The 68,367-nt window shown below is 37.0% G+C and overlaps 3 protein-coding genes and 1 non-coding gene across 5 annotated transcripts; 3 read left to right on the top strand and 1 right to left on the bottom strand.

The window, feature by feature from the left end:
- The first annotated feature begins 4,783 nt into the window (after window positions 1-4,783).
- On the top strand, window positions 4,784-17,152 carry LOC145779376 (beta-parvin-like). Of its 2 annotated transcripts, none has more exons than XM_082590953.1 (10): window positions 4,784-4,923; window positions 6,660-6,817; window positions 7,649-7,777; window positions 9,411-9,528; window positions 10,106-10,206; window positions 10,959-11,032; window positions 11,255-11,277; window positions 12,743-12,873; window positions 13,323-13,497; window positions 14,078-17,152. In XM_082590953.1, the coding sequence occupies exons 1-10, from the start codon at window positions 4,875-4,877 to the stop codon at window positions 14,149-14,151; spliced, it is 1,032 nt and encodes a 343-aa protein (XP_082447079.1). In that variant the 5' UTR covers window positions 4,784-4,874; the 3' UTR covers window positions 14,152-17,152. The 2 variants fall into 2 exon arrangements, with proteins under 2 accessions (XP_082447079.1, XP_082447078.1); XM_082590952.1 differs by lacking the exon at window positions 4,784-4,923 and adding an exon at window positions 6,318-6,578.
- A 2,839-nt stretch (window positions 17,153-19,991) lies between these two features.
- LOC145780414 (U4 spliceosomal RNA) lies at window positions 19,992-20,125 on the top strand. The gene has a single exon (XR_014290644.1). It is a non-coding gene; the product is annotated as a U4 spliceosomal RNA (small nuclear RNA).
- A 10,042-nt stretch (window positions 20,126-30,167) lies between these two features.
- On the top strand, window positions 30,168-59,221 carry LOC145780055 (sodium-dependent neutral amino acid transporter B(0)AT3-like). Its single transcript, XM_082591767.1, has 14 exons — window positions 30,168-30,395; window positions 32,194-32,298; window positions 33,250-33,462; window positions 34,145-34,280; window positions 34,739-34,920; window positions 49,630-49,740; window positions 50,008-50,249; window positions 50,870-51,035; window positions 51,618-51,677; window positions 52,200-52,395; window positions 53,090-53,249; window positions 53,515-53,678; window positions 54,055-54,165; window positions 56,599-59,221. Exons 1-14 carry the CDS (start codon window positions 30,267-30,269, stop codon window positions 56,661-56,663), a joined length of 2,040 nt encoding a protein of 679 aa, XP_082447893.1. The 5' UTR covers window positions 30,168-30,266; the 3' UTR covers window positions 56,664-59,221.
- A 543-nt stretch (window positions 59,222-59,764) lies between these two features.
- On the bottom strand, window positions 59,765-68,025 carry LOC145779424 (transmembrane protein 45B-like). The gene is made up of 8 exons (XM_082591011.1): window positions 67,890-68,025; window positions 66,800-66,906; window positions 66,193-66,363; window positions 65,528-65,634; window positions 65,101-65,232; window positions 64,449-64,578; window positions 62,405-62,519; window positions 59,765-62,092 (listed from the first exon to the last, which is right to left on the bottom strand). Exons 1-8 carry the CDS (start codon window positions 67,982-67,984, stop codon window positions 61,948-61,950), a joined length of 1,002 nt encoding a protein of 333 aa, XP_082447137.1. The 5' UTR covers window positions 67,985-68,025; the 3' UTR covers window positions 59,765-61,947.
- Window positions 68,026-68,367: the final 342 nt, after the last annotated feature.

Here is a 68,367-nt window from a genome sequence, read left to right as displayed (position 1 = left end):
GTATTTCAATGATGTGAAGGACATTACTAAAAGAAGCATAATTTTTGCAAAATATGATCAAAAAATCTTTTCCCCTCGAATGTCAACTAACCTAGTTCTCCTTTTTAATGTCCGACGACATCGAATCGACATAAAAACGACTATATTGCCAGCCGATGTAAATTAGCAGTTCGAATTAAGACTTTGTTAAAATAAAGGTCGCGAATTACAAACAAGACTTATAGCGCTGGTGATCGCAGATGGATATATTCCATCAATAACAAATATTCCGCACAATGCAACAATGGTGAATATGACGCGCTGACCTAATTCTGCGTCACTCTTTGATACTACATATTTTCGACAGTTAATCCACGATTATTCTATTGCGAAATTAAATAATTGGTTAGAAGAGACCGGCGGCCAAACTTGGCCGATTGAGGAGGTAGCACGGCGGTCATTCAAGCACTACTTAGCGGTCATGGCCGTAGGCTGCTTTAGGGCTTGACAGTAGGTTACATCATTATAACATAGCATGATGCCCTTCTTTGTATACCGGACACTTGTAGGCTATCATTAGCCTACTCAATACATAGTGAGCTGATAGATTAGGATTGTCGCTATATCTTATCTTAAAACTTGAAAAAAAATTGGCCTTTTAGTAAACAAAAGTGCCCTTTTTTCGTAATCTTGCCCCCCTAGTCAAAAATCATTCCGGCGCCCCTGTTGGTGGCTGCCCAAATTGGCATGATGCAGTTGGTTAAATGCATTTCGTACTACAGTTTGATCACCATGCAATACAATACATCAACACGGGTGTGCCAAATGAAAATTTTGCGGCGCATTTCTTGTGCAAATAAGAGGCTTAGTTTGATAGATAAAAGACATTAATTTATAGTTTTTCTTAATTTATGAAATTTTGAAGCTTTTCATATAGCAATTTTTGCCCTAATAATTGCAAGATTTTGCCCGAATTTGCGATGTTTTGAAACAACAGGGGGGCAGCTGCCCCCCCTGGCTCGTACGGCTATGCTGCAAGGTGTAGTGGTATCCATCTTGAACTCTGAGCGTTGCGCAAAAATAAAATCTGTAGGCCTAGAGGCAGAGGAAGATCCCCGGATGTAGGCTATTACGGTAAGGGACCGTTCAAATATTACGTAACGCTATCAAGGGGAAGGGGAGGGTTTATGAAAAGCGTTACGTTAGCGTCACATCGGGGGGGACGGGGTTCAAGCAAAACGTTACGTAACGCTTACGAGTACGGTACGGTAGTTTATTTGTGCTGGCTGGTATCGTCGTTTGGATGCTAAATTAAGCTGAAATCATATCCAACAACACCAATTCAGCACCAACAAAATCTCTATCAAGTATCAACTACGCCAACTACGGTACTGTAATTCCCGTAATTCCATACAGGTTCTAAGTGCTCAAAACCTCGCATTGCGAAATTGCAAGGCAGCATTCTTACATCACAAAGCTTGCTTTGATGTGAGTGAACAACATCAGGGTTGTTCCAAAAATCTGGCCTTTTTAAATTGCAGTTGGCTTAAAAAATTGATGCAAATGTAAGGCCAGAAAATCTGGCCTTATTTGGCCTTTTTTATGGCTGCAAATTTTGATGGTTTAGAAAGTATTATTTTAAGTAAATTGCAAATAAAAGTATCACTTATCATCACTTGAAGCCTGAACTATATCCGTTTTAATTACTAAGTAGAGACATAGAGAGTAGAGAATGTGTTAGCTGTGGGCAGGGTGGTTCTATTGAGTTGAACCGGGTTCTCTCAACAGGTAGAAGACATTCATACGTGCGAGTCTTAAGAAGACAATTATGCATCAAGTTCGAACCACACAAGCGAGAGTACTGCTCCAATATATAGAAACATTTTTGAAGCATTGATGACCCCATTCGAAGATGCTTAGCTTTCCTTTCTAGCTTTCCGGTTTCTTTTGCGCTTTTGTGATGTTTCCTTCAATACATAACCAAACAATGAAAGGTTTGGATCGAAACATTTTGGACGGTGGGCTACTAAACGTTTTCAGTAGATAGGCCTACGTAACGTTTTAATTCCAAAAAAAGAATATAGCTAAAATTTAATGTCTCAAACGTAAGCTTTAAGTGCATGCAAACCAAGATATTTTATCAGCACGTGTTTCCACGTCATAATTTTGATATAAACTGGAAAAACGAGCTTTGTAATGGAAAAGCGTCACGTGGGGGAGGGGGGGGGGGGGTTGACAAAAACGTTACGTTGGCGTCACATGGGAGAGGGGGGTCAAAAATTCGGAAAAACATCATTACGTAATATTTGAACGCCCCCTAAGTAGAAAATTAAAATATTTAAAAGTCTGAACCTTTGAGTGATGACTAGTAGGCTAAGCTAAAGGGAGAAAAGGTCATAGATATGAAAGAGAGACGAAGAAGATTGATCTACTACCCTATTGTGCCTGCAGGAAACGACGTGGAAAGGGCAGAAAACAAAATAATTGGAAAACGTATAAGGTAGCCTACAAACTTTATTTTATCAAGATTGAGAATAACTGAAATGGAGTAAGAACAACACTAAATTTGGAGATACCGGTAAATAGAAAAGTGTTGTAAGTGAACAGGGAGTCTGACCTAGTGGTGGGCCTGGTGGCCTTTGGGGTGGGCAAACTGGGCGACCGCTCAGGGCCCGCAAATTTATGGGGCCCGAGCTTATCAAAATATGCACAAATAAAATTTACATTAAGCACTAGCAGTAGGCTTACTTAAGCTTCAAGGAAAAGATAATTTTCTAAACTAAAGTTGATAAAAAATTACCTTCGCTCTACAACGAGCCAAGAACTCTTGGTTGGATTAGCTGTTGTTTCAATTGAGCACAACAATTGTGCTCAAATTGTGCAAAACAAATTGTGCAATTGTGCAAAACAAATTGAGCAAAACAATTGTGCAACAATTGGGCAAAACATTGGATAATGCTTCTCTTATTAAAGAGTTTTCCACTATAAAAGCAAGAGAGGTGCATTTTGTGTAAGTGTTGCAGACGGGTGATGTAGGACTCGGAGGGCACTGCCACTGGATGTGGTGGTACAACATGGCATCAAAGTGATGTGAAAATGTCACAGCATGAAATATACCTTTCTCGCTTACCATCGCTGTTTATTGTTGTATCATGTTAATTCTTTTTTGTGTTATTGTTATTTATGGTTATTTGAGTTTGCGTACTTTAATTTGTCGATATCGGGCTGTAGGGGCCCTCATATTAGCCTACTTCTTGCCCAGGGCCCACAAAACCTTAAGGCCACCACTGGTCTGACCGAGTAATAAAAATGTAAATTGAAGTAAGAGATGTTCAAATGAGGAGAAAGACAATCTTTGAAAGCTCCTTCCCAAACAGCAAAATCCGTTATTTTTACGGTTCAACGTCTGCAGAAGTTAAATCAATGTAAAAGTGACTGATTTTGCTGCCTGGGTTGGTGGTGCTATGTTGAAAATTCCTAATCACAAAGGAATGTGGGTAATATGAGATTTTAACGTCCCGGAGAAAATGTTGCAAGTAGTTCAGTTCAGTTCAGTTGTTTTTATTTCTGACCATCATATCAAAACAATACACGTCAACATAGCAAAGGTCGAGAAAAGGGTAGAAGCGACAAAACGCAAACGTTAAAACGTGCTTGAGACCAAAGTAAGTTATTGATTTGAAAGAAATTTGGCACGGTCGCAACACCTTCAGTAAACAGGGAGTCTGACCGAGTAGGCTAATAAACATGAAAATTGAAGTAAAAAATTTCTCTCTACCAGTTGGGATGTAACTTACAAAAGAGGACAAAAATGATATTTGAGACGGAGAGCTCCTTGATGGTTCTATGCTGAAAATTCCTGATTACAAAGGAGTGTGGGAGGAGATTTTAACGCCGGGAGGAAAACAGCCCAAACACGAAGGTTACGAAAAAGTAGCCTACGGTAGGTCTATTGGATCAAGGAATGAAGGAGGACAACGGATGGTAGATTTCGCGCTAGCAAATATCATGGCAGTGACCAATAGGCATATTTTCGCAAAAGATTTATCGAACTCTCGAGGTAGGCTACCTAGAGGAATAATCTCACAACTCAGAAATGTATACGGTACTACGTCATGTGCAGGACCGCAAATTTGAGCAGCTATGGATAGGCTATCCTATACGTCTTTGATCACTAGGCTACTCCTCCATCTAATTGTAGCCTACAGGATGGTAGACCTTAATGAATTGCACTGAGCAAAATTGATCACAGTGCCTACACAATGCTTGAAATGATATCGGTTCAACACTATTCGATAGCACACAGTTAATTTTAGCAAGACACTAATTAGGTCTATATAATGGCTTGCCATGAATTGGAACATCAGAATCGATGGCTGTGGGACTATATAGCCTATAGCTTATTCATGTTGGTTACATCTTTTGGTAGGCTGCCTCCAGCAGCCGGTTAGTTGTGTTGAATTCGTAGACTTTTCGTAATTAGGCTGCATTGTAGTTTGCTGTGGCGCATAGCCTAATACCGTAGCCAAATAATATCACAATGAACACAAGATAAATTGTTTGTTATTAAACTTTGGTTTGGATGATTTCGATTCTTTATCCTCGGACTGATGAAGCCTTGATAGGTTAGGCCTACTCCTTGTAGTTTTGCATATTTGTAGGCTACAGGCTTTTGACGCTAGGAGGGTGCAAAAATTGACAAAGTGAAATTTTTTGATTGTTGAAGTGTTGTTGCCAAGGAATTATTCCATCCATTAGGTGCTGAAGCTTTTTCGTTCACGAAGGCACGCGCTAACCAACTGTAGGCTACGATAACAGGTGACTCCTCAAATTTTTATTTAGCGAAGTACGATAACAGTTTGTAAGTAAAAGTTTAAACAAGCTCGTCTGTAGTGATGGCATTTACAAAATCTTTGGGAAGGCATGGAAAACATCATACTGAGTGTAAGTAGGTTGACTTGAATTATTTTGTTATTTGGTATTTTGAGGAATCATTCTAATCAACTAACCATGGTAAATTTTTATATATGATTGTAGACCTAGCCTAACCAAGCATATGTCGTGGAGATCACACATAGAATGTTTTCTAAGAAAGATAAGATCATGCTATTGTGTAACAAAAAAGATCAAGCCCTAACGACCAACCGCACTCTTGATAATAGGCCTAGGCTACATCAAGGCTCCAAGGCCGCTTTGTAGAGGTTTGCACATGACCATAGATTTTGGAAAAGAGAAAAAGAAGTAGGCCTACCAGTTGAAAGAAAAAAATAGTGTGTTTTTTCCTTTCTGTTTTATCTTTCCTTCTTAAAATGTAAGTCTCTTATTTTATTTGCTCGTTTTCATAAACCACACTTTTTTTTTTATTTTAGTTTGTAGGCTACTTCTTCTTCTTTCCCAAATCTATGTTCATGTGCGAACCAACATGGAAATTGTTTATGTTTAGTTTTTGTTTTTACTCTGGTAAATTTTTGAAATTTTCACTAGCTCTTTTTTCTCTTCGTTTTTTAAATTTTTAAAATTTTCTGAGGTGTTGCGACCAGGGATATCTAGAGAAGGGGATATGAAGGCTCGCAGCGATTGCCTTATTCTCATGACACTACCAGGGCGGTAGTTTGTAGCACGTTAAAAATGCGGTTCTTTTTGGAATTGCAGAAAGGTTTGTAGTGCAACTGGTACAATGAGCTACAGAAGACAGTTAGCAAATGTTACGTAGAGCATATTTAAAGAATAGGCTACTTGTTTACAAAGACAGTTAAAAAGTTACCAGTAAGCTGTTTTTTTTTTTAAAAAGCTTTTGCAGTAGGCTAGATGTAAAGCAAGTATATGGGTAGTCGAATTAACAAGCAACCATGAGCATGCTGTGAATATCCAGGCCTGATTCTAATAGCGCAATGCAAATTATCATAACAAGATTTATTAAACTACTATCGGTGCCAACTGTCATTTTACGATAAACAGAGATTAGCCCTTCTATTGTCAGACGTAATAAAAGCCTTCGTATCCCCTTCTTTAGATATCCCTGGTTGCGACATAGGCTATATACGAGTAATACGACCCTGCCAAATTTGAAACTGATTATCCTGTTTCGATCTCAAACATGTCAAAACGTTCGTGTTTTAGTCGCTTCGGTCCTTTTGTAAAACTCTGCTATGTTTAGCAGATGTTGTTTCTTTGTTGCAATAGTCAAAAATAAAAACAAACTGTTGGCTACTATAATAAAATTGTTTGTAATACAAATAAATAATAAAAAGTATTTTTTCGGGCTTTTTTACTTTTCTTGTTTACTCCTGAAATCACTGAACCGTATCGTCTCCTTTTTTGGAAGGTTTGCTAGTTGGCTCAGAATAGCTTTGGCTGTTTTTTACGTTGCTATGATAAAATTGCTTTTTGCTGTTTCAACGCCTCAGGCTGCTGGCTTAGTATGATATTGCATCATATGTGCTAAAGAGTAGAGGAAACATATGCGTATGAAAGGCTATATTGCAATATGTCAAATTTTCAAAAATCTCCAAAACAATCTGAGGCAAAGCACCAAGATAAAGAAGCAAAAGAAGGCTTCTTTTCTTTAACATTAGGGAGAAAGAAGAAAACCAAAGAAGGTGCTTGTGAAATCTAGTTTTGTATCTTATCTTGTGAAACTACAATCATGTAGTTTTATTTGTAATATTTTTATTTTTTAGTGAGTGAATTGGAGCAGGATGGAAGAGATGCAATTGATGGTGTACCTCATCATCAAGTTGATTATGATCCCAGTAACTTTCAATTGGAGGAAAATGAAGAACGAACAATGATTGATAAAGTTTCACTGGAAGATCCCAAAGTCAAAGAACTCAAAAAGGTTATTTCACAACATGTTTATTTATCAAGTAAAAACATTAGGGTAGTTGTTAGGGTTTGTACATCAAATCTATTCTACTTGCCTTTTGATTTTAATCTACTTATTATTTAATGTGTCTAAAATCCAAGAACAAGATACAAGAACAACACATGAAAACATTTATGCTAAAGTCATCTTAGGTTAAAAACATATTCAAATAGCCAACTAGTTTCAAGAATTCAAGTATACATATTTCGGAGCTGGTATACAAGTCCCCCCCTGGCAACTCATGACAAAGAGTAATTGACCAAAACATGTGGATTGAAGTGTGTGAACAGTAAAGCAAAGGTAAAGGAGTTTCACCCTATATGTTTGGTTGAGTCCTGTCTTTGTCATGAGTTACCAGGGGGGGGGGGGGGGACTTGTATACCAGCTCCCATATTTCTTACCTAGGCTTAAATAGTCATTCACTTTGCCTTGTTCATTGTTCCATGAGCAAAGCATTCAAATTGTCCTCCACTGGCTAGTGAAAGGTTGATGTATGATATTGTTCATGCCTGGAAAGGGTGAAAAACCTAAAATTATAACAGAAAGTTTCAGTTTAATCATTTGTTCAATTAACAAAAAACTTATAGTTTTGGTATCACAATGGAAAATATTAAGTTGTTTTTCTGTAAATATTTCAAATAATTTTCAGCTTTTGTTTTCTGAAACGTGCTAATTTATCAGTGGCTGTGGTACTTAATGTTTTGCTGATAGCCTATTCTTTGTAAATGATATGTCCACATAATGTTATGACATTGTTTGGAAACAGAACTGCTTTTGTTTGTACATAAATTAATATTGCAACAGGTTTTAATGGACTGGATTAACAACACTCTTGTAGAGCAGCGCATCATTGTGCAGGACATACAAGAGGATTTGTTTGATGGTCAGGTCTTGCAAAAACTGTTGGAAAAATTGGGTGGCATTAAATTACAGGTAAGTGCATTACAATTTAACTAATATATATATAATTATATATGTAATATTAATTTGCTTTTTCTTAAATTTTTTCTTTTTTAATTGTGACTTTTAATATACAATACGTATACTGTACATGTATAACATTTGTGTCTAATAGTTTTTTTTAGATTATATATCATATAGTTCTGATTTGTTTTTATGTGAAACCTGTACTTTATAATGTTATAGGCTACGCCCTACAGACTATTGACCAGATATGACAGAAAAGTAGATAATTATACCTCGACGATTTTATCAATTAATGTTACCGTTTTATGACTGTTCACGGTTGTAGTGAGGTTAGTTTATATTTGTATTACTCATCCGACCAAACACCACTCTTCCAACATTCCACATAATAAACAGGCAAGAATGGGTAACAGAGTCATCAGTAAACACACCGCACTGCCCAAACACTACATAGGTGGGGCACTTTCAGCAGCCCTGTATGCCCACATTGCAAATTCAGCATTTAGAACGTAGATCACTCGGTAAAGGATTGCCCGGCCATCAAAATCATTGGCGGATATGGAGCAGTATACTCATGTAACAACATTTTGAAACAATCAAGATGTGCACTAGGGTGGCTCGTTTTTGAACTTTTTTTTTTAATTCTCTCGGGGTAGTGGGGAAATGGTACCAATGAGTGAGAAAACGCTCATGACAAAATTTGAGATTTGTAAAAAATTGTCTTCAGCCTCCTCATGGGGCCCAAAAATCGAAAAATGGGTCAAAAACGCAATTTTTTTTTAAATATTTTTAGTTTGGGTAGATACAATATTGTTTAGACATATCTAATTAACCTAAGAAAAAAAATTGGCGTCGTTTGAACTATTCCTTCAGCTTCCTCACAGCTTCTGAAAATTTTCATTTTACTGAAAATTTCGGATTTTTGTTTGTGGTTACATAACTACAAACTTCGTCAGTGACGTAAATTCAAATAAAAGACGTCACTTTTTTCTACCAAATTAACCCAATTTCATTAAAAAATGACGCAACAGCTCAGGGCAGGTCTATAAAGAGAAATACAATGACGTTTTATAGCTGGCAAAATGTCTAACGCAATTATGTATCATGTAACCACCCACAAAAATGCGAAATTGTCAGCAAAATGGAAATTTTCAGAAGCTGTGAGGAAGCTGAAGGAATAGTTCAAATGACGCCAATTTTTTTTCTTAGGTTAATTAGATATATCTGAACAATATTGTATCTACCCAAACTAAAAATATTTTTGAAAAAAATTGCGTTTTTGACCCCATTTTTCGATTTTTGGGCCCCATGAGGAGGCTGAAGACAATTTTTTACAAATCTCAAATTTTGTCATGAGCGTTTTCTCACTCATTGGCACCATTTCCCCACTACCCCAAGAGAATTTTAAAAAAAAGTTCAAAAACGAGCCACCCTAATGTGCACACCGTACCATTCTACTACTACTTCAACTCTTTATTTAAAAAAATTGCAACAAAAATATACTTTTATCGTTTTTCTTCATTTTTTTGCTCAATTTAAAAAATATGTATGGTTATTTCAACTTTGTTTCTCTTGAAAGTGAATTATAAAGACTCTGTGTGTTGCACAATTGCACATAAACAATGTTGCCTAATTATAGGTTCCTGAAGTGACCCAAACTGCACAAGGGCAGAAGGACAAACTTCGAGCTGTTTTGTCAATGGTGTGTCAAGAGCTCAAGCTTCAGCGCTGGGATGACACCAAGTGGAGTGTGGACAGTAAGATTTTGCTGAAATATTTTTCATATTTATTGTGTATTTTTTGGATGTTGGCCACTGCCAGTTTTTTATGTTGTGTTTATGCGTTTATGTATGAAACGTATTTGGAATGTACTTTAAACTAGTGGTTTTCAACTTATGGGTTGCCAGCAAAAAATTTTCTGGGTTGCTTGGTTTTTGCAAACAAACAAGAAAATGTTTAGTATCAGCAACTGTTTTTTGTATGCCTTCAAAGATGATATCAGCTTCTGCCAAGGTCGCAAAATTTTCAAAACTTTGTTGAAACCTTGCTTGTACGGTATAAGATATTTTTGATGTCCTGAGTCTACAACTATTTTGAATTTTTTGATATAGTACCGTAGTTACTATTTTTGTTGTGCAAGAATTTTAACAAGAATCGCCTTTTGAATTTATGTCTTCTTTTGTATGCATGAGACCATTGTTTATATATATTGTATAAAACCATTCAACCAGAAGCAACAATAATATCACAAGTTTCCGGAAATATATATATATCTCGCTGAATTGTGTCTACAGGATAACGAAATGAAGTAGTCTATGAATGTGTTGTTTTCAGCTCTCCACTCAAAGAGCCTCATAGCCATACTTCATCTTCTTGTTGCCTTGGCTATCCACTACAGGGCTCCGATTAGACTGCCGGAGAAAGTGACATTAAAGGTGCGGTATTCTACCTATGCCTCTTACGTTTATTACCTGTTACCTTGTGTGGCAGACTGTTGTCTAATGGTATGTGGTTTCCATGAACTTCATGCTGGGTGAAAATTTACACATGCGATTTTGAAGGAAAAAACAGCAAGATCAGCTAGCAATGGTTTTACTGTCAGGGTGTGTTCTTGAAAAATTCACTTCAAGAAATGCTCTCCATTCAGTGGCACCTGATGGATGGAACAACTCACAGACAACAACAAGCGGAAACTTCACTCTGTCAATCTCGGTGACCGGACCTACGTCAGTGGTTCAAAACCTGTATTGTACAAGTATGCGAAATTGCCACGATTAAGTCTCAAAGAAGCTTTTTCAATCCGAGAGTAAAGACCTCCACTGTTAACCTTCGAAAGGTTAATAGATTGAATCAAAAGGTTAGTGTACTGTGCCATTGTCTGCATGTTCGACTCCAGCCACCCGCACTTGCTGTTGTTTCTCTGGGCAAGAAACTTTACGATAATTGCCTCTACCCAGTGATCGATTTCGAGTAATGGGTAGTACCAAATTTAAGTCATAAGTAAAGTAGACAACCGGAAACAGACATTGCAGTCGGCTGCAGCGTGGGTCAGGTGTACGTCGGAAGGCGCACACCGATGCATAGTGCTCAAGTCCGCTTTCCCGCAATGCAGGATAAAGATAATAAAACAAACAAAACATTGTAACATGTGTTTGATGAGTTAACCAAATACAAATATTGCTGCCAGGTGATCGTTGTTACGAAGCGAGAAGGGAAACTCAATCACAAGCTTGTTAATGAAGAAGTTACATCTACACTGGAGTGAGTTTTCATTTTGAACATATTTTGTTCATTGTTATGGAACTGTGATGATGTGCTTTGTTACAATGTGCCATTGTGCCTATTTGAGAAATGTTTTGCAAAAATGAAGTTTTTACAATGCTTACTCTATTCAGGAATCACGTTGCCTTTTTGTTATAATTTTCAAACTAACGCCAAATGTTTTTAAAAAAAAGGTTGGCTTAACCTGATTTTCTTTTTCAGAGAAATGACTCCTGGAAGATTCGGTAAGTTGTTCTCAAACAATCGTTGTTAGGCTGTTAGGTTTTTAATTCCACGATCCACTAACGAAATCCTTTGATGACGCTATTGTGCGTCACGTGGTTTAAAACCACCTAAAAACTTCTTTTGTCTTTGGCAAAATTTTAATATGCAAATAACATTTCTTATTGAATCTCGCATCCAACGTGGTCACATCGTACAATGCAGTCAGTTTCTTTAAAATTACTATGAAGCAAAGCTGGACGTGAAGTCAAACGCGTGAGATCACTAAACAAAGTGAATCAAAACGAATCGGGAAAAACTCAGCAACTACACGGCACTTATAAGAACAAAACCAAAATGGCCGATATTTTCGGTCATGGATCTTACAGTAGTTCTCAACCTTTTTGTCTTGGCGGACCCCTTTTGGTGCCTTCGAAACGTTCGCGGACCCCTAAGAAATATGTATCTGAAATTTTAGTATGTCACGTCTCTTAAGGGAATCAAATGTTTCATAGCCTAAGTTTCAAAGCGACACAATAAAAGAATTTGTTGAACTCGCGACGCACGTATGACGATTGATGACGTTGACAAAGTTATGTTATGAGCTGTATGTTGGCACACAGGATCAAAAATCAGTATTCTACGGTATATGCTGATTCAATGCTTTTCTATAAGTTTTATCAAAAATCAATAGAATTTTTGCGATCGTTACGAAGAATTTCTCCATTTTTTCATTTATAATGAATTTTCGTCATAATCACAGTCATTGCAAAACTGTGAGCGCTGATAGACTGCTAAATAACGTTTGCATTTCTAAGTTACGCATTGATCAATAATCCGATGTCTCAAAAGAATTAAGGTGAACATATAGCCAACATAGCCTTGTTAAAAGATTTAACTCATATGATTTTTTTAGTTAGGAAACCAAACCTTAGTGCGATGTCCTTTGAAATTTCAAACGACGCACCAGTGCGTTGCGACGTACAGTTTGAGAATCACAAAATACATAAATAAAGCACAACCAATTTTTAAATTTCGTAAATTATGCTGCAATCTCAGAAACTTTTACGGACCCCTTGAAATCGCGTCCGCGGACCCCGGTTGAGAACCACTGCTTTAAGGAATCTTATTTTACATTAAATACGAAAATGTTAAATTAGTTTCCTTTAATGGCTCGGCAAGGGCTGGATGCATAGCCGAAAACGTTTGCTATTTTATTTTTATCATGTTAATTGTCGTGTTGTTGCTGAGTTTTGTTTGTTTCTTAGTATGTGGGGAAACTCGTTGAATTAATTTTACAATACACATCACCTTTAAAAGCTACCACCTGCTTGACACCGCTGCTGTAGAGTCGCATTCGGCCTAAAAATATTACGGAATCATGCTCGGGTGTTTTTGGTCCAACTTCACTTCTCTGGTAGAAACACCTTTGATATAAATTCACTTCAATGGTTTCTCGTTGCATTATATATGTGCGCATCATTTCAGAACGGGACGCCTTTGACACTTTGTTCGACCATGCCCCTGACAAGCTGAGCATTGTGAAACGCTCGTTAATTGAGTTCGTCAACCGACATTTGGAGAAAGTCAACCTTACTGTCACTGATCTTGACACACAAGTAAGTCTATGCCCTGACAGCAAAATCCGTCATTTTTACATTAATTCAACGGCTGCAGACGTTGAATTAATGTAAAAATGACGGGTTTTGATGTCTAAGTAGAACGTCTTTATTTTTGTTTCTATATCTAACTACATACAGACGCACGCCTGTTAGCAATGTTGTTCCAACGTACAAAACGTCATCTAACTGAAAAAAACGCTTGCGTTGAGCGCTTTATTATCACTGTGATAAGACCGGATTCAGCGTCATAGAAAGTGAACAACAATCGTAAGGTTTTTCGGCTTACCAGCTTTATACCCATCTTGATTGGTGTGTCTACTGAATAGGATACGTTCTACAGTACAAGGTTAAAAATAAATCGTGATTAATATCAGGCACTTTGCAATACTCCCAATAAAATGCAAGCTTTCGCTAACCTTAGCTCATCGTGGTATATTCTTTCACAGTTTGCTGATGGTGTATACTTGGTTTTGCTGATGGGTTTATTAGAGGGCTACTTTGTCCCTCTCTACAGCTTCAGTTTGACCCCCGAAACTTTTGAGGACAAAGTCCACAACATTTACTTTGCATTCGAGCTTATGCAAGACGCAGGGTTGCCAAAGCCAAAAGCGAGGCCTGAAGGTAAGGGCAACAACCATTTTGCGTTGCCAGTTGTCATATGCTGGACGTTTATTATTTAGTTATTTATTAAGTTTAATATTTTGGTTAATGTGACATCTGCTCATCTTAATTCGACGTGGAAATATCATGTTTTTATTTTGTCATTGGAAATGTATCAAAAGATAGCCCAGCCAAGCAAATCAGAAGACGTTTGAATTTGAATCAATGTAAGATAAGACCGGTTTGCCGGTTGGAAATTCATGGGTTCAGAATGGTGCGTTGTTGTGAGAGCCTGACGCGCTCTTCTTACTTTGAAAGCAGCCTTCTCAAATAAGTCCAACGGTTTAATTTCTACCCAATGCTTTTTAACTTTTTGGTGCTCCTTTAATAACTTACCAAGCGAATGAAATTCCGTAGTCAATGGAAGCTAACGCCCGTGAAGATCTTGGTATGAACCAGGTGTGGCACATAATAAAGCTTTAACGATTCGTCGTAAAAAGATGATATGTAAAATACGACCCTATCATTTGGCTCGTATTTTACATATCATGCAAGGCATGGAGCAGTGAATAATCGGAGCCATATGTTTCTTTCTTTGTAGATGTGGCGAACTGTGAACTGAAGTCAACATTACGAGTTCTCTATAATCTGTTCACCAAGTACAAACGCGCTTGAAGGGGATGACACCACACAGCCAAAGACACGCGCATGAAACTGAGAGGATGCGGATTTCTTGTGCTCTGATTGTTTTCTTTGCTTGTAAAAAATAGTTTTTCAACGTTTACATCTAAAATCTACACAAACGCAAATTTTTTCGTTCTTTGACTTTACTCAGCTGGCAACAATTTCCCAGATAGCAAATCAACCGTTTTTTACATTGATTCAACGTCTGCAGACGTTGAATGAATGTAAACAAAGCACTGGCTATGTCGGCTGCCATCAGCGGTGTTTTCTGCTTTTTCTCAGCGGCGAGAATGAACGTAATTTTATAACTTCACAATGTAGGTACTAACGTCCTGTTTTAGCCTGATGCTGCGAGTTCGCTGTTGTAGAAGCGGTTTGTACTAGCTGTCTGAACACAGTTCCCTAGTCATGTTCTGTGACGAATGGTGTTGGAGTCAGTGTGTCGTTGTTTTATGCGGTTAACTATGCTGCTAAAGCATTATTTCAGAGCGAAGCAACCGGCGTGTTGTTTTACGTCGCCAAATAATTATATTTACAACATATAAATGATTATTGCACTATGTTGTGTCTTTGTGATACGTACGTGTGTTTCCCGTCCCAACCCAGACAGCAAACCAATCGTTTTTTGTTTCATTGATTTATGTAAAAAACGATTGATTTTCTGTCTGGGAAAGCTGCTCCATCTAACAACATTGCCAAGCTTATATCGTTTCAACGTCGAACTTTTGCTTGCTGACTTCTTACTCTACGCAAGTGGCCTCCAACCTGTCTTTAGTAACGGACCTCTTTCCAAGCATTATCAAGCCTACTACAGTAACCCTAATTTCCTAGACATCTAAAGTTGACTCGGAGTCAGACTTCGTAAATAATTAAATTTTACTGCTTTTTCCTTAAATCAGTGCGTTCACTGTGCCCTTAAAAACTTTCCACTTTCTGAGACCAAGAGATGCATGAACTTCATATTGGATACCACTAAGCTATAGGTTACAGTTGCTTTATGTGATTTACTATTAAGTTATATTGCGCTTAACATCACTGCACTAACTGTTATTTGATGTCGTAACGCTAAAGATTGTGATTGAAAAAACAAATTTGTCTTTGCGTGGCTATATGTCTTATGTCGCTATGTGTCGTATACCGAACTTGCTTGCAAATTAACATTTCACTTTTAAAGTGGAGTTTATATAAATGCCAAATAAATATCTGCTTTGTGTTTTGCATAGCCTATATGTGCAATCCCATCACCTCCTTTCCCTTCCCTCCTCTGCGTAGCCGAATATTGATGTATTTTGAAAGGTGTCCGACGTTTTTTCGTAAACAGTTGTTCGTAAAACAATTGTTCGTAAAACCAATTCTTCGAAAAGCATTTCTTCGTGCATGCAATTGACCGTAATACTAATTGTTCGTAAAACAGTTAGGCTACAGTTTTTTTTTTTAAAACAGTTACAATTGTGCTTAAAGACGTGCTGTAGAGTGTAGACGAGCAGAAAAAGGAAAGCCAAAACTTTTGTATGGTGGCCACTGGCCAGCTTTATTACAAAGATTATAGTGCACTTAACGCACAAGGGCAAGAAACTACTTATTGGAAACGTGAGCATTTTCGAAAGAAATGTCATGCACGAGTAACAACTGCTATGGCAGCTATTGTACAATCCAGAGGTGGACAGCACTTGGGTTGGGCGCCCAAATCGTTGTCAAAGGCGTCGTCTTCCAATGTTTGCAATTTAAATGTGGAACTGCTATGATGGCGTCCTCAGTGGCCTTTCCAAAACTAATAATAGCATTGAAGGATGGCACAGAGGGTTCATGTTCCAGGTATCTGCAAATCATCCAGATATTTGGAAGTTCATATCTGCAATCAAGCGAGAGCAAAACCTAAATGAGGTTCGCATTGAACAGTATGTCAGTGGCCAGGCAGGACCCCCTCCAAAGAAGAAGTACAAGGACAGTGCAGAAAGACTAACTAGAGTCGTCCAAACTTGGCGTCAAGACTTTCAAGATGATGAAATTTGTGATTACTTGCGTGTAATTGCACACAATACTTCATACTAAACTTAAGTAGTATTGGTAGTGTAAGCGAAGAATTGCTAAGCACAGTTAATTGTTGTATTCGAATAAATAATAAAAAATGCGCTTTTTTCATTGTGCTTATTTTTTTATGTCGTCGTAACTTGATTATTCAGGAAAATTTGCATTATGCACCTTCATCGGAAATTTCAAGACAAGCGAAAAATTGTTCACGAACAATTCACCTATACGAAGAATTGATGTATACGAAGAATTTAATTTTACGAACCATTTTGATAAATTTATAACCATTTTGACAGACACTTTGTGCCATGCACAAAATTTAACTTCTTTACCCTCCCGTCCGCATATTCCATGTTTTCAACCATCAAGCGTAACCCTGAATACGACAAAGAGTCCACCCCTTAAACCGTTGCAACTATTATATAATAATTTTATGGGAGCCAGGGTTAGGGTTAGGTTACTCTCTTCACGAGTTGCACATAATATACTATGCAGCTAGCAAAACCTGTCTAAAGACGTTGAATCAATGTAAATAAGTAGGATTTTTGCAAGCTGCATTCACATAGTGGTGTCGTAGATTTTTTTTAAATCTATCGTATATCTTTCTCTACCTTTTTATATACAATTACTGTAAATGAAAGAATGTGGTTTTCCTGTCCATGCCTTTGAAACCTAAACTGTTGTTTGATTGTTTTTTTTTTAAACCATGAAGTGGTTGTGCCATTCAACACAGCAAAATCCGTCATATTTACATCGATTCAACGTCTGCAGATGTTAAATCAATGTAAAAGGGGCTGATTTGCTTGCTGTGTACCAAACTTGCAAAAAGCTGTCTTTTTTAGATAATTTTATCGTCGAAGATATACTGATGATGTATTTCAAAGAGCACTTTTGTTTTGTCTATCACATAGCTGCTGCACCTGCTGGAATGCATTTATCCAAATACAAGTTTCTGTTTCTACATCCTTGTCCATCGTCACCCATTTGAGATGCGCTATTCTATAGTTTCTCTTTCATCTGTTCAGTTTTTCAAAGGAACAGGTTGTGTTGGAACAGCAGAAGTTGCAGGATGAGCGCACCTTAGCGAAAGTTGAGAAGGAACGATCTTCCTGGCGTCAGCACTACCTGACTAGTGACTACTCACCATAGAACACCGAGCATTGTGTTTCGCTAACCATACCGGTGTAGCCTCCACACTAGCCATCAAGGCTTTTACTTAGGCGACTGTTAGTTTAGTTGTTTTCCTTCGACAAAGGTAAGGATTCAATTAACTGACAAAAGCAGCGATTGATAACTATGTGGCATGAATTAGTGGTGCGATACTGATGAGCCCTGTCTCTTGGGCGAAACACTACACTCGACTGCCGAGAAACATGTGTTAGCGAATGTTATTGCACAACTTTGTAACCGTTGGGTGGCGTAAGTTATTAACAATATTGCGGATTGTGGTTAAAAAAAAAGGTTCAATGACAGCTTTGGGCAGAGGCGATATCGTAGTCCAAGGGTCGGCAACCTACGGCCTGCGGGCCGGATCCGGCCCGCCATGCGAAATCGTCCGGCCCGAGACATACTAATTAGTTATCACAAGAATACGGCCCGCCGTTTCTTATTGAGTTTCAAACTGCAGTGTTAGCACTGTTTGAAAAAATTGTGGTATTGTTACGCCATAAAACAAAGAATCAATATGGTGATGTCCTGTATTTCTGCTTTGTTCACTGGCTAAGTCGAGGAGCTATGCTTGCACGAGTGTATGAGCTGAGAAATGAAATAGCAACTTTCCTTGAAAATAAAAACATCAACGCCACAGAATTTCGTATGGGTATCTAATCTTGCTTTCCTAGTAGCCTACATGTAACGTCACATCTGAACAAATTGAATTTGCAACTTTAGGGGAAAAAACAACTGATACATGAGATGTGGAGACACTAGGATTTGAAACAAAACTACGACTCTGGGAATGTCAACTGGACAAGGAAAATTATATTCACTTTCCTATACTGGAGGAGAGCAAACCTAGTAGCAACACTGCATTTGTCACTGTAATACGAAATTCATACAAAGGGCATATCGCTGCTTGAATTTTACAAAAAATACCTCAAAGAGTCTTGAAAGTGGTCTTTATCCCAGCTTGACCAACAATACAAAAGAAATAGCATCGATGTTTGGTAGCGCGTACATTTAGAAAATTTTCTGTTTCTTGCTTCATCTGACTTGTCACCAGATGTTTAAAAACTTTCACAAAGCAAGCAGCACATTAATGCTGTGTTGTTGAAGTGTGAATACATATATTTTGCTCCTTTTGTGATTGGTATGATTGAGATTGCAGCAATGTAGCGTAATATACTGAAGTGAGTGTGAATTATAGTATTAATGAAAATTCCGGCCCGCCAAAGAGTTGTACACTCGACATTTGGCCCGTGACTAGCAAAAGGTTGCCGACCCCTGATAGTCAACAGGGGCGCCGGAGCGATTTTTGAGTGGGGGGGGCAAGATTACGAAAAAAGGGCACTTTTGTTTACTAAAAGGCCAATTTTTTTTCAAGTATTAAGATAAGATATAGCGATAATGCTAATCTATCAGCTCACTATGTATTGAGTAGGCTAATGATAGCCTACAAGTGTCCGGTATACAAAGAAGGGCATCATGCTATATTATAATGATGTAACCTACTGTCAAGCCTTAAAGCAGCCTGCGGCCATGGCCGCTAAGTAGTGCTTGAATGACTGCCGGTGCTACCTCCTCAATCGACAAAGTTTGGCCGCCGGTCTCTTCTAGCCAATTATTTAATTTCGCAATAGAATGATCGTGGATTGACTGACGAAAATATGTAGTATCAAAGAGTGACGCAAAATTAGGTCAGCGCGTCATAATCGCCACTGTTGCATTGTGCGGGAATATTTGTTATTGATGGAATATATCCATCTGCGATCACCAGCGGTGTAAGTCTTGTTTGTAATTCCTGACGTTTATTTTAACAAAGTCTTAATCCGAAGTGCTAATTTAGTTCGACTGGCAATATTGTCGTTTTTATGTCGATTCGATGTTGTCGGACATTGAATCGTTGTTAAAAAGGAGAAATAGGTTAGTTGACGTCCGAGGGGAAAACATTTTTTGATCATATTTTGCAAAAATTATACTTCTTTTAGTAATGTTCTTCACATCATTGAAATACTTATTTTATTACCTTGCCGTCATCGTCAACACATGTCGAACGTTGTTTTTCGTTGCTAAAAAGAAATCTAGGGAAGTGGCGAATTTCTTTAAAATCAGCCACATTGGAGACACTCGTGCGAGTGTCGTTAGAGTTAGATGGTCCCGCATCAGTACTGGATTACTATCCCGATAAAGCAGTTATTGCGTGGTGCAACGAATCTATTGTAGGACGTCGCCCAGGCCTAGATTTCAACAACGCTAAGTGATCATTTTAGCATTGTTGCAAGAATGCAAGTTTAATTCTATTTACTTGTGCTATCGTTATTTTTATTTTGTATTTTGGCCTCCAAGCACGCAAATTTGGCCGCCGAGAAGGAGCTCTCGGTAGGCCACGGTGGCTGCTGAAAAAAAAACGAGTTTTAAGGCCTGTAGGCTGCTGTGTTGCAAAATTTTGTGCCGTAAATATTATTTTGAGGCAAAAATGAAAGATTATGATCAGGCTAAGAGCGAATAGCAGAAATTGTTATATTGCAAAATGTGCAGTAGCTTACATGACTTTAAAAGGGCACCATGCCCCCCCTGCCCCCCCATCTGCAGAAAAATTGAAGGCAGGGGGGCATCCGCCCCCCCTGCCCCCCCCCCCCCCGCTTCCGGCGCCCCTGGTAGTCAATGAGGTTTATCCGAGACGCGATTATTGCTAGTTGAAAACTATTCCCAATATCCCGCCCTGACGACGTGAAAAACCGTCGGCTGTGGCAATTTCTGAAGGATTCTCCGGTAAAAAGTTCAAAGAAGGTTTTTCTTGTGTTGGTTCATGCTGTGACAGCTTACCAACATTTCAAACCGCATTTTAAATTGTTATGTTGTAAAAAAAAATAGGCTACGTTTACTTTAAGTTTCGATTTAAACATTTTTAGCCCCAGAGAAGAAAAACACAGCTAAAATACGCTTCTGGCTACATTTGCGGTGCGGTTTGTGACTGCTGAAACTGAAAGCACGCCAAAATGCAGGGCTATAGAGTCCGAAGCCTGGTATATTTGGGCCGAATCTGCAGCCCAGACAAGAAAACAGCTTTTGCATAAAACTCACCAAGTAACGGTTGTAGGTTACGCTATTTATATATTCCTGTAAAAAGAGGCATCAAGATGTGAGGCCACGTTAACAATCGTTACGCACTTGACCTCGCAGCACCCTGTGATCATAGCTTGACGTCATGAAAGTCACTGCTTAAAGAGAAATTTGCTTCTGGACGATCTCAGACCTTGCTCCAGCTGTCAGTTTTGGCGGTGACGTAAAAACAAAACAGCATATAACGTGTAGTAGTGAGCGTTTAAAAATAGAACCTGCGCAAATACCAGAATAATCCGGTTGTCGTCAATGCTGTCATGTGATATTTCAGTATTCACTACGGCCAAATGTAGTCGATTACTGTTTTGTTGTGCTTTCCAGACAGCAAAGTAACCGAATATTACATTAACATTAATTCAAAACGCAGACATTGATTCAAAGTAAAAAACGATTGCTTTGTTGTCTGGGATTTACAATCGTATCAAAAACTAAATACAAAAAAATCCCGATCGATTGTTCATGGTGTATGAACATGAACGCCAACCAACGTTGTTCAGCATTTGTAGGCGTTGATGAATATGCAAAAGAATAGTTTTGTGTATGCTTGAACGCTTGATTGACACTATTTTGAAAGCGTGAACTTACAAAGTATCTATACCAAACTTAGGTAACGGAAATTGCTGAGGAAATATGCCTTGGAAAAGTTTGGGAACCTACTGCGTGTACAAAGGGATGTAGCTGATGTATTTAATTTGACAACTGGCAAAGTTTTAAAGGCAACTGGTGAAATACATCGGAGTTTGGCTGATAGTGGATCTAAAAAATTGTGGAGTGGCACAAAGTTTTATCAAAGTAAAAATGATAAGAGGAAATGGACGATGGAAGTTGAAATTTGTAAAAAAGCAAATACGGTAACGTTGAAAGACTTGCCCCAGTCAAAAAAAAGAAGATAAATTTACCTCGTTTCGGTCGTATTCTGTGTATTTTAGGCTTAAATCTTTTTTTAGGACGGTCTTCTTCGTCGTGTGAGCCTCTGGGGCCGACAGTCTATCTATTCTTTTACCATTCCAGATTCATGATGTTCCCAGACTACACTAAAAAGCTATTAGAGAGCAACCAGTCTTTGGTTTTGTCATCCAGGATGCGGAGACCTTCCATTCCGTTAAGTGGCTTGAAGATGGAACAGTCATTGATGATGTGGTCTGTTCCTCGGCACCACATTCACAGGAGGAGGAATAATCCATTCTCCATTGGTGCATGGCTGAGTGGAAAGTGCGACACCCGAGAGAAGATGGTTGAGGCGCACCCACGCTTGTCTTTGCAGTGTTAGGCGATGAGGCGTGTGTTGGCGTCGATGATGAACGAATGGAGTCTGGTGGTAAGACGGTGTTGACAAGACATCCATTTTTGCTGAAGACATAGATGCTTCAATACTCTACCGGTATCTAAAAGTTAGTTGGAGGAACGGTGAACCAAAGAAACCATTAGTGCCACACCAGCAATGCGGCTCTGCGCAAAGAGAAAGTAAATCTGTCCAATTTAGCAGAAAATTATGAATTGCGGTCATTGACTAATTGTATTTACGGACTTTAGTAAAAGATAGGATCATACTCCCAAAAAGGAGGTTGGCATGGCGCAGCAGGTAGGCCTAATGCACTCACGTTCCAATATTGTAAATACGAACCTGATTCAACAACTAGTTTAAGTTAATTGTTAAAAGCAATGCTCATCTCTACTCAGAGTGCAATACATTGGGTGAGCGTAGTTGCTGAAGGAAGACGGCCAATAAAAAGGAATTGGCCACCCTACACTGCTTAGTGCCAATGGCCTCGTAAAAATAGAGCCATGCAGGCTATACTCACTTCCCGAGCCTAAGTAATTGAGTATTGAACCTTTACCTTACTGGCATAAAAGATTGTGGATCACAACCGAAAAATTCGCTCAACCGCACCGCCTCATTTCATTTACTTTTCATAACCACGTAAAAAACATTATTGCAAAGTTTTTTTGTTTTTTTTCAGAAGGTGCCAGTTGATCTCAGTTACCTTTTTGTGCCAAAGCCCATGAAAAAATAGTTTAATAGACTTTACGAAAGACAAAAATTTGGTCTGATTTTTTAGCTATAAATTTAAGTTAAGCAAAATTTTAACCAACTTGTCAATAAAAACCTTTCAGCCGATTTAAGCTCGTATGCTATTCATTCCTGAAGGCCCGTTAAACTGCAACAATCAAAAACAGTCTGGAAATTTTCTGACAACAAAAAATTAAAAAAAATTCCACTTATCTCGTTTTCCATTCCATTGTTCAATTGAAAATACCCTGTTAAGACTGTTTAGCATAATGTAGTTCAAACAGGTTTCATGATGGGCTCATATTACAATGGAAGCATTTATTTAAGGTTAACCGAATTAACTAGAACAATAGACTATACTTAAACTTTTCAAAATAGTTTTGCATGAGAAAAATCTTCCAACTTTCCAATGATTTGCAGTCCTCAATAATGCAATACAATCAATTCCTAAGACTTTACGTTTATTTTTATTGTTTTCTTACCCATGAATACTTTGCATGATGATCTAGCAAAATAATGCAAATCTGTAGATAAAATAGCCCAACTTAAAAAGATCATAGCAAAGATCACACGAGCACGATGTTTTGGAAGGTATAGGCTTGGGAACCTTGATTTTGAGTTATATAGCCTACAGTTAGGTCGACAACAATTGCCCCGCCCAAGATGAGATGGATGGTAAAAGCAAGAAAAGGGAGTCATAAAATAGTCGAACAGCCCAAAAGAAAAACTTCATAATAGAAGAAAAAACAAATCTTATAACGCTGTAGAAATGGGAGCACTGAATTTGCTGCAATCAATAAATTTTGTTATTCATTCAGACAGATAGCGCAACTATCATGTCGTGAAATGTTTTCATCATCATCATTATGTTCCTTCTTCGTATTGAGGGTTGAATACACAGTCTTCCAACAAGTCTTCCTAATGGCCAAATGTCTTCAATGACAATGTAAATTTGATGTTTCATCATATCGAAGACATGCATGATTATTGTTGGAAGTTAATTGTTCCCTAAATTTTGATATCGTGGTTGAAGAATGCCTAGTCTTGAGCAAAGCTTGCAGCAAAATTATAATAGTAACCCATGGGCTGTTGCAGTGTTTTTGTTATTGTGAAACAACTTTACTATGCACACTAAACACAAACTACTATGAGCCTCTTTGAATCGATAAAATTATTCCTTCCTTCCGTTTATGCTGACGCTGCTCACACGCAGGCAAACTAATTGTGTAAATATTTATATTAGGCTCTATAGTATTTTTTACTACTGTCAGCTTTGGATCAATGGTGTTGATTGACTTGCCTCTAATTGTTTGAAGGTTTTCTTATTTTTTTTATTGTTCCAGTTTTTAAGCATTATGCTATTGGCCTACTATTAACAAGCATTCTGATCAATTTTTTTTTCTTGCTTTTTTGATTGTTTAGTCACGGCTCCTACACTTTGCTGTTCAGCACAAAATTCCCCGGTAAACTATCTTAAGAACGAGGAGGAAGTTATATGGGAGGCTTACCTTTAATCTTTGCATAAAAAAAGCTTAGGCTATGTTCTATTGCAACGTTTACCCACGTTTGTAGAAGGAACTGTCTGTGACATCTAACAGTGTAGTTTTATCTACTGTATACGTATGGAATTCATGTCTACCCCTCAGGCTCTCAGTAATGGGGACATTCGCCAATTACTCAAAAACAATACAAAACATAATGTGTACAAAAGGTAGTTTCATCCTATGGTTGTGGTTATACAAATTATGGCCCAAATTAGGACACCTCTAAAATAACAAGACGTGTTTTCCAAAAAGACCTTCACTCAGCCAATTTCGGTAACCGGCCCTGCGTCAGTGTTTCAAAGCCTCTACAGTCTACAACTATACGTAAACTGCCTGGAATAACCTTCCAAACGCTTTGTCAATCCGAGGATGAAGATTCAAAACCAAACCAAATCAAAAACACGGAAAGGAAAATAGGCTAGTAGACTAGTGAGATTGAGAAAAGAGATAGTTTAAGTGCTTATTTTTCATAAAAAAGAGAGAGTTGTTTTTAAATAATCACAGGGATTAGATCAATTGGAGGCAAACGCACTATACTATACTGAACGATTTAACGTTTTTTCAAGTCCCTGGAACCTTGGCAAGGTTCTGGGCCTCTAGAAACACCCCGATGCCTTGTACAAAGGTACCCCTTGACCACTTCCTTACGCTATTATTTTTGACTCTGCAATTTGACAATCTATAGTATACAATTTAATTTAAGCAGGTAAAACCAAGCAACGACACGGCATTTAGCATAATAACATAAAAAATAAACTAAAAGTTAAAAACGTTTTCGACTACACAGCATGTCAGGTCTGTTCAAGCAGCTGAATAACTAATTAATACATATGAAGGAAATGAAATACGAGATGCAAAAAAATGAACTGACATGGTAAAGGAGATTCAACTTTACAGTACGCACACATGCGTAATTTGTATAACGCAGTTAAAAAGTTGCAGTTTTACATCGTTTATTCGTTTGATGTGTAGGCGAACAGATTGTGAAATTAAAACTAAACGTTTTAGTATCGAAACGAATGCTAATTGCTAAACTTTGTTAGCCTGAGAATTAAGTTGTATTTGGCCAGACTTTAGATCAATAGAGTTGTTGAATGACGCATTTTTCCCTAAAGAAGAGAATATCCCAGACAGCCACTTTATCTGGTCCAGGTCTTTGCCAGACCGGGTACAGATCTCACCAAATTCTCACCAGATCTGGACCAGATAAAGTGGCTGTTTCGGATGTTAATTATAATTTCTTGAAAAAAGCAATACATACGTGATAGCAACACTAAGTTTGTTGACAGAAGAGGAAGGCACGTAGTATGGGGATTTCCGTTTCAAAATGGAAGTTACCCTCTCAAAGTTTGTTTACTATAAAATAGGAACGGTTAAACTTTTAGCTCTTATAACATGTGGTGTTTTTCTTGTTTGAATAGGCTGCTATGGCTTATTTCTCAATGAAACCTCAATCCACTGAAATTGAATACAAAAATACGCGACACAGATAGGAGAAAAATAATGAGCGGATGTGCTGCGAAAATACCGCGAAATGTCTATTCAGTTGCAACCAGAACGTGTCATCGAGTTAAGGCAGCCTACTATTTGATACTGAGCGATGCGGCGAATAAAGTCTGTTCGTGCATTTTGTGTCATAATCTACTGTAGGCTATAAGATTTTTCTGACATTGTGTATTTTGTCAATTGTCATGTTGCTTTGCCAAAGCTGAAACGTAAGCCACAGTAATTACACAGCAACATTACAAGAAGTTAATTTTTCTTTGTTTAATGATATTTTTCACTTTCTTGAAATTTATTTTGAAGAGACTTTGTGACCGTGCTAAATCGTTTTCACTTAATATACCATTTCAATTTCGAACACATTTTAAAGTTCGTGTTTTGTCGCTTCTTCTTTTTTCTAGAGTTAAACCCTTTAATTGCTGTGTGATGCAAAATATTGTTTTCGTTTTGATTTTGAGAAACCTAACTGAACAAATCTACAATTTTGTGATATTTTAACAATCATCCGTCAGTAGCTTGGTTAGTTTTACTGTAAATGTGTAAATGCTGAAATAACTAAGCCATGGCCTGAAAAGCCTGCAGAGTTATTTAGTTTTTCAATTTCCAACGACGCACAGCTTACGTTTCTTTGACAAGCCATATGTTGAAGCCGACAAAATCGATAGTCTTTGAGGCTATGTTCCACTGGTCTACTATATGCCTGTGTGTTTTTTTTTCGTATTAACTTTACTCTGCATCAGTTCTGTCATGAGCGAAAAATCACGGGTTTATAAAAGCAAGAACTGAGAATTAATTGTACAGTTTGTTGTTTTTGTTTTGTGTGACGGTATAAGTCCAAGCAGCTTTGATTTATAGCCAATCTATGAGGACGGTGTTGCATTGGTGGGCCGTGAGGTATCCTCCTTGAAGCTTGGTTACTAGACATTACAATTTGAGATGGTCTGTGGACTGATTTGGGGCGTTGTATTTTGGGCAGTTGGTTTGAGTTGTCATCCTCCATCAGTAATCATACAATATCACAAAGCAGAACGAGTGGGTGAAACTTTATGTTGGTAAAAACCTTATATCAGCCTGCCTTCTTCTTTCGTAAGCCTAGGAGACAGATAGATTACGTTTTCGGGCAGGTAGTTGAAGGCCAGGTCAGGTTCATCCATGTATTCCACTTGATGCATTGTAGAAACATGGCCACCTAAAGATACGGCCTGATTTGTCACATTTTTGCAGAAATTTCCAGGTTTTTCTAACTTTGGGCAAACGTTTAAATAAATTTTTCTAAAAATTAGATTTTTACGCTATCTTTATTTTTTTCCCCAGATGACACAATAGGTTTTAACATTCTCACATGTTGAAAAACAAAGAAAATTTGATTTCGAAGATTTTAGTCAGACTGTTAATTTTCATTAACAGTCTGATTTTGCGTTTTTCAACTTACTTTTTCTCATTTGCTACTGCTTCCCCAAGGCAACAAAAAAGTTTTATGTCATTAGGAAACCACAAAAAGTAAAAACATCTCAAAAAATGTCAGTCAAGCGCTAGCAGTAGCTGTAATCAAAATCTGCAAAATGTGACAAATCAGGCCGCATTTCCAGGTGGCCATGGTAGAAACTAGAAAGGGTATTTAAGAATGAGATGATCAGCAGTTTGTTTCTCTGCTCCGCATTTGCAAGTCCAAGAGCGTATAGCCTCAATAGCTTAGCTCGTTACGATTACAACATCTTTTAGCAAATATTCTATTTTTGTGTAGAAGGAGAATTTGTGAATTTTGTGCCTATTAAAAACTGAAAAAATGATGCAATATTTTTAAATAAAACTCACTGCTCACCCAACAATTAAATTAACCTATTCCAGTGTTATTAAAATTATGAGGTGAAATGTGCCTTCTGTATCTACAGTGCAGTATTATAAGACTCTTAGATAACCACTTCATCTGGTAGCCTACATATCCACAGATCGGAAATGGATCCGACCAGATCTGGTAAAATATATAGGCTACCTGATAAAGTGGTGATCTGAGCTGGACGGATATCGTCAAAAAAAAAGTCATCAAAAATTTAAAATCCTTTTTTGGCTATAAAAAATTTTTGAAACTAACCTTCAATTTTAAATCAAATCTTATGGCAGAAATCTAGTTTTTTAATAAAATGAATTTAGTTAAACACAAAGCGTGAGTCTTAAGAAAAATAACATAATTATGGAAGAGTAAATACGCAAAAATCAACAAAAACAAGATAAAAATTGTCAAGTCATTCTGCAAGCAAACCCTCACACCCTCAAATCAAACTTTTTATTCTTTGGTTGCCCCCCCAATTTTTTTCTAGATTTGCTACTGCACCCAGCAAACAAAAAAATGTTTTTGAACTCTTTTTTGATTTTATCTGAACTAAAGAACGTTTCAGCAAAGCGTTGTAACTTGTGAAACTCATGTTTTGTCGACTTTGGATAGCGTAATATCAAAAATTTTCCTAACCTGTTTGTGTGATTTTAGTCAACAAATGAAAATGTTTCTACAGAATGCTTGAAAAGCGTTGTTTTGGTCATTTCAAAGTTTGGATATTTTATAGTTTCAATAAAATGTTAATAGCATTTTGTAGTAATTGTATAAAAAATGTATTAACATCATCTCCTAACCTAAAAGAAATGTAAATCATCTGTCGATGACCGGGCCCCTGTCGGTAGTTCAAAGTTTTTACTAGCCAATAAGTATGAGAAACTATCAGGCTTAACCTTCAAAGGGGACTTCCTAAGATAAAGCAGTCTATCAGTCAAGCAGAAACTCATTTTGTTCACTTTTTTTTAACAACCATTAGACTACTTGTGTTAAAAAAGGCCTGGATGCGATTCAACTGAGGCAGCTCCACTGTTTTTAAACACAAATAGGTTATATGGATAAAGTGTAATGAAAAACTGAACAGCAAAACAATGGTCACACTACGCCATTGAGATGGACCAATGGACTCGTTTTGCTCAGTCCCTGAGATGCCACGCAACACAACATTGTTTTCAAGGGACTTTTTTATTTTCTCTGTTTCATCTTGCTAGTAAATTACGCCTTCGAAAAGAGAAAATCGAAAAAAGGCGAATTTTGTAGTAACGAGTTGAGACTGGGTATGAATGAATGAAACGAAGCAGATGTTGGCCAGTTGCCCGTTAGCGAATGATTGTAGATCACTATAGTAACGAACCATAAAAGCATAGTCACATCAACAATAAGCAACCTATAGTTAATAGACGGCCTACAATATAAGGAATGAACTGTTCATCGAAACTAGTTGTAAAATTTTGTACTTTCTAATCGTTTTGTGTAATTTGTGCGTCTGTGTTGCCAAGTTCAGTTACTTTTTAGAGAACCAGATTGTGTTATCGAAACAGAACAAGATTTGTATAACTATCTTCAGGAAAAAATATTAAAAATTAGGAAAGTTTATCAAATTTTAAGTTTATAATCATGCTATTGACGTGAGTTCATAGAAAGCAGTGGATGTAGTATTTTTGCTGAGCAGTTTATGAATGAGGATAATTAACATCAATTTACAGTGAAGTCGTTTTTACATGCCATTTTTTTCTTTTTATGTTTTATTTTTGTTATATACTGTACATTTTTTTAAAATCTTTTTATAAAAACTATTATTGCAATAAAAATAATTTTTAAAAGGCAAAATAAGTTATAAACTATCCTTGAAATAAATACGAAAATGTTAAAGTAGTTTTCCCCTTTGTTACTGATAATGTTAATACCGTATCCCAGCAGTATAAGCAGTGCTCAAAGCCTTTTCATTCCATTGTGATGAATGAATAAAACCTGGAAATCAAACTAGCAGATGCCACCACATAAATGCACTTTACATTTAATATTTGATCAACTTGGATTCATTACTATCTTTGAAAGACTGTAGTAAGCTTCGTCCCTACAGACTAGGTTCGCCAAAATTGATTAGAATCTGCTAGCGGGAGCTGTAACAGCACAGCAAACGCGAAGAAACAGATGGGGCGATCGATAATAACGATTGGGGACTCAAGAATAATACTACCCCAGCAAGCCGGTATTTTTGCATTGATTCATCGTCTGCAGACGTTGAACTATTTTGCTGACTGGCTAAGTCTCTCATTGTGTAGTAAGAATAGTGTGACAACAGCTCTGCACTAACACAATATCACTGTTTACAGTTTGAATATTTTTGCTTGCCTGACCTTTTGTGGCAGTCTAATCAGATGTTAAATAAAGAATAGGCTGCTTTACCTTTTTTAATGCTTAGAGATGTCCGTTTGTGTTAGTTGCTCTGCCTTCGTTTGTGAGTAAATCACGTGACTTTTGATTCCATAAGAACTTCAAGTTCAAATGCTTAGGAATCATGTGTCAGCCACAAAATTCAGTAATATGTTTATACAGAATACAAAAAAGAAACAAAAATCATGAAGAGAAATATAGATCAAGTAGCACCTTCGAAACGCAAATAATATTAAAGAATAGAACAGTTTTACCACGCCTATGTGTTAATATTCTCATTTTATTGTGGCTAACAGAGTAACGTTAAGTAGCCTACAAAGTTTCCACCAAAACATGATGACTGCAAAATCTAACATTTTTATCCCGTCTCTGCAATCATAGTTTTAATCAAGCATTTTGTTTACACAGATAGCCTACTTTAACAGAACTTGAAAGCAACCGTATCGATATCATCTGTAAAGCGTAGCAAGTTAATCTCGCTGTGTTATCACGTACCAAACGAACACTAGCCATGGCTCACTTGAAGTTAAAAGAAAGGGAGCCACTCGGAACAGACTCAACAAATACTCTTGTGAACAACCAAGTTGAAGAGGATATAACACCCATGGATAATAACTACCTGTCAAACGAATATGTTCCAGTAAGTTTTGTGTGAAAATGCGCTTTTAAAATCCATGAAATAAACTTTCAAAGATGATTAAGTCGAGCTACAGTTTAAAGTTTAAACCACCCCTCTTCAATGAAATACGTGTGAATTGTTGTTTTGTAGTTTATACATGCGATTGTAGTTGACAGAGTGGGATATTCAAACGTGCCGTGTGAATTAATAATAATTTGTCTGTATACTTTTTTTCTGTGAAATATGACTTTTTCACTAATTTGTCTACGTGACAACGTGGTTTTGGTGATACCATCAATTTTAAGGCGAATTGAAAAACAGGATGTAGCAAGTTCACAAACAAGTTACATACAACAATGTAAAAACATTATTCTGCTTAGAGGCTGGGACCAACTGTAACGTAACTAACAACAGCCAACATAAAACACTTCATCTTGAAACATTTTTCCGTGTCTCACACCGAACCTACAAAAGAATGCGTTTGTACAATTAGAGCTACTGAAGCGTAAACGTCCTTTCATTCAAGCTTTGACTGTAATAAGATACTTATTTAACGTTCGCAGTGATAAAGTATGTTAATGCTGCCATACGTCTTTTTGTTGTTCTGGAATTATCGAAAAGACTATGGACCGTTCCTTGAACGCGAATAAAGATCAATCTGCGCTTTCCCACAACACGGTTTTATCTCTAGTTTTATCGTACACTAAATTGCATATCTGCCAAAGATTAATTATATTAGACTTTATTCAATTACAATGCGCAAGTTGGATGTGTATTACTATACGCTACGCTGGGCTTAATAGTTATTTTCAACGAGTAAACCCATTCTCAGCAGCGTAGTCTGTGCATGAAAAGTTGGTCTAAGTGTACAAACCTTCCTACACTCTCCGATCAATTTTATTTGTTCATTTACAGAAAAATTGATGTGTAAGAAAATTTAGGTTGTGGCCATGAATTAAACGTCACTACAATTGTTCATCGCATATGTCAAACCATTGTTTAACCACCTTTTGAGAAATACAGTAAAGCGCATTGAAGTGGGTATTTTTCAAAAACAAAAAAAAATGCATGGGCTTCGTATGCTTTCTTAAGTTTCCTTGTAAAGCATTTCGGAAAAGCCTGCCCTACAGGAAATATTTCTTCCTCACTGTATGGGCACTGGGCAGGATGGAGCTACTTTCGAGGGTTTTTTGAAACAGTTTGTTTGGTTGTATCGAGATTTTCCTCCATGAAAAGCACTGCAAAGTGAAACAAATAGAAATTTAAAAAACTACTGTTTTGCAAATTTCTCAAAGTCTTTGACTATTTGTATTACTGTTTGGAACACACGCAATAACAAGCTTAAATAATCGCGTTTTTTAGAATAATCTGAGTTGAAGCCAACCCACCGCAATCTGTATTGTGTTTTCTGCACTTGGAGTTTCGGTGCATTTGGTTTTCTGTTTTCTTTTTTGGTTTTTGTTTCGAAATGACGATGAAGTTGAACCGAAACTTCATTTATTTCCAAATAAAACCACGATAACAAAATGTCACTTCGAAATAACATTTGAAAATATATTTTCTTCCAAAATCATCAATAATTTTAAATATGATACGAATGTACTTGTACTTGTTCCTAATAAGACTGGGTTTAAAAACTTCCTCATCAAGAAATATTACCATCTGGCAGCTTACTGTGCAATTTAATTAAACATATTGTGGATTACAAAAATCCCATGTCGAGTTTCTAATATTGATTTGAACGATTTTTCAATGTCGAATTACATGCTGCTTACAAACCATCAAAATTAAATCTTATTTTATTATTATTATCTTAAAGGGAGTTGATGAAGATTCAAATTCCTCTACAGAATCTGTAGATAAGAAAAAGAGAGACGGGTGGGATAATAAGGTTCAATATCTTCTTGCACAAATCGGCTTTGCAGTAAGTATAAACCTTTTCCTGTTTCCAATTGAATTAAAGTTTTACTTCAAAACTACCGAGTAACTGCAAGTTGTTATGTTTAGTGTTCCAAATTAATTATTGTAGCAGGCCTAGATATGAAACCAGTCATTTTCTCGCTCTTCCAGTGTTCATGCCATCGAATCGTTCTCAAGGCAGTGCATTTGCATAAATGTGGTAAGAATCATGTTTTACTGACACATCCGCTGAAATTATCCATAAAAACACTGTCCAATTGTCAATTAAAGATAGGGTTCCGTGGAACTTCAAATAATGGGCTAGGAGCAGTGAAGCGAATACACATCAGAAAAAAATCAATTTACAGTTATCTGCTTACTCTGACAAAGTGCAACAATTAAGGCTGTTGCTTCTTTTATGTTGCACACAAGAAAAGATAATTACTGAACGAGGATATTGTCAAAAACATTAACAAAAATCAAAAATATGGATTATATGAGAATATGTACCAAGTGTCATTCTGAACGTTTGGCAACTTAAAAATGAACAAGAGGGGTTGCTCTTAGAACATCGGTTTAAACGTTTCAAGTACAATCCCCTTTACAACTGCAGTTGTTGTTTGGATAATATCTCCAGTCTCCAGCTGATACAGGAAAAGATTCTTTAGTTTTATTTATTTCAGGCTCGGTGGAGTCCTGGGCACATTAGTCCCACTTTGCATTGAAGTGTGGGGCGTGGCAAGGGCGTGTTTAATATTACCAGTTAGCAATATCTCTTATCAAGCATGAAGCAAAACATCTGTCTAGTTCAAGTGTTGTTATTGCTGTGCCGCTTTTTAAGAGGAGTCAACCTCCACAGACTTTCTTGGTCAGCATCATCGACAAAAAATGATCATTTTGTTGATTTTATAAATTCATTCAATGCTTATGTTAATATTTTATCAATGAATCATTATCAACTTCGGCTTTACATCAGGTTGGCTTGGGCAACGTGTGGAGGTTTCCCTATTTGTGCCAAAAAAACGGGGGAGGAGCTTTTCTCATTCCTTACATCATCATGTTGGTTGTGGAAGGAATTCCTCTGTTCTACATGGAGATTGCCATAGGTCAAAGGTTAAGAAGAGGAAGCGTCGGAGTTTGGAATCACATTCATCCTTATCTGGGAGGAGTTGGTGTGGCTAGCATGGTGGTAAGAAGTAATTATTTTGTCGATCTCTACATGGTCTTCACTTTGGAAATGATTGACAAGAAAAAGTATTTTTAAAATTGCATTTTCATTCTGCTTGTTGAAAAATGATTGATTGTTTGCAAACACAAGAACAATAAATTCTATTCTTTTTCTTCTTAAAAAAAAGTATTCATCGAATGACAATTTTCTTTCATCACACGAAGTTTGAAGTGATGTCTTTTATGATTTCATAAGGTAAATACAATAGTGATTTGTGGTTTGGGTTTTGTGATAATCCGCGCAGTAAAATTTGGAGAATGCCAGTGATGTCTCGTCTGGCAATGTACGGCAACCACTAATTATTATACATATGACTTCAATACAAATGGCAAGCTAGGACAATCATGTAATGATGAGCAAACTTGTAGTTTTCCATAGCATGAAGAGAAAAAGATTACCTGTAAACTATGGGCGTAGTTTTGATTAATTTTGTGATGTTTGAGATGACATTTTCGGCTATAAATCGGCGAACTCTGTGAAATATGTTATATTTTTAAAACCGTTTTTAATCAAACCCTGTCTATTGAAACCACTAGCATGTGACAAAAAAATGAACAGATTTATATAACTATCGCTTGGACTTTTTGTTGCTTTTTAAAAGGTAACAGCTTCTTTAAGTCGCATAACTGATACTTTATTTCAGGTATGTTTCCTGATTGCTTTGTACTATAATATGATCATAGCCTGGGCTTTCTTCTACTTTTTTAATTCCTTTCAAAGTCCTCTTCCATGGGCCAATTGCTCCAATTATCCCAAAGTTATAGTTGAGAACCAAACAGGTACTTCTGATTTTTTTTTTATCTTAATCAAGTTGAATAAATGTAGCCTATGTATGTATGTCTAGTTTTAACCAGGTGACGTCCCCGTTACCAAGAATGGCAAGATCCTCTTCCGCATGCCACAATCGCTTTTTTCATGTCTTTTTGAAGTCTGGCTTCCTTCGACTATCCAGGCGCAAAGCTAGCGCTCTTCTCAAAACATCATCTTCATCCCTCCTCAAAACATACCCATAGCTTACCACCTCACTCAATTAGTTCGCTTTCGCCAACGTATCAACATTCTCATTCAACTTAGCAAACCTGAAATAATATTCCTTGTTGTGACAGAAATTTACTTTTTGTGCTTTGACACAGCGCCCCTCATGAATTAAAATATTTTAAATTATTTCCCAGCGGTGAGGATTTGCATATAAATCATTGAAAATAATCTTGACAATGTTTTATTGTTTATTTTCAAGTTCCTTTAAAGGAGTGCGATGTCTCCAGTGCTACATCTTACTTCTGGTATCGGGATGCTTTGGACATATCTCCTTCAATCACAGAGCCTGGTCATGTTGTTTGGAGGATGTCTCTTGTTCTTGTGGTAGCTTGGATAGTCGTCTTCATAGGGATGTTTAAAGGAATCAAGTCGTCTGGAAAGGTGGATAGCCCAATACTTACGATATTATAGCTTGCTTTCAGCGTTTTTTACTTTTCTTTCACAATAACCCAATATACTGTAGAGCCCACAGCGGATGCAAAAACAAGAAAGCAAAATTTGCACAAAAGTTACAATTCCACTTACATTTCGATTTAGTTTGCAATTAAAAACTGTTACTGCAAAACTTTTACGATCCGCAATCAAAATTTACGATCCTTTATTTTGAGCCTTTTGTTACCTTGATGGATTGTAGGAATCTTTACCGTGGATTGAGAAAGTCTTCGTTATAACTTCAATGTTGTTTTAGCCTTGATATTGAAGTTAGATGGATCAAAAGTTTACAAACATTACACCTTTAACAAGTATCATTATCAGATAGCCTGCTGAGTCCCCAGTAGGGATCCTTGCGGCAGCCCATATAAATCAAAAATTAAGTTTAAACAAACCTTTTGTAAATGGACAGCGCATGTGAGAGCCACATCTTTGTAGCATTCTGTCTGTAAAAAAAGTGTAGGACTTTAGTGATGAGTCCGACCGAGTACCACCCAAGAAGTTAACGTTGAACCTCAACTATGACAGTTTGTTATAAATTTTCCAGTAAATGTTTTAGATTAATACGTTTTAACAACTCGAAGCAGGATGTTTAACATATGATTGCTACTTGAAATGGGCTGTCTCGATTGCATTGTTTAACATAAGTGTAGATTTATAATCCATATTTTCCTCTTTTCTCAATTGGATGTTAAAGGACGTTGAACTAATGCTTAACCATGTTTTAGCTGGTGGTTCAAATTGGCATATAGCCTACTTGACTGCAATTGACATACCTTCGCTTTTCAAAGTATCTATAAGTGGCCACTCCCACGTAGCACCAGGGGGTAATGCAGCACATATTGGCTGAATCTGACTTTGACGACAAAGTGTACAAATTCCACAGATGTTTCAGTTGGTTTTATTTCAACAAAGTTACAAACCACACTGCATTAGATCACTAACGTTGCTTGCCCAACAAGAAAAATCCGCACAAAATATCGCTCTCTGGTGCTTGCAAGACAGACTTTGACATCACCAGTTAAAACATTCAAACTAATCCCAATCTGTTCTTGAAAGGATTTAAATTTTAAATGGCTCTCCAAACAGTGGTTAAAGTTGCCTTAATCCTTACTGTAAACATCGCAAATAGACGTTGATTTTGCCATCGAAGTATCTCCTCATGATGGTGAAGTGTAAGCAGTCAATGTTTAATCGAAATGAGAATCACGGTAATCACCTGAGTTTTGTTTGTAAACAAGATTTAGTCTACTACGGGTTATGCGACGTCATTTGTTTTGGCATAGATAACCCAAACAAGCTCTATTGAAATGATTAAACAAGAAAATAAACACAATTCACATTGAACCATATTGCAGGCGATTAGGATTTTGCTTTTTTTTTCTTCAATTGATTTGTTTTGACTTCCTGTTCGTTTTGTTTTGATAATATTTGCAGATATATATGACAAAACAACAACAAAGCAATCTGCATACCTTGACAGATTGATGAAAACACCTTTGATCTCTAGGGCAATTTGTTGTAGCCCCGGCCATGGAAACAATTTAATAACGTAGGTGTCTCGATGTGGGACACCGTTCCACTGTACGATAAGCAGGACCTACTCTCAAAGGAGGCTAGATATTTTCCCCTTCAACTTCAGAATCAATATCATACCTAATAAACCTTATTCATTCTTTAGCATGCAATCGCCGTATAATTTAATATTAGGCCTACTCCCTACTCATATCACACAACGTTTGTCCTGTGCAAAGTCTTGTCTCAAAATCGATCTATTGTGGTAAAAGTCTTGCAAGACCCTCTTGGTTTCGCAAATGCCGACAAATTTACTTGATCTGACCAACTGTGGACTTACCAAGCAGCCTATTCCGCAGCAGTTTAAACTGTTCAAGCAAGTCCTACAAGTACTAGCAGTGAATTTTTTAGTTCCATGCAAAATGAAATTTGTTATTTGGCTCATCAGTGTGACAAATAAATAGGCTACTGTGCTTGCTAGCCTGCAGCGACATTACAAACACATTAGGTCTAGGGTAAGTCATTGCAAGAATGACAACTCGTTTTTGCCAGAATTTTTTTGGTTAGGTAACTTAGGTTGACAGGACAGGCACTGAGTTATTATTTACACAGCATTGTTAGCCACTACCCTATCATGTGTGAATACCGTAGTCTACGGTATTCAGTCCGTAGTACTCCTCAAACCGCAGACAGACCCACTGATTTAAAATAACCCACCAAAGGTGTGGCTTGAACAGAATGGAGTTATAATATAGTTTCTGCAGCGGGTGTGATTGTGATGATTGTTTGTTGCGTCATACGGCGGGCATCGTGTTGACAGGGTCCCTTCGGATCAACTCTATAAATAATTCATTGATCTTCGCTTCCCTAACGACTATTGATTGTTTAAATTCTTACGCAGGCGCGCTGGTCTGTATCAAGTTTCACTAGAATTGTTTATTTAAGAGCAAGTACGTTGGCAGCCTACATAGACGAAAATACAGTTACGAACTCTGTTTTCGGTTCATGTTACGAAACCCATTCATAAAATCTGGAGCTGAGAGTAAACTGCTCCCAAGCCTATGCGTTGTAACTGAGCGGATGAGCAGGAAATACGTCATGTCTGTATAACCAATCAATCATAGACATTCTGTAGTAACCTACTGTACCACACTATATGGCCTACTAGGGATTTTGACTCTAAAGCTGGAAGAAAAGGGCGACGTGGAATTGAGCTTCGTGAAACTGAAATCTGATTTATATTTGTAGTTATTTAAATCGAATGCCTCATGCAATCTAAAATCTTAAGATCCTCTTAAAATTTCTTGAGCCGTTTTGCGATGGCGTTTTTATATTAATCCCTTTAGATTATAAATTACACAATGGATTCATTTGACCTTTCGTTCACAAAAACTAAGTTATAAACAAATTGCTGTAATTTAGCATTACGACATGTAAAAGTGACGGTTCGGTCCAACAAACAATATTCTAAAAAGTGACCGTGGAAGCTATAAGCATGCTTATGTGGCTATTTTCCGAAATCTGAATATCCTATAGCAACGCAAATGATCTTGCCACGTACTCACTACTCAGCCCATGTTGCAAATCAGCCGTTTTTTTACATTGAACCTATGTAAAAAACGGTTGCTATGTTGTCTGGGAGGATTACAAGTTGACAGCAGTAGTCGTTAATCTCGGCTCCTGATGTCAGTCATACAAGTTCATAGGCACTTTTGCGGTTTCATTGTTTGAAAGAACTTTTGGCTGCGTAGCCGAGTGATGAGAACGTCTGCGCGACGTTCGAAAGACGTGGGTTCGACACCGCTCCAGAGCACGCGGCTGTGTCTCGGCAAAGACACTTAACCCTTTGCTTTTCAACGTTTTTTTGGAAGTTAACTGCTCAAGGGGGGGCCATTTTTGGATCAAATTCAATCAGCTGTTACGAGTTATCCGCTGATGCTATTTCAACAGAAGTTGCACTGGTGTGAAAGCAAATCATTTGTCCATAAGTTTGAAAACTCATTATTTTAAAATTTTATATGTTAAACTTGATATTTCAATTTTTGCAAAGGTACCTAAAAACGACAATTTTGATTTAACTTGCCGCCTTTAATTAACCGTGCTAATCCGATTTCATGCAAACTTCTAAATAACAAAGAGCTCGATCGAACGCACGAAGTGTGTGTGCGGTGTGCCGAATCATTGCATTGATTAGAATTTACGACTTGCGAGCAAATCTTATTGTAAGCTACTCAGTACTCACTGATTCTAAAATAGATACAATCAGAGTAATATTGTTACACGAATTTGAAAAAAACAAAACTGCGTTTGTTGTCTTACATTTTTGTCCTAAACTAATGCATTCCGAAACTCATGGCTAGCTTCTAGTTTTATGGAACCAAATTTCTCATAAGTAACACCTTAGCCTGCTTGAATAGCTGTTTACATCTTCGTTTGTGTATTTTAGGTCTACAATTGAGTTTGTAGTATGAATATTTTTAGTAGAGAGAAGACAATTGAACAAGTTGTTGAAATAATCTGAAATTTCTAAGTTCAAATTAGGTGCTTTTGAAATTGTGGATTTGTGTCAAGTCGCATCACAAATATCATGCAGGCCACATCATAAGTCATTTCGCTTACGAGTGTTTATAAACATGACTCATAAATTACATCCACAAAAAATACAGCATTTACATCAACAAAGCTAAGTTCGAAGCTCACTTTTTATTGAAGATTGTGTCAATCAATTTGAAAATACATTTTTAGTCCGCCAGCGTCGAAATAATGCAACAGCGAATTGAGGAACATGCGTAAACAAAGGAAATGTGAAATAACCCACAGTCAGCAAATCTACATAAATTTAACGTTTACAAATGTTGAATCAATGTAAAAGGACTGGATTGCTGACTGGGTCCTTATTGTTTGAAGCACTAAAAATACGCGTAAAAGCGACAACGTCAGCAAGGCAGTGATTATGTTTCTGGCCAAAAAAAAAATAACGTTTGACTTCAAAGATAAAAATGATTATAACGAAGCTTCAAAGTTTGTCGTAAAACATTTTACTGAGATACAATAAACATAATCATTTTGTGCCAGATTGTGAGAAGACTTCCTAGATTCTTTCCAACCATTTGCATGATTGCAAATTATTTTCTATAACTTTACATTGCTAAAAAATGGCTTCTTTGTTGAAACAACGTGGCTACAATTCTATAAAAAATTCTTAGGCCTACTACATTGAAGTAATGAAATTTTTTTTGTGATTTTGCTGATGACGTTTTACAATATCCGAGAAGTAAAAAATAATAATGATGAATTATTTTACAAAACCGTGGTTTGCAAGTGCTTCACAAAAAATTGTTGGGGGAAAATTTACTATTAGACGTAAAACGTTTGTAAAAGAAATTTGTCGGTTTACGTATTTATAATGTTTATTGCGCTGTTATCGAATTATAAACTGCCTGTAGGCTATTGTCTACCTTTGTGGTTGCCGGCCAGCTTAGAGCAGCATGCAAACTAAGCGTTTATGGTATTTGCATCGTGTTATGATTCTCGAAAATTTCCCACAAGGTCTTTATTTTTATCGTGATATTTTGTGCCTCTTCTGTCCTAAACTTGAAGTTATTGTGCAGCACTATCCACATCGGTTTTTAGACTCAGTCTTCATTGAAAATCTTTTGTGTGGTGCATCATTTCAAATAGTGTCTTTCCCTAAACTGTTACACAAATCGCCCAGAACCAGGTTGATTATTATGTATCTTACAGCAGTTGAGAGCCCGTTATTGTATGTGTGGAATTATTAGATGTCTGACTAAATTCATGCCAAAGTCGAGCAAATTCTGCTTTCGGGATCCTTGCCGTTATTTACTGTATTTTTTGTTGATAAGTTTAGGCAGCATTTTTCCAAGATAAATGAAGACATCGGTATTGTTCGTCACTTAGATTTAGTTTTCTCAGCATTATTTATTCATTCTTTGATCCACTAGTTTGTCCCACTTTTGGTATAATCGGATCGTTTATAAATGGCGGGTCTTCACAATAGCCGGCCTCTTATACATTGGCGCAACGTATTCAGATGTTGAATCAATGATGAAGAAAGCTGATTTGTTGTTTGTCTTATGTGACGCCTAAATTTATGCCTCGTCTACAGTACAAAATATTTTGTAATGTACATTGTGTACATTGTACATTTTGTTTGTAGGCCTACATTACAAAATATTTTGTAATGTAGATGAGGCATTATCATCTTTATTTTGCGCTTTTTGGAACAAAACACAGTGCACTGTGAAACAAAAATACAGGACATAACAACAAGTAGGCGACATAAAGCAGTGAAGGGACGCCATCGAGTTAGCTGCTACGTGCAAATGGAGCCTATCTCATAATTTTGAGTGTATCTCACAATTACTGTTTGCAAAAACGCTATTTCTCCGGCTTCTCCCAAAAGCATTTGCAGTGATACATTTCCTCAATTGCAAGTTTTGTCAATGAGAGCATTTCCATAGAACGTTTATTTCGAAACCAGGTTTTCGTGTCTTTATCCAAGAAAAGATTTCTTATTGTAACGTTTTTTATTCGTCAATGAATATTATCTGCTTGAAACAACTGTTTTGAATAGTTTGTGGCCTCCATAGCCTACTATTTTGATCGTGGATTGCTATTCTTCTTTGTAGAGCTGATAACGCAAAAAAGCTTGCTATTATTGTTTCTAATTAACAGCTTTGCGATCACTGGCTTTTCTTTGTAGCATAAGAAATAACGCGCTTTGTATTATTGAGGTCAAACCAAACAAAAGAAAGCAAGAGGATGCTTCTCTCTGCTCGCGCATATCGATGCACGAAGCAATTATGAGCTTATGGCTTGTCATCGCAATGTAATCCATTTCACGCTTTGCTGGAAGTTAGCTAGAAATAGCAAAAATTCACCAAAATCTTGAATTTACAAGAAAACTACACAACTTTTAGCATCAAATTTAATATCATCAGATCCGCCTGGCAATTTTAGGAAAAGTCAAGAAAAACCAAGTGCATGGCGTTACTGTGCTTCAAATAATTAAAGGAAATATGAGGGGGGGGCCAAATCTGGCCTCCCTTTGAGGAGCAAAGTGTTAATGCCAAGCCAAAATAAGGGGAGCAGCTGGCTCGAAGACTATATGTTACTTCGCTGCTTCCTGTCTTCTGTTGTATCGCATCTGTGATCGGAGTGTTACGTATGTTATCGCAATGAGCGCAAATAGAGGCATCATTATTACTTTGGTAAGTTGAACAAAACGGTTGCCTGGGTTTGCATCCTGTTAGAGTTTAGTAAACACAAAGCAACTTACATATACGCTTAGTTTGATGAAAGCTTCCTTACAGAACTTACCTGTCTGAAGGTAAAAAAAGCGTCAAAAGTGTAAATCCGCTTTTCGTCTTTACGGCTCCTGTATTTTTGTTGACATGGCTTTTACGGAATTAGTTTTCTTGGAAATGATCCCATCCCCTGTAGAAAACGAGCATCAAATCTCCCTTTCGTGTGATCGTTATTGCGCTCCGTGATTTCCCTTTCCTTTCTTGTTTTCTTTTAATTTCATAAACTTTCTTCTTGTTGAATCACACCAGGAAGTCCATTGTTGATGGATGAAAGCGCACCACGTCTTGGGTATGACTAGTTTTCGTTGTCATTGTTCGTAATCACGTGACGCTAGTCGGCGTAACAGTAAAATAGTCTTAGCGTGGAAAAATTGTTGTTTCGTCATCATTTTATCGTCGCGAGATACGAAAGACGCTTTAGCTGGCTGGGAAGAGTTTTGTTTTCAACAAACTGTTGGCTTTTGGCTACATTGTTTCAACGACTGTGGAAAGTTTCGTGTTATCAGCATTGTTTCGCAAAAGGGGAGTCCCCACCAATCAAGCGATAACTTTATCAAACTGGCTGTCTGGCGATAGACAAACGAATATGCAACAACACGCACATTGAAATGACATTAAAACACATCCAGCTTATGAAAAATCCATGGTTAGCAAACTGTCAGTTGCACCTGCAGACAAGTTATCAAACTCGCAGCGAGCTCCAAGAACTCTATCACTGTCAAACAACTGGAAATATTGTCGGCTGACTTCTCTTTTCTCGGTTTAGAGTCTGAACTACAGTGTACACGTCATGTTTCTGAGCCTGGTTAGTAGCTAAAACTACATGTGACCACTTGCTGATACCAATATCATCAAAGCATTCATTCGTTTTAAGCACAAATCCGTTTCTCAACTGTTTCCAGTAAATTGTTGTTGCCACTCCTTGGCAGATATATTTTTCAATCATCTCAATATCTTGAAGCGTTGTTTCTGTTGTTGTTTGTCACTTTTCGTGACTGACTCACTACCGAGAAGTTGACAACACAAGTAAGCAGCTGCAGAATACTTTTTAACGTTAAAAAAAACTAAATTTTTTATGTCATAATCTTGGGTGATATGAGGCCTAGCATCGTTCAGTATAAAAGTGGCCTGCTATCTGTGAATGACTGGCCAGAAAAAAGCAATTCAAAACAATACAAGCTGAACCTATTTATAGTAGGACAGCGACTTTTGGTTTCAAGTTTGGAGAAATATTGATTTGTTTTTGTCAAGCTATATGATTCTGCATAAGTGATAACACTGTTAACACATATAGGTTTGTTGTCTCAAATATATTTTCTACTGGGTTCCACTATCCTGTATTCAAGAGGGTTCAGGGAGGCCTGGACCAGTGCCGGTCTTAGGGTATTTCGGGCCCTGTGCGGAATATGCTTTGCGGGCCCCAATGACAATAATCCAATTCAGTAGCGTAGCTAGGTACTTTGAAAGGGGAAGGGTGGTGGTGGCAGCGTGATCGCCGAAGGCGACAACCAGCGGCGGGGGTCTGGGGGCCTCCCCCAGAAAATTTTGAAAAATTACTTTGAATTTGGGGCATTCTGAGAGCATGTTCAACAAAAATTTAGGTATGAATATTACTGTAAAATGGTGCTGTCCGGTGGCATAGCAAAAGGATAAGATCATGCTTTCTTTGGCATTTTTCGGAAATAAAGCTATGTCTCTATGTTGAGTCTGGATGCAACCTATTTCGTCCCCTGAAAAATTCGTGCCCTGAAATCGTGTAACAAAATTAAATTTCGACCTATTTCGTCTCCTGAAAAGATCGAGAAATTTTGAAATGTTTGCGGCAACTCCGAGTAGCGACTTCGGCTATGTCGTTTTTTTTCTCGATCGTTTCAGGGTACGAAATGTTCAGGTGACGAAATAGGTTGAATTCGTTGAGTCTCTATGTTTTCTTGTTGCTAATTCCTTTGTTGAATTCACTTGTTGAATTTTTGCTTTGAAAATAACAAAATTAATGCATTTTCTGAGTAAATTGCGGGCCCCCTAATTTGCGGGCCCTGTGCAATCGCACGGTTTGCACATCCCAAAGACCGGCACTGCCTGGACCATAGGAGCTCGGGAACGAAGAAACCCTGGCGCCGCGAATTCTTTGGGTATAGAGGGTGGTTCTTAAAAATGTCTTGATTGGAGCCTTAAAGTTTGATTGATATGGGCACAAATTATCCTTTCAACGGCCCTGTCAGTGCCATATTACCGAAACAAGTGCTCAATAATAAGTGTTAACCCTCTACTAACATTTTACCTTTGCTTGGTAGCTGGTGCTACGTTTTTGTCTTGGGCATGTTTACGAGAAATTATAAAATGGCCAGATTTAATCTAAGCTATATTTAAAAAAAAAGATTTTAAGAACAGGGTACAGGGTATCATACATATTGTAAAAAAAAACACCGTAATGCTTGTGTGCAAGCTGTCGAAATTATTTGCCCTGAAGATTTATTGTTATGTTGCAAGCTGTATGTGTTTGTTCTGTTTTTACATTCATTCGAATAATAATGTCATACCAATTAGTTTTTTCAATTGTTTAAAAATTGAATTTTTTGAACTGATTCAAAGATCCCTTAGGTCTGTGCTGTGAATACAAAATTCCATAAAAAGCTCGAGATTTGTTTGAAAGTTGCTCAATACTTGAAGACAACGCCCCTTTTTCGATGTGATTTTAAAACCAGCGTGAACTGTGATGCCAGTTCAACTTGTTAAGTCTCAAGAGACACAGAGTGCTAGTTTCTATTGGTAATACCCTGCCACGGAGTTGAGTTGAAATACTGTATGTTGTCGAGAAATTCAAATGCTTCAGTCAATGACACTTCAAAAACGTTTAGAATGTTGATTACTACAAACCTTCAACCACTTTATCAACATTCCACCTCTATTCGTGGCTAAAGTCGTGACAATAAATTTTACTGCTCTGTTTGAAGAATTTATAACTGTATAGAATTTAGTAGTTTTTTTAAATCACCATTACCCAGAGAGCAAATTCGTCATTTTTACATTGATTCAACTTCTGCAGACGTTGAATCAATGTAGAAATGGCGGATTTTGCTGTCTGGTTTTGGAAAATGACGTCATTTCGCGTTGGTGGTCGACGGTTAGTTTTTGAATGAACTGGCAGCACCACATACAGGAAAACTACAAAACGACGGTACTTACTTACAATTTTCGTTCAGTTGCGTTGGTGCTGAGTTTTGGTAATTATGCCTCGCAGCACTTTTTGCCCTTCAATAACTTGCTCGAGGCTTCATTGCTAATAAAAAGTTGCCAAATTTACGTGGGCAACTTTTTTCTGTCTGGGGCAATGCAATAAGCTTTCTTGCTAAAGATATTTGTTTCGGAAAAAAATGTGAATCACTGAAGAACTACAGTAGTTATTATCTGTCTGCGGTACCAATTCGCCTGAAGGAAAATGTAATTTCGACGTAGTAACAAAGGCTAAACACGCAAAGAATGTGTTTGTGCAAGTTCACAAACCGTAGAATTTCCCGAATTCTAATATTGTCACACAATCCTGTCTTTATCCTTGATGCTGACGTCATGTCGACTATCACAATCGCAGCGATGACATCAGACATTCCATCTCTATCATGTTCTCATGGTACCGTAAGCACGAAGCATAAATTTGAAAATATAGCCATCAAAACGACGAGAAATCAGCCCCATAGAATAACGACTAAGACAAAATTGTATCAGCTTATATTTGTGCAGATGCCCACTGAAAATGGTGATTACACAAAGTATTTTCCTAGTTTTGTACAGTATGTTATTGCACATGTGTGATACGTTTAAAAATCACTTAGGTCCAGTGTCAACACTAGAAACAACGCTAGTAGGTCATAGCTATGCCAAGACAATTTTAGTGCCACAATTAATAAAAACAAAACTTTTCCATATAATTGGCAGCTTACAACACTTACCTCCAATTTTTGAGCTTTCATACAGTTTGATAACCTAAATATTTCTAAAGTTGTAGAGTGGGCGCGCGAAATCGGCCTACCAAATACCACAGACAATGAGATCCTGTTTTTAACCTTATTGTTATCGTGACAGCGACCGACGTCGTGACGTAAACGCCTCAAGTAACAAGCTCAAGTTCTAAAAAAGCAGTGACGGAAAAAGCTGGCGATGAAGCGCTTTGTGACGTTTTGACTAAAAATACTCGTAATCTGTAAGCTACGACTTTTGTGGATAAAAGATAAAAATCTACAAAATATCCAGACTAAACGCATGAGTTTTTGTGCCATCTTGAAAGATTGAGGATTTCGGTCATGGTTCAAAGAATTTGTTTTATCTTTTTGTCTGCTCGTCTGATGACTCGCAAGAATTCGACAAACACGTGGTTACTGGTTTTGAATTTGTGCATGCAAATTACAAAGTCCTGGCCGTTTTTTTTCTGTGTGTGTATGACAGGTGTTGAAGAGAAAAACATGGATGTGTGTGGGCTTCCCCCAGAAAAATTACATTTAATTTGGTGCATTCCTAGCGTATTTTCAGCTCTAAATCGTGATGAAAAGTTAAGATAAAACTTTCGTGTTTTTAACCTTAGAAAATTAGATTTATCTGCAAACCAGATGCCTCCACCAAAAGAGCCATACATGGCTCGTGAGCCATTGATTTCAGACCTTTAGTTTATTCTACACTCCGCCTAATAAAGCATAAAAACAACGTAAAACTTGGATATCAATATGGTAGTTTTAGGTCTTTTTGAATACACAACCGTTTTCTTAACAACTGCCAAATTCCGCCCATTCCACAGATCTATTGAATTCATCTTTCAATCAAGTTTTACTTAAAATCTATTATTCACTCAAAATCAGTGGCCTCATTCTTACTCAGCATATTTCTGCACAAACAGATGCTTTACTTTTACATCAATTTAACATTGTGGGGTATTGAATCGTCATAAGTTTACTGGGTTTTCTTTTAGGTATTTGGCATTGTTAAATGTTTACTTATTAGGGTCCCTTAGTGATATATCTTGAAGAAAGTGACGCACAGCAAAGGAGTATTGTTAAACAAAAGGAGAAAGGGTTTGGTAGTTTCACTTTTTAGCTTGAGCAATTTTACCTGGTACCGTAACGTTTTTAAAATATTCCTATTCTCAGACAAACCCTAAGTAAACATGTACACAATATTTTACGCACACCAACGTCTAAGTGTGACCGCATTATTTTAGTTCAATCGCGTGAGTATAGTGACATAGATAAGGTTTCTCATATCCGGGACCATGGAACGTTTTGCATCCTCTGATAACAATATGAACACCATTATTGTTACGCCTTGTTCATTGTTACGACAAGGATCTAGTTAACTTAGTGGTTTTGATATTAGGGCCGGAGCCAGACGCCCTCCTGCCCCCGTAGGTAACACGTGACAGGAAAACAATATTTATGGTTGATTTGTGGTACAAAACTTGATTATGGCGAGCAGAAAGTTTTTCATTCTTGAAGCAGCTTTTGATTTGTCTTAAGATTAAAGATATTTTTGAAATCTATAAAAATCAACCAAAAGAATCAAACACATCTCGTGTGCAGTGACGTTTTACAGGCTTCCTGGCCTTTAGGGCGACGCACATCCGTTTTTAACGGGGGAGGAGCAATCGAAACGTTCATTCATGTATTCGTTTTCTACACAGAAATGTTGACTCACGCAATACCGTAACTTTTAGTTGTCAGCATGATTTGGATGCGTTAAATCAACGCAAAATATTTTACCTTTTCAACAGGAAACTGCAGTGGAAATACCGTTGTGATTGTCCTCAGTAGTAAACAATTTTACGTGACGGTTTGCGTGTAATATCTCATTATTTTGAAAAATGAAAAAGCACTGGTATGCTTGCAGCCCCATTATTACTATGATTGTGAAGGTTATCTTTTTTCCAGTAGAACCTTAATCCTGTAATCTAAACAACCTTCTGCAGGGCCGTTCAGAGGATAATTTGAGTCGTGTGCCAATGACATCATATGGCTCCAATGAAGACACTGCTTCTAAAAACACACTATGTATCTAAAGAATACGCGGTGGTTCCTTCAAGTTTGGGACCATCTAGAAAGATTACTGGCCGCTAAAATCATTGCGGCCCGGGTCCAAAAGTACCCTTCGATCCCCCTGTGTCTACTGATTTTCGTCTTGTTCGAGTTCTTCCTTTTGTGAACTTCTTTGTTTTAGAGTCTAATCATCCCGGCAACATAATGCAAACACGTGTGGGTTTTAAAAAAAAAACTTTGATTGAAGATAAACTTATACTGTAAAGTCATAAAGCTGGCTTAAAAAAGTAAACGGGTATTATTGCTGGACTGTTTCTTTGTGCTAGTTGACAGTATAGACTATAGAGACTGCATTTTCAGTAGGAACTCGGTAGCTCACTTGTTTTCTTTCTGGTTTAAAGTAGGCTACAGTAGTATTTGACCGTGATTTTTAGCAGTAGATGTTCATTGCTGCGGATTTTGTGACAAGTTTTGGAGTTCAAATACTGTACTTTCAATACGGCTTTTTGTTGTATGATCAAGGACAATCAAGTTCGCAGCATCGAGATTTGACAACATTTTTCCAACATAACATTATTTGTTTTTCCATTTGCCCCCTTCTGCCTGAGTCATAGACATAAGCGTTCATTGACAAAGCAAAGATTGTAGCCTACTCATACCAACAACAAAGCATCTTTTCACAATGAATCAGGTCACAGTGGGTGATAAGAGAACTCGTCATGTGGTCGAGAAGTGATATCAAAGATTTGAAAAATAATGGCAAGCCAACTTACGCTCGTTGCTCAGTGACAGATTCTCATTCATAAAAACTTCCTCAATCACTTTTAGATTTGTTTGTTCATGCGTAAATTTGTAACTGTCTGAATCATCAAACAAAAACATGCTACAAAAACCCAACATACAGAATGAAAGCTTTGCTTCGTTGGCAACCTGTTCCCTCGTGACTTATTCCCGCTTTTTTCCCACGTGTTCACACTTTTTAGCCCAAGTTACTGGATTGTTCAAGCGGCCACTTTTTTGAGTAACATGATGCGCGGCATCGTATTATTAATACCTCTGCATCGATTTACCGAAAAAATACAGTTAAACTTCACATACCAAACAATTCTCCTGGGATCTTTTGAATTGTTAACAGTGAAAGCTTGACACAGCAAGAAGTATTTTCGGTTCTTTTCATGTAAACTGTTTAATTGACAGTTTGTAAACTTAGTCTTTGTTTCACATCCGGCTCAAAGTGTCTGATTAACAGTAAAAACAAAACGCTTTGATTCTGCTTGGTTGATTCAAAACTTTTTCGCTACCATTTACATTTAGCCTACTTAACAGCTGAGAAAGGTCACATTTAACTTGAAGAGAAAGACGATTTTTTTGAATCGGCATGCCTGCTAAACTTAACCATCAAAACGTTTTCAATGATAAAACCCCAAACCAAGGAGAGTTTTAATTTTAATGTTGTCGTTTGTTTACTAAAAACTACTGAAACAATATATTATATTCAAAACTATTTAAGCCCTATTTTGTCCCCACTAATTAAGCCTCTAGGGTGGTCAATTCTTTCCTTGTACCGACTGTCTTCACTTTTTTCTCTTTATCATCGTCCATCGCATCTTCTTCCTTATCTGACCTTGTCTCTCTTATCCTTCACTTGTTCTTTCTATCTTCTTTTTTGACGTCTCCGTTTCTGTTTGACGTTTAAAAAAACTGGACCCCGCAGAAGATTTTTCTTTGCTTATTAGTTTTTTAAAGCATAAAATAATTTTGCTATATTAACATCATACTTATTTTTGTTGTTCCAGATGGTTTATTTTACTGCTACTTTTCCATATCTCGTTTTGATCATATATTTCTTCAGAGGAGTAACTCTTGATGGTGCAGTGGACGGGCTGGCATTCATGTTTACCCCTGACGTAAGACAACGTACTTTGTATCGCCTCTTGTTGTGAAAACCATTGTTCTGATCACTTGCGTCGAAACAATTTTCATTTATATTGTGCAGGGCTATTATGCAATTAAATTATGTGTTTCATGTGCATTTTCATCATTAATATTACAGTTTTTTTGTAATATATTTGGATTTATGTCTTACACTAAATACTACATTTTCAGTGTGAGCAGGAGTAGCTTATAGATTCCTGCAAGTTAATATATAATAACCTTAATCTTTTACCCGCTAGATGTCGCGGTTGAAGGACCCCGAGGTATGGCGTGACGCTGCAACACAGATATTCTTTTCTCTTGGCTTGGGCTTCGGCGGTGTTATTGCCTATTCTTCTTATAACAACATGAAGAATAATTGTAAAAGAGATGCTCTTCAAATTTCCTTGATCAATTGTGGTACCAGCATTTTTGCCTCCCTGGTCATTTTCTGCATTCTTGGATTCAAGGCTCACCATCGATCCCAGTTGTGTATGGACGAGTAAGTATCTAGCCAGAAAAATCCGTCATTTTTACATTGATTCAACGTCTGCAGACGTACGTACAGACGTTGAATCAATGTAAAAATGACGGATTTTGCTAGCTGGGTAGCTGTCGGCTTTGCTTAAGTAAGGATACGAGAATTCAATCGGTGCTAGTTTTTTTTGCGATTCATAAATAACGATGTTTCTCAAGATGACACAGGTTACTGGAAGGCAGTAAGTCTATGGTCGCATTTTCTAACTCTGAACCATGCTTACTTTTGCTCCGTTGTAAGCGAAGTTGAAAAGGTGTGTTTAGCTTTTACAGACGACAATACTCAATGAAATGAATGAGGGTGTGCCACTGTTTCATGCAATACATCACATAGTAATATCCAAACACTTAGTTATGTTGCGTCTTGCAGCGTCTACATATTTTTTTTCTTTCATTGTGTCCTAATCACTTCTACAGCAGGGTATCATACAAGAATAAAAACAGTTTGAATTTCGGAATTTCTAATTATTTAGTTACAGAATAAAGGTACAAAACGTTCATAAAGATTTCAAGAAGTAGCCTATAGGTAAATTGAAAACCTATTGAGTAGCCTACAGAACCTAAATTTTTAAATTTGTTTTTCAGAAACATTGTAGATATTCAAAATTTCTTCAAAGCAATGCCAAGCCATTATCTAACTCTCCCCGTTGAACATATGGCCAGAGAAAATTATCTTTCTCGTTTTGAAGTGATTAACCACACCCTGGAACATCAGCAAAATAAATCCGAAGCGTCAGCAAATTTATTTCTGGTAAATTAGAGTTTTTTCTGCCTTGTACAATCTAAATTACCAGATTGCTTTGATCCTTTGGTTCCTAATAAGGGCAGATCTGTGTGCAAACTATGATTAAAAGCAACTGAGCAAGATGAGTTTCGAAAACAGATGAAATGTATTTTTGCCTGTCAACTTACGAAAAAAACAAGGTTTCAATGAGAAAGAATTGTCTGACTCATTTCAACGCGTATCAAACTTTTTTTTTATGTTTTCAAAAAAAAGTGTTGTTATTGTCTAAAAGTACGTGGGCCTCGTGTGATAATTCCTGGACTATTTGACGTGGTATAAACGGTAGATTTTGTTTCTGACATGATAGCCAGTATTGTACCATGTCATCAATTTTAAGCTATCGTTTGTTGTTGTTGTTTTTTTTTTTTATTAGATCATTGTTTTTTAATTAGGTTTATTTTTCTACTAACTGAACATTTTGCTTTGATATTGCAAGCTCACTTCGCAGAAAACTGGTTCTTTGACAAGTTGTTTGACGTAAATTAAATGAACAAAGTCTGTTGAGGTTTTTTGTGAAGACTTGTAATTACGTATGTTTTCGTTGAACAGGCATGGCAAAACTTTTCTGCTGGCCTTGAAGATTGTTCAACAAAGAATGAGTTAAGCAAGGTGAGTGAACAAATATTTGAGCAATTTAGATTTTAAAAATGTATTTGCTTCCGTTTTCATTAACAAGATGAAATAAATTGTTTTGCGGTTTTTATCAAAATTGTCCAATTGTAATGGGTTGAGGAAAACGCCCTCCAATGCAGGAGGCGTGCTTCTGATGACCTGTCAGATCCCAGACTGCGAAATGCGTCGTTTTTACATTGCTACAGACGTTGGATCGAAGTAAAAATGACGAATTTTGTTGTCTGAGATAAAGCAAACGCAGAGGCTTAATTGATGAAGAGAATGGGCGAACGTCCGACTGTGGCAAGAAAAATGTAAATGTTCAATCTCCTATGCATTCAAGCTTTGTTAAAAATAAAGCACAACAAAATATTGTTTACTGTCAAATGGTCGCCTGCTTAGTGCTTAGTCTACGTTTTTCAATGTTCACAAACTTTAGATTTTTGAATGCATGAAGTTAGAAAATTATCGTGCGACTATCAAGAAAATGCATTTTGGAATTTGTTCTCAATTTTTCAGGCCGTCTCTGGTCCTGGGTTGGCTTTCATCGCCTTCACCGAAGCAATGATCCATATGCCTGGGGGGCCCTTTTGGAGCATCATGTTCTTTTCAATGCTGATCAATTTGGGACTTGGATCGATGTTTGGGACTTTAGAAGGAATTGTCACTCCATTGCGAGACCTTGGGTTGAAGATCCCAAAAGAAGCCATTGTTGGTAAGTTTATGCATTTCAGTTTGTTTATTTCACTAACTTTCATAAAAAGCTAAAAGTTAATCTTTCAAGGTTTTCTGCTAAATCTTATGAGTTGTTATTGACGTACAAAAAGATTCATAACTTCAAGACGATAGGCCACATTTTCTTCTGAAACGTATGAGGTTGAAGTGCGTGGTAGGACTGGTAGGCCTGCATTAATTGCTTAATTACTTAAATTATTTATAAGTTTGCTCATAAGATGACATCATAGAATGACAACATTTTACATTATCGTTATTAAAATTTAAAGTTTGTACTAAAAACAGCACTCCAAAGAGAATTAAATGTAATATGCTTTTGTATAGCATCAACTAAGACCCTAACTGAGATTTGTCACTGTATACCTCGTGGACTAGCTCGCATTTTCTTGTTTTGTTTAGCTATGCTATGGTAACCGATCCTTTGCATAGTTGATTTACGATTTTATTGTTGATCTAGTTTGTTTTTGTTGTTGGATACATTTATTTGTTACACAAACCACTGATGTAGGCTATCATTTTCATGCTAAGCTTTGTGTGCTTTCATTGCATTTGTATTTGATGTTATTTGCTTTTTACTTCTATGGAAACGGTTTAAAAAATCGAAAAAATTAATACGTAGGTGAATGTAATTGTACGACTTGAGTGAAAATAAAAACTCAACTGTTGTTTTCCAGCTATCCTTTGTCTCGTATCGTTGGCGATTGGCCAGATATTTACCCTGAGATCTGGACAGTATCTCTTGGATATTTTTGACACGTATGCTGGAACTTTACCATTGCTGATGATTGCGTTCTTTGAAACTATAGCCGTCGCTTGGGTTTATGGTTTTACAAAGTAAGTTTTTTGACAGAAAATTACATGTATTGTGCTGATTTTGGCGTTGCCTAGTCATTGATAACACGTTCAAAAGCGTGACAAAGCTTTAGTTTACTAAACTTTTCAAGAGAAAATGTCATCGATGACGAGTGTGGAAACGTTGGTTGTGGCGCTATTTCTTCAACGCTGTTTCTCATCAATCTTCACTCTTCTGTTTCAAAAGGAATGTTGTAAGAAACATAACTTGACTTTATAAAAAGATCTGTTCGATCGTTCCTCTTAGGTTTTCTGACGACATTACCCACATGCTCGGGGAAGCCCCAGGAATCTATTGGAGAGTGACGTGGTGTTTTCTGTCCCCTCTGTGCATGATCGTGCTATTCGGGGCATCAATCATTTCTCTCATGGTTAAAACTCCACAATATAAAGTCTATGATGCACAGACAGGTAATAACAGGCTCCAGTATTATTCAATGTCCTACCTAACGCTGGATGAACAGTAACTCAAATCAAATTTATGTTTTATTTTACGTAGGCAATAGAGGCGCAGACATTGTTAAGTGCTAATTCTAACAAAACACCAAAGATAACTTTATAAACAATTCAACGCCATTGTTCTTTTCAAACAGTTTAACTGAAGTGTTGTAACCAGTGATGTGTATCAATATTTCTTCAAACTAGTTGCATCTTTAATGTAATATACGTTTAACCTAAATTTTCTCAAATTGTGAACATCCCATTGCCAAGGCATGGTTAGCGTGATTCGATCGAATTCTCCTCCTGCTCATAACCGACATCTTTGTGATCAAAACTCTTCTTCTAGGATCCGGAGATGGTAAACTTGATTATCCAGGATGGGCAATCGCCTTCATTGTAATCCTTATCTTTATAAGCATCATATGGATTCCAATTGTTGCTTTTCTACGATGGAGAGGTGATTTTATTACATTTCAAAATTTACCTTGTAGTGTTTATAAATATGAATACAAAATTATTAGATGGGATCTAAACTTACTTGGTGTTTTAAGCAAAGTAACTATTATAAAAGAAATTTTTAAGTTAAATTAAGCTTACCATAACAGCAGTAGCGGCGCCACGGGGTGGACTGGTGTGGACATGTCCACCCCACTCCTATTTAGGGTCAATTTTGTAATTCGTCGAGATCCGATGAGAAAACTTGGGGGTGTATGCAGGGGGTTAGGGGGGCCTAGTGACTTCGTCATAAATTAATTTCAACTTCTTACATATAAGTTACTTTTGCAGCATTGACATTAGAAGAAATGAAGAATCTTTAATTGTTATCGCTTTGTTGTATTGATTGATTGTAGTCTAATTTTACCATTTTGCGGTGATGGCTTTTATCACAGCTGAGACACAAGCTTTGCAAGACCTAATAGACAAAGGTTTTGATGGGGCCACCAACATGTCAGGCAAGGATTGAAGGCGCACAGCAACACCTAGTTGCAGCGGGTGCCAAACTGTCGGTATATTTTTATTGTTTTGCACAACGATTAAATCTTGTGCTTGAGCACAGTGTTGAAAACGTAGCGACAGTCAAAACAATTTTTGAAACAATTGGTAACATCTACCACTTTATGGACTGTTCTCCCAAGAGATTTTTTGTACAGTAGGCTATAAAAAGCATTTGAAAAAGGAGGGAATCATGTGTGGAAAAATTGCATTGCACTCGTTATCTGATAGGCTACTAGATGGTCTGCAGGTTTAGATAATCTGGATGGGGTTATTAATGTAGCCTATATCCAGCACTGCTGTCAATGTTCCAACAAATGTCAAACGAAGGTAATAGTGTAGCAAATGGTTTGTTGTTCCGCATCAAGCAAACTGAATTTGTTACTGCTAGTCTTATTCCTCATAAACGATTTTCGTTAAATAAACAGGCTTCAGATTATTTAAAAAGTGAAGAAATGGATCTCACCACTGAGGTTGCTGCTATCAACGACTTGACAAGAGCATGTGACTCACTGCGTTCAGAGGAAGATTTTAACAAATTGGTTTTCAACTCATCGCTGTTTGCGGATCGAAATCAAATTAGGCTACCAGTGAAACCACCACGCCGGCTAAGCGATGCCGCTACCCACAAAGCCATTTCCGAGATGGTCCGATATTATTGACAGGTTGCAACAGTCTGTGCCGTGGAGTGAATCTGAATCCATTACAGAAAAGTTAAGAAGAGACTTTTCTTTATCCTTTAACAGAATGCTCAGTGAACTTAAAAAGCGTTACTCGGAACAACCATGTGAATTAATGTCAAATGCAGCTGCATTTTATTTCACGCACATGTCTCCATCAAATTTGCCTAAAGTTGAATATTTAGTCAAATTCTATAATTTCGATTAAAATCAGGTTGGGCAGCAATAGGATCTTCTTTTTTTTTGAGGTCAGCTAAGTTATAATTGTCACAAGTGGAAACTAGAATTTAAAAAGCACCAAAGTGGATTGACCAAGACCGCGTGGTTGTGTTTGTCTTCACTTTTGAAATTGTGTGGACAAAACGATCTTAAATCATTTGTACAGCGATTTGTTTCAAATTATTGCTACTTTGCCCATGACAGTGGCGTCTTGTGAACGTATTCACAGCAAAGTTAAGATAATAAACAATTATCTGGGAGCTGCCATGTCATCACAAAGACTTGAACATCTGGTGCAGACCAGCAGTGAGCGAGACATTGCCGATAACACTAATCTTCCAAAATTGGTGAAACTTTTTAAACTGACCTGGGAGCGCAAAATAAAACTTTAGTGCAGTGATTCTTAACCTATGGCTATGGGTATTTTTGGGTAGGTAATAGCTAAGTTTTTTAAAATTCTGTTTAAGGGGCCACCCAATAAATTTTTATGAGGCCGCCTATCATTGCAGCAGCTCCATGACATAAAATAACGACAAGCTTGCTAAAATCAAGATCGTAGTCGGAAATTCCATGGACCGCATAGGAAATGTATAGTGCAGCGTTTGGCCCCATTCTATTCTTTTGTTCATAATTTAGAGTGCGCTCAATGGAAGACAAGCTTTTACCCCCTTTCAATTTCCTTTGTTTATTTTTCAATAAATTTCACAACCGAGCTGCAGTGAATCACTTCGCAATCGGTAATCTAAGTGACCATATTTTTTGCGGTAGCATTTTACCTCGAAATATTTTTGTCCACCCCACTCATTTTTGGCTGGCGCCGCCCCTGCATAACAGTCATGCAGGGTGTCAAGCAGTCGTGGCGTAAAAGCTGATACAAACTTTAACGTTTTGTCAGTGAAAATTTCTATTATGGTTAGGCCTAAGTGGTAAATCCAATGGCTTTACAAGAAATGTCTTACACTTTGTTTTTCAACATTTCTTTGTTTTTTCTTTTTTAGGTTACTTACGATACATCACAGCAGACTCCTCGTCCAAAGCTCCAGAGGCTAAACCTTCAGTATAAGAAAGATACTACCAGTGGCGTACGCAAGGGGGAGGGGGATGAACTCCCACAAACTCTGAAACTTTTTAAATATTTTACTATTTATTATGTCATTTTGCATAATTTTTTACCTTCTATTTTTCATACTAATTCCTATTTTGCCAAGAAAAGTAGGTTGCCATAGCTGCATGACCTCATTCTAAGAATAAATTCAATAATCCCCTTTACCACATAAAAGTTTCTGCGTACGCCACTGGTCACGGCATTGCATTTTCGCCACCTTAATGTTACTTTATTATACTATTACGTTGAATCTACAACATTGCTTTTTGATAAACACTTTAAGTGTCTTCTCAAAGCCATATCTCTCATCTTTTTGGTATGGGATAATCGAATGTTAGGGTATTAAAAATGCAATTAGTTTCTTTCTTTTCCTGTGGACTGCTACCTTTTCGAGGTGGAGAAGATTGTGTGCTTCGTTGATCCTTAGAGCTATGCTGGCCGGAGTTTGTACTCCTGGAAGGTCCAACCATGCCTGATCGGTCAAAGGGGTAGAAGCCAGACCAAAAGCAGTCTTCTCTCCATTTAAAAACTAGTCTATAACACCTGAACTATGTCTGAATCAGCAAGCAGTACCCAATGAAACAATGTTTTGTCTGCTATTGATATGCATGATTGCCATTGCGTTAATGCTCGCAACTGCACTGAAGAGCCTAAACAGGCCGGTTTTGTATGCATTTTAAGCTTGAAAAGCTATTTTGAGGTTGCTTATTCTATTCTATAAGCAGAGGGATCGACAATCCCAACGAATTTTAGAGCTTGAGATTGGGCAAAAATTTGTGAATAAGCAAATAGACATGTTCTTCTTTAAATGGCATAAAAGCGACAGTGCTATCTCTTGTTGCTTGCGTGTTTTTTTATGTCGTCTAGATTTCGCACAAGAGGCCTAAGCATCTGTAGGTAGCCTACCTGGCTTAGGCAGCTTAAACATCGTGTAAAAATGTAAAGTTTTTATTGGGCTGAAATTAACTGGAACTTTTCACTTTTATTATGGAAATAAGGGGTCTCTGATTGTTATCTTTCTTGGGTGGAGATGAAATCGATTTTTGCATAACTTTTCTAATGGGTCAAGGAAGTCTATTCGAAAATATTCAGCTAGGACTGTTGGTGTTGCATTTGTGTAAAGTAAAGCGTAAAGCAAACGTTTTTGTATTTATTGCAATTCTATTCGTACGCTTGGGTTGGATTTTGTTTTTGCTAATCATTATTTATTGTTCCCTAGACATGTCCAGCTTTTCTCATGCGTCTTATTGTGTTTCAAAGCCCTTTTTTATAATTAAAAACTTCTGACTACAAATAAGCTTACTAATAAGTTAGATTTTGCATTGGAAGAATGGGGAATTTCCCAGATTAAAGTAAGCTTGTACAGAACACCTATTTCTGCGTCAGTGGTTGTATTATTAGCAGTTTCTCAACTTTTTGCTTCTATTTGGATGGTGGAAATTTTAAAAAAGTGGTTAGTCTACACATTTATTCAACATAGGCTATTCCCATTTTTAAGCTCTTAACCAAGCGGCTTCAAACGTTGAGGCAGGTGGACACTTTCGGCAGTAATTTTTTTCGCCGCGACCCAAACTTATCTTCTTTTTTGCTGCTCACTTGCAATCTCGCCTTGCGCTTCTGGAACTTCTCTAAATGTTTTGCGGCCAAAATTCAATCCTTTTGCGCGCATGGTTTTAGAACCACTGCTTTATGAAATCAAAATGCAATTGATTTGTCATCAAAACGATTTCCTTTTCAAATTCTGTACAGTATGGTTAAAAAATCTAATGAAAATTGTTAATGTTGCCAACAGATTCTACAGAGTGGTAGTTTAAGTTGACATATCCACCAATCCGCTATTTTACCAGCAATCAATCATGAAACCTCCAAACAATTGCCATGTCTGCTTTAAAGGCTGAACGTGTCAAAGTAGTTGTCATTTTGTATGTTTTAGTCGCACTGCATAAGACCTTTTTAAGTAAATTGTTGACTTGAAAAGCATAAATTTACTTTTTTATTTATTTGTAAATACGATATTGCTGTTTTTCTGTAGGCTTGCTATATTTTGTCGCATTATGACTTTGCTGCTGTCTTTAGCAATACCACCAAACAAAGCAATATACAGGTTTCATTATTCCAATAGGTCAAAATTCTTATCCGCGAACTTGTTAAAGGAAATTCATTTATATTACAAAAGGGAACCATGTGGTATTTGAAAACAGTTCTTGGCCTACTTCAAGCCGTGGTTGACATCCGAAACTGACTTTACAAGAACTTATAGCGGACAAAAAGCAACTTGATTTTATCCGCGAGCTGTCTTTTAAGTTTATTTTACAATTTTTCTCCCCAGAAAACAAATCAATGAAAAAACCAATTGATTTGCCCTCTGGGTCTTTACTTAACAATCGATTGTTGTTGTGTTGTCACAATGTGCTAGTGTGGTCACGTTTACATGTTACTTCGGAGTTCACGTAGCCAGTCTGTTGATCAATGTTAACTGGGAATCGCTTTGCTATTAAATACAAACTCGCAGTTTGTTCGAGCCTGACGAGTGCGATATCTAAGAAACTTTTCACCAAATAGTGAAAAAGTTTTTGGCAGGAAGGTGTTAGGAGGTTTGCAATCGTTTTTACTTCGTTTCAATTCAGGGATCGTTGTGCCGTTTTTTTCTTCATCAAAGGTTGGTTTTAAAATCGTTCACCACAGTTCTATGCAAAAACTGAACTCCTTTTAGCGCCAAAACGCAACGTTGTAGCGAAAATGTGGTCATTGGTTCAGCTGGGCCCATTTAATTACGTTTGCTCTATGACCTACACCAGTACTGTAGCGTAAAGTAAAGGTAAATCCGACACTTCATCTAACCATCGGGGAATTTATCATTATACTAAGCCATCGGCGCTAACGAGAGTGACCAGTACCTTTCGGTCGTCTTTCCTTTAGCAACTGTGCCCAACCAACGTTTTTCAACAAGCAGCTGAGACCAAGAGTCGAACCAAGATTGCATGATTGTTTTGATAGAAGATGTTTAGATAGGAAAATTAATTGATGCGAGGAAACTACTAAGTCATCTTACAAACTCACTCAATTTTTCAACATCTATTTCATACGAAATATCAGACTCGATTTGAAGATAAACAGAACTAGCACTAACAAGGAAAACACGTACGGTAATAACATATGACACTTCACACACAAACCTAAAATTTGCTTCTTTGATAATAATTCTATGTTTATTGGAAAAAGCTAGCATAAGTACTAAGTAGCCAACTATAACCAGATGAAGAAGTCAAATTACATAAGCTGCTACTACTGTACTAATGCTTACATAAGCCATTAAAACATATGCGCAAAACAAAGACATCACAATGCCTTTCCCGAATGTTTATAAAGTATGAATAATTACTTGAAGGTTAAAAATTACCAAATGCTACCATTGAAATGACGGGGCTGCAATGGAAATGCTTCATACGACACGTGGACGGTATTGTTTGAACGGATGGATCTCACTGCAATGAAGTAACGTAACAACTACAATTGATGATATGAAAAAGCAAAAATATCAAGATGAGTGGCTGGAATCAAGCGAGAAAACGTAAACACAAACAGGTTCCGTTGCCAAATTCACAGCTGTTAATTTCTTATGAAACGAGTTCAGCTTATTGTGGCATTCCAGATTACATGAAGACAAATTCCCAATCTTCTTTTTAAGTTAATATTTTCAACTCTACATTAACAGAGGATAACCTTGAATAAGTGGATTACAATTGAAAATATTTCATACGCTAAAAACAACCAATCAACGCAAAGATGAAACTAAGCAAGCTGCGTCGTTGCAGCCAGGGCAATGAAGTCGGAGGGATTTTGGCGCGTCCAAGGTCGTTGGAAAAAAAAGACCAATTACGGCTTGATAAAAAACGATGAACAATCAATTTTTGTTTGCAATCTTTTTTCAAGATATTGTTTCTTGTTTTCCGTCTTGCGCTCTAAAACTGTACCAGAAAATAAAAATGTTTCTTCTTAGTTTCTGTGACGGTTGCCGTTTTAATTTCGAGCACAACTTTAATGTAGTTGAGTTTAAGAAAAAAAATGAAACGGACAAAAATTAAAGAAAATCTGGCAACCCTAAAAATCTGACAACACTGAAGTCGGAGTCGGCCAGTTATGAACCGAAGAGCCAGAGGCAACCCTAAAAAATCTGACATTACTGAAGTCGGAGTCGGCCAGTTATGAACCGAGGAGCCAGAGTCGTATATTTCGCGTCCGACTCCACTGCCCTGTTTTGCAGCTCCATAATTCAGTTTCTGAAAATAAAACAAGATTGAACACACACGCACGCAAATTATTTGACAGGAATAGCGCGCAAATAATTAGGAATTGACAGTACGTCATGAGGAGGGTATCCCATGACGTAACAAGCACACTTTTCATTGAGGCTAATTACACAAATAGAATTTAACTTGCTTGTATCACAAAGAATGAACAACATAGCAACGACAACTAAAAAGTAACCACAGCTTAAGTTAGCACCGACTGGTAGCAATGTTTCACAAGGAGACAACTGTGCTAAACGTTTCTCCAACTCAAGATTGTGGACAGTTTTTACACAAAGTAGGTTAAGTTTAACTGATAATTAAAAATTAGTGAAGAAGGTACAACTTTGTGACAAAGTATTAAATCAATGAACAACTAATATAATGTAAAGACGCTACTTGAAAGCTACCAGCGCTGGATGAAATAAGCTTGGTCGATCATTGTCACTAAACGACAGATAATGTTTGATCAACATAAAACGTACTATTTGGTCGGATACAGAAATAAGATTAATAACTTTTCAATAACAAACACGAGGCACCACTGGTTGTCCCACAAGCACACGTGGAAAGATAACACACAAACGGTCACTCGAGATATAACAGTGATTATAACTTTCTACAATAAATTTTTTGTGTGGTACCAAAAAATTCAGTCAGTAAATCAGTTCTTTTTTGGGATGTAACATCTTCAGACGTTAAAACAATGCAAAAAGAACTGCTTTGCCAGCTGAAAATAAGCTATTTCCACGAACATGTTCTTTGACAGTATGCGGTTTGAAATACTACAAAGAACTAATAAAATATTACAGTTAAAGAAAGTTATTTTCAATCAAAACTCTTCCAATCTACGTAGTTTTAACGTTATTGTTACAACTTTACCAAGACAAAAGCAAATAATATTTTACAGCTGATGAAGACATTGATGCGTTGTATGAAACTGTTAATCCTCTTTAAATCTCGTCCTCTTCTTCATCCTCTGCAAGCAAGGAGACGCCGTTGGTAAGAGGAGTTGTAGAACTGTACTTTTCACCTCCGGAGATGGAGTCGTATCCATGGGAGAAGGAAGGATCAAGTGTCCCGCGGAACTTCAGATACCTTCAATATATGACCACTGAAGTTGCATAAAAATTTAATGGGAAAAAATTTCTCATCGTCAAAACATACATTTCCTAATATTATGGCGTCTCTCGCACCAATGCCATGGAAACGTAAGGTATCGTTTCAAAGTATGGCGTCACAAGTGAATGGGCTAAGCTAAGAATGAAACAAAATGACTTACCGCATGACAACAAATCTGCTGGCATAAAATTTAACGCTTGCACAGTATTGTATTTCTTCGCTTCACAACCGCAATGCACAACATCATGGAATAAGTTGTCTTATCGTAAAATTATCACAAGCACTTACTTGTACATGATAAAGTAGACAGCTCCAACAAAGCAAATCGCCGCTGCGACATGCCAAGACCAAAACATCGTGATGAACATCAAGTTCAGCTCAGCAGGAGCCACTGAATTACAATCTGGAATAAAAATAATGATCATTGCAAAACAGGTTTGTATTTAGAGATATGGCCTTGCTTCGGCCGCTTGACGTGAGTGCAAAACTTACTAAAAGGCATTTGAATAAGAGAGATAGCAAAAAAGGGTGCTCAAGCTCTTTTTTGCAACCACCTCAGTACAGAGATTGTGATTAAAAAGATAAAAGGGGTTTGGTTGCTCCCAAACGTAAGGAATCTATGGCACGAAGGACTGGTCACTCTTTCTTTGCTCTATCAAGAACATTCAAGAAATTATCTTTTTGAAGACGTTATCACTAATTAACCTCGTCTTTCGAAATTGTGCTGGTAATGAGTTCGATATTTTTAAGATCATTGTTTGTTCGTGGTCATAAATGAAGCAGACAGATAAGTTTCTCAATGTTGACTAACTCGACATCCCGGCTAACAAGACTGTTCCTTTTACGTTTGCAGACGTTAAAATAAAAGTAAAGAAGAATACATTTGCTAGCTGGAATGTGGTGATTGTGAGTACAATGGCTAATTTGCTGCAGACTGCCAGCATTCACATTGTAAACGCAATTCCTCAGCATGCAGTTGACTTGAAAAATTCGCAAGAAAATGAGATGGCAACATCTAGCCTAGTTGCTCTTCAGAGAAAATTGGATAAAGTCTTCAGAATCGGAGATCGTTGATTCAGTGAATACCTGCTGTATAATGTTGGGTAATGGGTATTGTACCACTGATCCTGATTTGATTAAGTTTGTGTTTTTGTTAACCAAAAGTCGTGAAGACAGCGGAAGATCGTTTCAAAAATCGGACGGAAATACTTGGAGCCATCACCCGCAATGACGATAATTGTGTTTGTTTTGTTTTCAAAGTTGAAACTTCTGAGTTGGCCTATTCGAGCTAAACTACTTCAGTGAGTTTGATGTAGCCGCTTGTAGGCACTCGGTCTACACTCTACAGTATACCCAGACAGCAAGATTTCAACATCTGCAGACGTTGAATCAATGTAAAAATGACGGATTTTATTACAGCTAGATCTTGAATAACAAAATTCAAAGTTTAGAGATGCGTCATTGATAGGCCATGGGAAGACTACACGATTTGACAAAAACAATTATTATATGGATCACAAAAGAGCATCCCGACAGGTCTTGCATATCTTGTCTTACCACAACTGTTGGGTACGTTAAAGGGTTTGTGATTTAAATTCAAAAAGCTCACGTACACATTACCACCATGCTACTTGTCACGTACGAAATAAAATCGGAGACTTCTGATTTAATCACACATTGCCTGTGCAAGTTTAATAATTAATAAAAAATGATAGCTTGGGATTAGTGAATAAATAAAAGACTGGAAAGTTACAAATATAAGAGTGTATGAAGAAGTAAGTAAACCATCACAAATGTAGATGTAAAAAAACACATCGAAATTACTCTTCTTCGAAGAGCAAGTTAGTGTTGATATATCAAATAGAAAGACTCTTTAACGACAGACGATATAAAATTAAATTGTAAAGTTGTATACAAAAAATCCAGTTGGTACTTTCTGTTGTTATTCTATTTCGTAATTCATATTTCTGTAAAATCACTAAAATACCAGCTGCAAGGGGCAATTGATAGCAAGTTCAGACGCCCCACCATTCTGCAGCTCAACAACTAAAATACAATATTTCAACCAAAATTTAAAAAAGAAATAAGTGCATGCATTCAAATGTAAAAAAATTAGGGGTGGATTGCACAGGAGCACAGCTAAAACGAATATAATCGTTCGTCGTATTAACACCTTGCGTGGGAATCTATGGAATTGGACTTTCCATACATACCACTGCCATCTATCGAGCCTTTAGCAGGGCTCGCACAAACAACAAAATTGCCAATCCCAGCTCGCAGTCTAGCCGTTTATGAACACATAAAATGTACGTCGCCCTCGTACAAAACCAACCTTCCAAAAATTCAACGTCGTTGTGTTGAAAGTGATCGCCGGTATGGTTGACGGTGTGGTTGACGTTTGTCTCTCGCTGCATGCAAGGATCCCAAGGTTTTCCATTGGGTGGGTACAAGATGTAGGCAGCCTGTACTCCATCAGTGAAAAGTGTTAACCATTTCAAAATAATAAACAAAATATGACAACGGTTTTATTCGGACATGCAATTTGTAATGTTAGAAAACTTATGGCTGAATAATACATAACCCAGACAACAAATAAACTGTTTTTTACATTGATGCTATGTCTGCAGACGTTATATCAATGTAAAAGACGGTTGATTTGCTGTCTGGGAAGTGGAATTATAAAAGTGATTGGAAAAAAGGTCTTCAACCTCGAATGCTGGAAAAAGAAAACGTAACTGAAATAATTTTGTTTAGTACATGCTTGTTATTCATATGCTTCTAAACTTCTAAACATCTTTGTGTTGTTTTAGGTATTTAAACAAACGTCAGCCATAGAATTGGTCAAAGACAAATAACAGTTACTATTGCACAAATATCTGCACTTACATAGACCCGTTTATATAGATCTCTAAAGCACTATATGTCTAGTAAAAACATCTCGTTGACACTTATATGTCTAGTAAAAACATCTCGTTGACACTTACCTGCCAAAACCACGTCCCTTGCAAGATAAGCAAAGTAGCAGTGAGCATCTCGAAAATATGAAGCAACTTCCGTTTGTTCATGACCAAACACTGCAGGAAAGCCACAAGTGCGCCAGGCCACACTGATAGCACCTGGGATCAAATTACACGAAAGATTGTCACTGAGGTGATACCGGTAACACATGGAATCATTTCCCATCTTAACTAAATTACATTTTAACACAGTAGATTCAAAGACACAGATTTAAGCATTACATGAATTAATTCTATTATTAACTCAGATTTCAGAAGTTAATTTCTTCATAACATTTATATATATATGTGAGAAAAGCAGCTTAAGTTGACTGGGATGAGGCATTACAATACATAAGCCGTTTGCTGCGTCATGACAATCAAATCTCAGCTGTACCAATACACTTGCACTTACAAGCAAAATGTGAACGCGAGTGTCGATGTTAGAGCGGCCATGCAAGTGAAAGAAGAAAAGATAACCTTCGATGAACAAAGCCAAACTTCCAAATAATCGATCGAATCCTTTACAAAAGAACGTTTTAAAAGTTTTTTCACATAGTGTGAAACTAGCACTGCATAACAATATTTTGTTAATCTGTGTGACAAACAAAGAACTCAACTTTGGCTTTCACACTGGTGCTGGACTGGTCATATAATATATACGGTACTGTATGATATTTCCGCTTACTTCTAGTTCAGGATTTGGGAAACAAAAGTACTAACAAAATGTCTAGCAAGATAAACTTTGACCCCTATTCATTCTTCAAGTACCACAGAAGGTTTACATTAAGACCGGGTCAATGAAAGCCATCGGTATTTCTTACATGGTATTTTTTATTTTGTGAAACAAATATGATACAGAAAGAAGGCTACGTGTAATGATTCTGAACACACTGTAAAACAATAACGACTGAATTACTTGAAGGAAAATCATTTTCAAACTGAAAGTACATACTTATGTGAACTGAGAATTGATTTACCAGCTGTTGTGGTCAAATGCATTGACAATAAAGTGAAATGTTATTTGTTATTCAAGAGAACATCAATTTGTTAAACATAAGAAAATCAATGTTATTTTACCTGCAGGAACAACATGATGGGCAGTGTAGCTAATAATATCTGCCAGCCCTGATAAGCCAAAGAAGAAATACATGGTGGCGTGTTGCCAATTCATTGGGTGGGTGAGATCTCCGTTAGGTTTGTGCAAATGACCCATTGGCGCACCAGGGTAAAATAGTTCAACTAAAATTCCTGAAAACATATTATTCATAAAGCAGAATCTGACATACCTTACTGCATATTAATGCACTTTTATAACAACCACAAACAACCATGAGCCTCAGCAATAAATTTATTTTTGAAGTGACATATATATACAACATTAACTTGAATAAAATTGGTTTGAGTAAGAAAATACTCTTGCTAATTGCTCAAACTGCATCTTAGCATGCAACTTTGTTGATTTTGTAAGTTTGCAGAAGCTGTCCACAATACATAAAGTGTGTTGACCATAAACCAATACATTTAAAAGACTGTAAATTGAGAACATATGCACAATTATGTTACTGAAATCCAGAAGTACATCCTTTGTGTTGTTAGAGAAAACTATCTGGGTAAATAGATAAAGATGCTAAATATTTTATTCTTATAAATACCTGGACAAACAGACAACAAATAAACGACTGACCTATAGATATAAACACCACTTTTATCACTCCTTCAATGACAATGCCTGAACAAGGAAGCCTTCCCCGACAGCAGTAAAACACACTCTTCCTTCCATTATTATGAGATCTGAACACAGCAAAACAAATTTGATCAAATTTCATTGTTTTAAACATACCGTGACAGAAATCTAAGTATAAAAACAATTGTAACTAACACTTGGAAAAATGTTGAGATAATACACAAAATTGAAGTCAATTCATACAGCAATGGTTAAAACTATGAACTAAAATTTAACTTGGTTATGTTACAATCGTGATAATCAAATCAGTCCACAAACATCTCATATTGAAGTAAAAACTGCTGAGACTTATAGCGTCATACGATACATCAACAACAATAGTGCGGTACCGTTATAATATTATTATTATTTCAGTATGTTACAAGTTTTGTTTGAGAATTATTAAAATAAAGTTCAACCAGCCTCATGTTTAAAAAGAATATATATTTCGCTACATAATGAGCATCTTCAGTTCTGCAAACAAACAAACAAATTACTGCAATGAGTGCTGCATAAAGGGAAACTATGCTGTAAGCCTCTATAATCAAAATTAAAATGATAAGCAAAATTTCTTCAATATTTACACATTAAGAAAGTTATTTACGTCATGGGATATAAAAACCAATGTTTAAAGTGAATAAAAACCAAGAATGGATTTGGCAAATCTTCTCTCGTCATTCTTGGTTTTTATTCTTCACTTTAAACATTGGTTTTTATATCCCATGACGTAAATAACTTTCTTAATGTGTAAATATTGAAGAAATTTTGCTTATCATTTTAATTTTGATTATAGAGGCTTACAGCATAGTTTCCCTTTATGCAGCACTCATTGCAGTAATTTGTTTGTTTGTTTGCAGAACTGAAGATGCTCATTATGTAGCGAAATATATATTCTTTTTAAACATGAGGCTGGTTGAACTTTATTTTAATAATTCTCATACAAAATTTTCGATGTGATCAAGTCAACCGCTTCTTGCTGACGGTGTGCCAGGGTTAGGTCTCGGTGTCTCAGAAGACATTCACTTTATCAGTATGTTACAAGTTAATAAACCTTTTCAAATAGGAACGGGAGAACTTGAATGCGTAGAAAATACCAAAGATAATAAAGAATGTTCCTGGAAGAGTATGACCACCCCAACTTGCCATATCTTTATTTAGAGCAGAACTGCAAAAAAATCCTTAACACAGCACCTAAAGAAGAAGTTCATGTTATTGGTATGCTTATCTACATAGAACACTGTTTCAATGATAAAATATTAGCCATGACACAAAAATGATGTAGACATTGCCTAGTATTTGTGTGAAATTACAGCTTCTCTAATTTAATGTCCAGAGGCGCATCCAGAATGTCTGCAAAAATACAATTCCACAAGTATTATATATATACAATATACATCTGATTTTTGTGCTGCTAGTTACGGAAAACAGAATAGAAGTACCTGAACCTGGGTGCAACCTATTTCGTCCACTCAAAAGATCGAAAAAACTAGAACAAAGCCGAGGTTGCTGATTAGAGTTGCTGCAAACAT

Source organism: Aplidium turbinatum, chromosome 11 (assembly GCF_918807975.1).
Source record: "Aplidium turbinatum chromosome 11, kaAplTurb1.1, whole genome shotgun sequence".
Lineage (NCBI taxonomy): Eukaryota > Metazoa > Chordata > Ascidiacea > Aplousobranchia > Polyclinidae > Aplidium > Aplidium turbinatum.
The sequence above is the reverse complement of the archived record's forward strand: the minus strand, read 5'-3'. Positions and strand labels throughout refer to the sequence as shown.

Coding starts and splice junctions, on each gene's coding strand:
- LOC145779376 (XM_082590952.1), top strand. CDS start 6,467: ATGTCAAATTTTCAAAAATCTCCAAAACAATCTGAGGCAAAGCACCAA. Junction 7,778..9,410: donor TGGGTGGCATTAAATTACAG/GTAAGTGCATTA, acceptor GCCTAATTATAG/GTTCCTGAAGTGACCCAAAC. Junction 11,033..11,254: donor GAAGTTACATCTACACTGGA/GTGAGTTTTCAT, acceptor TTTCTTTTTCAG/AGAAATGACTCCTGGAAGAT.
- LOC145780055 (XM_082591767.1), top strand. CDS start 30,267: ATGGCTCACTTGAAGTTAAAAGAAAGGGAGCCACTCGGAACAGACTCA. Junction 30,396..32,193: donor TGTCAAACGAATATGTTCCA/GTAAGTTTTGTG, acceptor ATTATCTTAAAG/GGAGTTGATGAAGATTCAAA. Junction 34,921..49,629: donor GAATCAAGTCGTCTGGAAAG/GTGGATAGCCCA, acceptor TTGTTGTTCCAG/ATGGTTTATTTTACTGCTAC.
- LOC145779424 (XM_082591011.1), bottom strand. CDS start 67,984: ATGGCAAGTTGGGGTGGTCATACTCTTCCAGGAACATTCTTTATTATC. Junction 64,579..65,100: donor AAGGGACGTGGTTTTGGCAG/GTAAGTGTCAAC, acceptor GATGGAGTACAG/GCTGCCTACATCTTGTACCC. Junction 62,093..62,404: donor GTCTACTTTATCATGTACAA/GTAAGTGCTTGT, acceptor CATATATTGAAG/GTATCTGAAGTTCCGCGGGA.